This window comes from Lactuca serriola, chromosome 5, assembly GCF_051521515.1.
Source record: "Lactuca serriola cultivar US96UC23 chromosome 5, Lser_US96UC23_V15, whole genome shotgun sequence".
NCBI classification, from domain to species: domain Eukaryota; kingdom Viridiplantae; phylum Streptophyta; class Magnoliopsida; order Asterales; family Asteraceae; genus Lactuca; species Lactuca serriola.
The window spans coordinates 346,227,012-346,286,804 of NC_136412.1; the positions used below are offsets into that span (position 1 = coordinate 346,227,012).

Genomic DNA, 59,793 nt, shown 5'->3' on the forward strand with positions numbered 1-59,793 from the left:
TTCGAATCCATAAACTTCCTCACAACTTCTGTTATCTTATCTCTCTCAATACCCCTCATTTCCTTCCTAATATTCCATCCAATCTTCCAATTTTCAACAATGGCTTTACCATTAAGTGGTTGATCAAGCAATATAGGAAAAGTTAACATCGGCACACCTGAAAACATACTCTCTTTCACCGAGTTCCACCCACAATGGCTCCAAAACCCTCCAATCGAAGAATGTAACAAAACCCTTAATTGGTCACACCAATCCACCATCATCCCCTTTTCACCACACATTTCTTTCAAACGCGACGTTTCTCCTCTTGCAACCCACAAAAAATAAACACCGCTTTGTGCTAAACCGGCTGCGATTTCATCCATTTCAGCACTCGACACTGGTAAATAACTACCAAAAGAAACATACAAGACGGATCCTAGAGGCTTAGAGTCTAACCAGTTTATGAGGCCATAGCCATATGATTCAAGATTGGGTTCGATTTGGGAGTAAGGTATGTTTAATCCACATGTGTAGATGGCTATTTGTATTTTGGAACGCAGGGCATCGATGACTTTGGATTCTAACTCGTAAATGGTGGATAATAAGATGTAATTTGCTTTTTTTGTTACCTCGAGAGGATTCGGGATCAAACCCTTGAACATTTCGCCGTATTTGGCGTGAAATACCATCGGCATATCTGCTATCGTCAATGAAGGTATTCCGGGAATGTAGTCAATGTGTTCATGTCCTCTCTCTGTACATTCAGATTTGATTTCTCACATGAGTATCTCTGTTAATTTCCATGAAATTTAGCTAAAGCATCTAAACTTGAAAATGATTTGAGTTCAGACATAGAAACAACTAGCAATTCAGATGGAACTGGAAGTGAGAAATCGCACCTGAATCATCGACGTAAAGGTGATTGTGGGATTCAAGAAGATCGATATGGTGCATCAGGGAAAACATGGAGGCGGACATCGGCCAATATGCTGCTACCGGAATGTTCCTCCTGTTAGCGACTTCAAACGGCCAGAACATAGTCACATCCGCAATGATGAGTGTCACCGGAAGCTTCATCTGATCAAGCACCTCCTCAAAAGGAGGTTGCATTTTGGTTCTAACAGCAGTGAGGAAGGTGATCATGTTGGAGCCACGATTGAGCTCTGAAGGGAGGACGTTAGGGATAGTAGCGAATAGAATGTTATTGTTAGCTTGCTTCCGGTCTGGATGGATAATTCCCAGCCACTCCTCTGTGACGACGATGGTGAAGACGGTGGTGCGATTAGGTTGGTTCAATCGAGAAGATAGCAAGTGACAGAAGTTCAAGAGAGGGTTTATGTGGCCTCTTCCTGGATATGGCATCACCACCACCTGATTCATGATGATCGAAAATCAAGCTTGTAGATCTAAAGATTTCGGAGAGAAAGCAGGACAAGGCTACCGGCAATTTCACAGTCGACTGCTTTATGCAAGAACCCACTGCATCCATTGTCTATAAAGTGTTGAAATAATTTTGAATATTGTATTTATTTAATATTATATTGATATTTTTGTCTTTTGAATTTTTATTTAAAATTATCATTTAAGCTGCAAAAAATCTTTGTGGTATTCCCTTCTTTCTATCTAAAGATAATTTATTTTATTCTTAAAAAAATAATTTTTTGTAAGAGTTTCATTGACATTTTGGTTTCGTACTACATATAAAATGACTATTTAGCCGTTAAATAAAAATTTGACTATTTTTAATAAGGTTAATGCTATAAAATGAAAACAAATAACACAAGATTTGTTTTAAACCACTAAACTTTATTTTATGTATTTTTTTACCTCATTTATGTATTTTGTTACATCATTTAGAGGGTGTTTGGATAAGAAAAAAAAATAAAGTATCTTCACCGTTATAAGCTAAGTTTAAGTGTTTTAATATAAAACAATAAAAATCAGTTTATTACGGTGGGGATAAGTTAAATAAATTAATTTTAATAAGCATCACTCTGCTTATAGTTTGTTGTTTATTTCTAATCCAAACATTTTTACATAGGGATGTTATTCGGGTCGGAACCGAACTGAACCGAACCGACCCGAACCCGAATAAACCGAATAAGGGTAATTGTATGAACCGAAAACCGAACCAAATAAGCAATACGGGTTCGGTTCGGTTCGGGTATTATTCAGTTCGGTTCGGTTCGGTTCCGACCCGAATAACCCAAATAACATGTAGAAGATGATTAAGGAGCCAAATAACCCGAATAAACCGAATAACATCTACAAATAACATTTACAATGTGATTATAAATATTGTATTTTGTATGACTTGAATGGAGTTTGATCATAGTAGAAACTAGAAAACAACGATGATGAGACGATTTTTTTTTTCCAGACGCAAGGGCCGACTTTTTTTCTTATTGTGAATGGACTTTGAAGTTTGAACTTTGAACCGGTGATGATCGATCAATGAGTCCAGGTTATCGTAAGTCGCAAGGGCAGTAGCCGCAACTGTTGATCAAAGAGTAATGTCGCAAGGATGAGAAAACCTCAATCGATCAAAGAGTAATGTCGTCGACTCGTCGATTTGGTGTAATACGGATGATCGAATTCGATTGTGTTGATTTTTTTGGTGTATTACGTGGGTTTTGTTGGGTAACAATGGATAGAAAAGAAGATCGAATAGGCAGTCATGTTAGGAAAAAAATGTGACTTTTCATATTCGGTTCGGTCCTTTTGGACCGAATAAGCCCTTATTCGGGTAACCCGGACCGAATAACCCGAAAATCGAATAAGCCTTATATAGATACCCGAAAACCGAATCGAATTGCTTATTCGGGTCAAATTCGGTTCGGTCCGGTTCGGTTTTCGGTTCGGTTCGGGTTTTCGGGCCAAATTCTCATCCCTATTTTTACAAAAACTGTTTTCTCTCAGCGCTATAAGTTAATACACACAAAACTTCAAAAATGGTCCATGTGGTTTCCGAAAATATCAAGTTTAGTCCCTAAGTTCAAAAAACCTCACAGATGGTCCCTATGGTTTCAAAACTTTTAACAAATGGTCCTTCCGCCTAACTCCGTCAGTTTTCTACCGTTAAGTGATGGACATTTTCGTCATTTCAATACACAGGGACCATTTATGAGGTTTTCTCTATTTAAAAAAAAACAAGAAAAAAAATATAATTATTTAATTAAAAGGCCTCTCTCTCTCTCTCCTGTATAAAAAAACACACACATCACAATTCTTCAAGAACAGTGTCTTGATCGAGGCTATGGAGGGAATCAATCAGAGGCACTCTCAGTGACGCCGAACCTTTTGCCAATTCCATTCCGATGTCGCCGACCAAACCAAATACAGAAAACGCAGATGTCGTGCCTTCAAAAGCGTGTGTTGGGTCGATTGCAACAAAAGCAGCAATCTGAGCAGTGACTGAACATCCGCTCGCCGTTATCTTTTGCATCATCGGAACTCCGTTATGCGACCGAAAACTCTTTGACCATCTATAACAAAGTCAACCAATCCTAAAATTGTAACTATATTGTCGCTCGATTTCACGGATTCCACAGCATCACTGGATTCATGCAACATGTCCTCTTCGATTCAACCTATTAAACACGAACTAGAATTTCAGATAAAACACATTGTATCAAAGTATCATGTCGTCTCAGGCTAATTTGGTTTTCAATAAGGTCGCATACATTCATCAAAGAGTAATTCTGATTCTGTATCCTCTTTTAATTTTTCTTCTAGCATTATTATTTGATTTTTGGAAGCAATTGACGATTGATTTTGCTATAATCTCCATTCAATTCAACATAACTCATCATCGAATTTTCCCCAAAATTACTCAAAATATGTGTTTGCAGTTCGTAAATTAGTGTATTTCAGATCCAAGCTCAAATTCACACAAACCTGTATTGTTCCGATTTGCAGAAAAAAAAACACCATCAGCAAAAATGGCGTATGAAAGAGGCGACAGGGTAGAAATTACGAACAAATAAGAGGGTAGAATTTCAGAACCCTTCTAAACGACGACGGTTTTGCTCCTTTGAGAGAGATCGTCACCGCCGATCAAATTCGGCCGCTTCCGCCCGAGGTTATGGCGACTGAGTTTTCTTTGTTGGATATAGTTGATGCTTATGACAAGGATGAGAGAGATAGAGAGAGAACCCTTGGTTGGGTGGGGCCCCTTTATATTAAATAAGTATATATATATATATATATATATATATATATATATATATATATATTTCTTTTTTTTTTAAATGAGGCAAAACCTCATAAATGGTCCCTGTAGTAGTTGAATGACTGAAATGCCCTTCACTTAACGGCCAAAAGTTAACGGAGTTAACGAAAATGACCATTTGTTAAAAGTTTTGAAACCATAGGGACGATTCGTGAGGTTTTTTTGAACTTAGGGATTAAACTTGATATTTTCGAAAACCACAGGGACCATTTTTGAAGTTTTGTCATATATATATATATATATATATATATATATATATATATATATATATATATATATATATATATATATATATATATATAAAATTGGCCACTGAACTTTTTTATGTATTTCCATTACACCATGTTACACCTAAATGAAAAACTATGTTATATTGAATGTCACATTTGAAGACACGTAAAATTCAATAATAGTTACTCGATTGAAATCTATTTCAATGATTATAATCCAAAAGAACGGTTTAGTAACTTATCGAATTTAATTAAAAGACCTCACACCCTCTTTACTACTCACTTCCATCATCTTTATTTTTCGACGACTCCTTTAATCTCACCCGACTAGAAATTGGTTCCCACCAATCATCGTTGATACCACCACACCTCACCATTAGTGCCCTCACCCACTTTTCTTCTCACCTACACAACCTGAAAAAACATTTTACAAAACAACGAGTAAGCACAAAGGTTGATGAGTTTCCCAATACACCACATATTTCATCACATATCATTTGCATATAAATTGCATGCGTACAATCTCATCGTGACGCCCCCATCCTTTTGGATTTGTAGGCTCACAGTCCAATATTATTTCGTCATCACGACATCGAGTCCGTAGGTTATCATCGTCATCCCTTCGTACCTATAGCCTCACCACCCAATACCATTTCGACGTTTCACCATCATCCCATCAGAGTTGCAGGATCATGGTCCAATGTCGTTCCACTATCATCCTGTCACACCCCAAAACCAGAACGGTGGAAACGTTCGGGGGTGGATGACGTCATGTCAAGTATCACGAGATATGTATATGGTAAGCAAGTAATGAACAACCATTTCATTTAGAAAGAAAGTGTTTACAGTGTATGTGTTCACAAAACATAGAAGTCATAAACAAATAACAAAACAAGACTTGAAGCTATTATGCTCCATTTTCTGAAGTACCAGCACAAGCACCTGTCTAATAGTCTCCTGAGAATACAAGTTATTTGAAAGAGTTGATCAACAATTAAACTGGTGAGTTCATAAGATTTTAGTGATGTGAGTAAACTGTAAAGTGTTGTTGAAAATGTATATGCACATGTGATGTAAGTTGTAAGTTCTGTTTTGAAATGATCGCCTGTTCCTCTAGAAAATCCTATATTTCCTACTTTAATGGATGTTAAGTAAAATGACACTACAAGCCTTTCTATGCATACTAAGTGGGTACAAGTTATATATACTTGGAGTAAATAAACAATCGATTGTGTGCATCTGCCCTAAACTCACAACCCAACGGGGAACAGCAAGTAAGGCGGATAACACACATTCCATTGGCTGTTAGATCGTTGTCATATATAACCTTGGTGTATTCACTTGTTACTCATGGAGTTATCTGTAATGGTTCCTTTATATCTAATGGAGATTTCCTTTTAAGAAAACCTATATTTCTTATAATAAAATATTGACTATGGTGATTACTTTTATAATAGATTTGTTTATACTGCTATATATAATTTGATATCGGGTAGATAGTAGATTGGGTGACCTCGGTGTAAGCCCACATCCAACGGGAACATGACGTACAGCGAAGAGCACACATCCTATTAGCTGTCGGATATTAGTTTTATATATAACATGGTGTATAAACTAAGGTGTTGCAGAGTTAACTCACTTAATGTCATACCCCAAAACCGGAACGGCGGAAACGTTCTGGGGTGGATGACGTCATGTCAAGTATCACAACACATGCATATAGTAATCAAAGTACAACAAAACGTTGCATTAATAGTAATAATTTTACGTGGTTACGTTACATAGTATCAAAGTAATACAAGCAACATATATAAAGTGCAGCAAGGTACTCAAGCCATCTTCATCAGCAGCTCCGGGGATGTACCTGTCTAATTGCTGACCTGAGATTACAAGTTATTTGAAAAGCGAGTATCAGCATTTTTTTACAAATGCTGGTGAGTTCATAAGTATTTAGTGTCATTTAGTCAAATAACTTTAATAAGTAGTAGTTTAAGTGTTTTCAGTGCTTCAGTGTTCTTTCCAGAAAATCCTATATTTTCTTTAAATAAAGCAGCCTTCTACCAAGACTGTTTCAGTGCATTGTGGTAAGAGGTAGTTTTCCCTTAATTGCTATTGTTATCAAAATACTGAATTTGATTATTAAAGAAGGCAGGAGACATCAGGGAATAACATATGCCTCAGTAGTGAGGACTGCTGACTAAGGCAAAGAATCATAGACTCCAGGTGGGTATCGAACTGACGACACACCTGGTTCAGTCTAACAAAGGGGAGACATAGACCCCAGAAGGTACCAAATGAAAGGTACATCTGGTAAGGTCTAAAACAGTGAATATAGACCGAAGACGATACCAAATGAAAGGTATCTCTCACAAGGTCAAAACAAAGACTATAGACCCCAGACAGTATCAAATGAAAGATACAGCTAGCAAGGTCGAAACAGAGACTATAGACCCCAGACAGTATCAAATGAAAGATACGTCTAGCAGGGTCAAAACAGTGACTATAGACCCCAGACAATATCAAATGAAAGATACATCTAGCAGGGTCAAAACAGTGTGACTCTGAAAAGTGACATCAGCATACAATGTAAATTGCTGACGAAATACCGTTACCTTAAAGCCATGAATTATAAGGTAACCCAGGATACTCGTAACCATACTGACTAGAGTTCCATACGCCCTACAAGCATCTATATAATGTGACATTTGTCACCCCTTGGCTTGGTGAGCCGTGGACTGTAGCTAGCAGTCAGGGTGCGGGGGTGTCAATCCCGTATAGATCTATACACACAATGTCCGCTCTCCCTACAGGAGACTCTGGTTACCAACTAGACGACGGAGAAGGCCGTGTCCTGAAGATGCATCCCAAATAGTGGGTTTCTAATGAAAGTGATATACTAGAGGTAGAGACTTCCAAACAGTGGGTAGTGTGTTTCTAAGTAAGTGTAGAATAGAGGTAGAGACTCTTAACTGACTCGACTAGAGAATTTCCTGTATGTCCAAACTCATATACATAGTATATAACTAATGAACCAAACGACCTTCGGACGGCTACCCGATCCCACCAGACCACATCTCAACGAAGAAAAGGAAATAGGGCAGACGAGCCTTCCTAAGTCTTTCAATCATTACTTATATATACCCATATAAGTACAGACATACATCTAACTAAGACTGAGTGCGTTTCAAGTAGAAGTGATCCTTGTGAAGTATAAGTGTCTATTAAGTGAAGTAGAAGCGGTCGCAAGTGAAGTAGAAGTGTCGAACAAGTATAAGCGTATCATGAAGTAGAGGCGACAATAAGTGAAGCAAAAGCGTATCAAGTATAAGTGAAGTAGAGTCGTTATCAAGTATAAGTGAAGAAGAATCGCATCGCTAAGTAAGAGCGTGAATAAGTATAAGCGTCATCAGGTATAAGCGAAAGCATTACAGAGTAGGAGTATAAAATAAGTATAAGCGAAGCGGCAATAATTAACAATTAAAAGTATTCATGAAAACCTTTGAAAACTTTATTACTCAGGAAAATCGCATTTGTTTTCTTTGATAAAATAGGTGTGAAAACCTTTAGAAATCTTTGGGAATCTTTTATAAATCGGTTTGAAAATGAATCTTTGATAAGCCATAAAAGTAAGAACTTGAACAGTTTAAAAACCCTTTTTGAAAGCCATTTACAGTGTCCTACTCGGTAAAACAGTGTACAGAGGTAGAATCTTGTGCATGCGGGTTATCAATCACATGTAATTGATATGATAACTGGCATGTTTAACTTGTAATCCCCCCCCCCCTATTAAACATTTAAAAGCATTTAAAAGGTTCATTCAGGGGTATGAACTCACCTGGTGTAAGTAGGTCCGACGAAGGTGTCGTTTGGGCGTTCGGGATCACGCAAGGACTTGAACACACACAAGGACCTATTTTAACATATGATAACATATGTTCACATACAATTAGCATATAATATACTAATAAAACAATTATACACAGTCAAAGGAGCGGAAAACACTTTTGGTTGAGTGTTTGGGGTCCCGGGTAGCGTTTAAGGGTGCTAAGGGTCTCCTATCAGTTGTGGAACTTTGCTAAACTCAAATATCAAGTGTGTAAATGGGTTTAATGCATCAACATGGACCAAACAAGGAGTTTACGGCCCAACCTAAGGGAGTTTACGGTCGTAAACTCCCAAGGTCCTATTCTTGGGTGTTTGATGCTTCTAGCTTGTTCATTGAATTATTCTAAGCATTTTTCCTAAAGGGCATGAGTGGATTTGAGGCTTCTAAGGGCACTAACTTGGATTTTACGGCCTAGGAACTCTCCCAAGGGAGTTTACGGCCGTAAACTCTCACCCTTAGTGTTTTGTGGAGTTTAAAGTCCCTAATGCCTTTCTAGAATTTTCTTATGAAGTTTGATGCTATTTTGGGTGATTAAAACCAACATTTGAGGGGGTTTTGGGGAGTTTACGGCCTAGATAAATGCTTGGGCCGTAAACTCCAAGAAATCCCTCATTTTCTTGAGTTTAAGCCCTTAAATCCCCTCCTAGTATTTTATGGTAAGTGTATAAGGCCATTTGGGGGACAAAACAATTATTTTGGGCATGATTAAGGGTGTTTACGGACTTGACCCTTGTCTGGGCCGTAAACTCCTTTTAATAAATCATTTTGAAGTGTTTCAAGGGTCTAAACTCAAGAGGATAAGTCCCTAAATTATGCAATAAGCCCTAGGATGAGTTTGGGAGTGTTTTTGGGACATTTTGACATGATTTTGAGGAGTTTACGGCCTAAGCTTGTGCTTGGGCCGTAAAATCTTGTTTGAGTCCTAAAACCATGCATTTTAGTGTTTAAACACTCCTAGGCTAATACCTTAATTTATTTCCAAGCCTTTAAGGACATTTGGGGGTCGTTTTGGCCATCTTTTGGGGGTTTACGACCTAAGTAGGCACTTAGGCCGTAAACTCCTTTTTCATATCTCAATCTTGTGATTTTTAGGCTATAATGACAATAAGGTACACATAGAACAAGTTAGGGTTGATAGTCTTACGTTTAGGAGTCGGAAATCGCGATTTTTGAGTCGAAAACGAGCCTAGAGAGAGAGTATAAAGAGAGAGTGTAAAAAGTCTCCAATAGACTCCACTCACCTTATATAGGTTTCACAGTCGGGGCTCGGTGGAATTTTACCCGATCCTGCCGTTAAACGGGGCTTTTGGTCGCACCCGATTTAGTGGTCATAATAATAAAACTTGACATTTTCCAACTTAATGGAAATGTGTGTCATGTGTTTTTATTTCCTTTTATCACGACTTAACGGCATGTTAAAGGTAATCACATGGAAATGTTTATTAAACTAACTCCCTCTAATTAACAGAACTTTTATACAGTGGAATATTCCGTTAACGGTAATGGGGAAATGTAACGGGACAACTTGGGTTGTCACACTTAAAGTCCTTAAAATTGTACTGGCTTAATAAAATGGATTAAGCCCTTAAATGGGGAATCGCTAGTTTTGTATACCAAAAGTACTGACTTTGAAACGAAAGTTTTGTACTAGAAAAATTGTGCATTGGTCCCTGTGTCCTATGACCTTATCCATAAATGGTACCCTTATGATGACTTAATGTATACTAAGCATAAATATATATAGGTTCGGGTAGATAATAGATTGGGTGACCTCGGTGTAAACCCACATCCAACGGGAACAGGACGTACAGTGAAGAACACACATCCTATTAGCTGTCAGAATCTACTTAGCATATATGTATCCTATAGTGTATACATTAAGGAATCATAAAGTTAGCATCATGGTCCTAACTTTTAAAAGCAGCCTTCTACCAAGACTCGACTGTTTTGAAAGTAGTCTTCTACCAAGACTCTACTGTTTAAAAGTAGTCTTCTACCAAGACTCGATTGTTCCTTTGTCATATGTAAAGTATATTCTCCCTAGTTTATAACTATCTCGAATAGAAAATAGATTAACCTTCAAATGTTACCGACACTTTATGAAAGCAACATTCAGACAAAGCAAGCAACATTCAGACAAAAAGGGAACAATCTCACGCAAATCCATTCTTATAGAGAGAAACTAAACTAGCATACAGTGCTAAACTCATACTATCAGGCATAACCTAACAGGCTATCCTACTGTTGTCTACTCAATTATAGCATGCAATTTTCATACACTGAAGTACATAAGGCAGGCACATAAGGCATCACTCCTAGATCCTTAGTCATATTCTAGCATGATGTTCTACTAAAACTGATAAACATAACATAAGCTTGTATGGGTACTTTGGGGAATACTTACTTGAGCTCGGCTGGTCGCGCACATCACACACTTTGTTCTTTCTTACAACCCTTTACTTAGCCTTTTAGAAAACATTTTCTCTTTCTAAAATCTCTTAATCCCTCAATTTGAGTTCAAACACCCCAGAAGGTGTGTCCGAATCCCTCAAACCAGGGCTCTGATACCAATTTGTAACATCCCAAAATACGAGCCACAAATTTCATTTTTAAAACATGTATTTAGCAAAACATTAGGAATAAAATGTTCAACGATCATATCATTTCACAAAGATATTGCATGTCTGGAAAACATTTTTATAAAACATAAAGTGTCAGAGTACAAATCCCCAGGAAGATCTCATAATGCGGAATACAAAGCATGTGTGTGATGTACCGCTACCGCGCCGGCTCCTTCCCCTTCGAAGAAGAGGTACCTGAAACCAAAACTGAAAACTATAAGCACGAAACTTAGTGAGTTCCCCCACTGTACCACATACCATATAATCACATAACATACATATACTGTCAGGCATATCTGGGTGCCCGGCCTACCCCTTCGGTCCTTACGACCGGATACTGTCAGGCATATCTGGGTGCCCGGCCTACCCCTTCGGTCCTTACGACCGAATACTACCAGGCATATCTGGGTACCCGACCTACCCCTTCGGTCCTTACGACCGGATATTGGGGACTATTTCACCCCTACTGCTACCACATAACACATATCACATAGCATTATATCATACTAACACATAAACATAACACACGTAGTAGCAACCCTAGATGAATATCACAGAGACCATCATCTATCATACAACTCCTACTGGTGGGCCGGCATTGTGGCCGTAGACCCACCGCTACTGTAAGGTAACTCACCTCAAAGTAGCGGTTGATCTGCGTGGGAACTGACTGTCTACTGCTGCTGCCGCTCCGGAAATCCTCTGGCTAAAATTCCCACAAAACCCTAGGGTGCAGACCCTTGAAATTTAGAGTTCCATCAGACAGCGGGAACTCACCGAGTCGCCAACTTAAACGTGTTCCGGATCCCGTCTCTACTCGGCGAGTCGGACCTACAACTCGCCGAGTCCAAGGCTAAAAATGAAAAACACTAAGATAAATTTTACGTACCAGGAACCAGGTGCTACAAATCTCCCCCACTTATTTTAGACTTCGTCCTCGAATTCTGCCGCTCGATCCTGAAACAGCTCGGGGTAATGCTCCATCATTTCTTCCACCGACTCCCAAGTCCATTCCGAACCCTTGCGGTGCTGCCATTGCACATTCACTAATTCCACCCTCTTGTTCCTTAGATCCTTCGACTTTCGGTCGAGGATTGCGACGGGGCACTCAATGTAATTCAGGCTGTCATCAACCTGTATATCCTCTAACGGCATCACCGTTGAATCATCCACGAGGCACTTCTGCAGCTGGGAGACATGGAAGGTGCTGTGGATCTGACTGAGCTCGATTGGCAGATCCAACATATATGCCACCCTGACCACCCTGAACGGACCAATGTATCTCGGGCCCAACTTGCCCCTCTTCCTGAATCGAATGACGCCTTTCCAAGGCGACACTTTCAGGAGAACCATATCCCCGACCTGGAATTCCAGGTTTGATCGACGCTTGTCGGCGTAACTTTTCTGCCGACTCTGCGCTGTCTGAAGCCTGCTTCGAACTTGTTGGATCCTCTCGGTCGTCTTGAGCACCACCTCGGTGCTCCCCATGACCCTCTGGCCAACTTCACCCCAACATATCGGGGTCCTGCACCTCCGTCCATACAACATCTCGAATGGGGGACGGTCAATACTCGCGTGGTAGCTGTTGTTGTACGAGAACTCAGCCAAGGGAAGATAGGTATCCCAGCTACCACCGAAGTGTAGCACGCATGCCCGCAACATATCCTCCAAAGTCTGGATGGTCCGCTCACTCTGACCATCCGTCTGGGGGTGAAAGGTGGTGCTAAAATGCAGACGAGTGCCCAACTCATCATGAAACCTCTTCCAAAACCTGGAAGTGAACCACACATCTCGATCTGATATCACTGACACTGGCACCCCGTGCCGCGCCACTATCTCCCTGATATAGATATCGGGCAACTTTTCGGCTGAGATACTCTCCAGAATCGGAATAAAATGGGAGCTCTTGGTCAACCGATCCACGATGACCCAAATCGAATATACTCCTCGCGCCGTCCGTGGAAGCTTTGTGATAAAATCCATCATAATATCCTCCCATTTCCACAACGGGATATCCAACGGATGCACCTTGTCGTGCGGTCTCTGATGCTCGGCCTTGTCCTTCCTGCAGGTCAAACACCGCTCAACGTACCACGCCACATCCCGCTTCATGCAGGGCCACCAATAGTCTAGGCTAAGATCCCGATACATCTTCGTCGCCCCTGGATAAATAGAGAATCGAGATTTGTGCGCCTCCTCCATCAAGATCTGGCGCACACCTCTGTGATACGGCACCCACACCTTACGGTGTAGTGTCAATAACCCTCGGCTATCATAATCGAAAGAGGTGACTTGTCCCACTATACGCTCACTCTTCCGATGTTCCTCCTTCATAGCCTCCTGCTGAGCTTCCCGAATCTGATCTAACAGGGGAGTCACCACAGTCATCCTCATGCAAATATCCCTGATCGGTGCCGCCTTGTGGCTAAGCACATCGGCCATCACATTGGCCTTCCCCGGGTGATAAAGGATCTCGCAATCATAATCCTTCACCACGTCCAGCCACCGGCGCTGCCTCATGTTCAGATTCGGCTGATCCATGAGGTACCTCAAACTCTTGTGGTTCGTGAAAATGGTACATCGAACCCCGTAGAGGTAATGCCGCCATATCTTGAGGGCGAAGACCGCCGCCCCCAACTTTAAATTGTGCGTCGGGTAGTTCGCCTCGTGAGGCTTCAACTGCCTCGAGGCATAAGCAATGACATGTCCCCTCTGCATCAATACTGCGCCTAAGCCCGAGATAGACGCATCACAACACACCACAAAATCCTCTACGCCCTCGGGCAGGGCTAAGATTGGCGCCTCACACAATCTCTGCCTTAGAATCTCGAACGCTGCCTGCTGCTTAGGCCCCCATCGAAAGACCACGGCTTTCCTAGTCAATCGTGTCAGGGGTACGACTATCTTGGAGAAATCTTGAATGAATCTCCGATAATATCCTGCTAATCCTAGGAAACTCCGAATCTCGGATGGAGACTTCGGAACCTCCCATCTCATCACGGCCTCCACCTTGGTCAGGTCTACTGAAATTCCATTCTGGTTGACGAGGTGCCCAAGAAACTACACCTCGCGCAACCAAAACTCACATTTAGAGAACTTGGCGTACAAGCTCTCCCTCCTCAAGGTCTCTAAAACCTCTCTCAGATGCTCCTCGTGCTCCTCCCGCATCTTGGAATAAACCAAGATGTTATCAATGAAAACTATCACTGACCGATCCAGCATTGGTCTACACACACGGTTCATGAGGTCCATGAACGCGGCAGGAGCATTGGAGAGCCCAAACGGCATCACCACGAACTCATAATGGCCATAGCGCGTCCGAAACGCGGTCTTCTGTACATCCTCCTCTCTGACCCTCATCTGATGATAACCTGAACGCAAATCGATATTGGAGAACCAAGATGCTCCCTGTAACTGATCAAAGAGGACATCAATCCTCGGGAGTGGGTAACGGTTCTTCACCGTTACCTTATTCAGCTCCCGGTAATCTATGCACATCTGATGCGACCTGTCCTTCTTCTTCACAAACAGGATCGGGGATCCCCAGGGTGAACTGCTCGGTTAAATAAATCCCTTGTCTAGCAGCTCCTGCAGCTGCGTAGACAACTCCTGCATCTCGGGAGGAGCCAACCGATAGGGTGCCTTGGCTATCGGAGCCGCACCAGGAACTAGGTCGATCCTGAACTCTACCTGACGCTCCGAAGGTATTCCAGGAAGCTCCTCCGGGAAAACATCAGTGTAGTCTCGCACCACTGGAACCTCGCTCACCATCGCTTTACCCGTCTCCCGGGTATCCAGAACATACGCGACATATCCCGCGCAACCCTGCTGAAGGTAGCGCCTAGCTCTCGCTGCTGAACATACTGCAGGTCCACGCTGCAACCTCTCGCCGTGGATCACCAACTCTCCCCCACTCGGGGTCCTGATCCGCACTAGCTGTTGTGTGCAATCTATCACCGCCCCATTAGGGCTCAACCAATCCATGCCTATAATTACCTTGTTCCCCCGCAACGGGATGGGAACCAAATCCACCAAATAGCGCTCCTCAAATAACCTCATAACACAATCCCTGAACACTGCTGATGCTCGTACCGATCGATCGTCGACAATCTCTACCTCTAAAGGGCAATCCAACATGCCCGAAGACTCAGTAAATCTCTTGCTAAGCGCAAGGGAAACAAATGACCCGGTGGCACCTGAGTCAAACAACACCTGAACTGGGATATCGTTCACATGGAACGATCCTAACGCATGAACACAGTGCACATATCAATAACACAACATCAAAAAAAATAGAGGGAAAGAAACATACCCGTCACCACATCAGGTGCGGCGCGTGCCTCCTCTGTAGTCAGCTGAAACGCCCGACTCCTCACCACTGGAGCCTCTGCCTTTCCCTGCCGGCCATCTGTAATCCGCAGGGTAGCTGGAGCTGGTGCCTTAACCGACGATGATGCTGTCAACTGGGGGAAATTGGCCTTCTTGTGGCCCCACTAGTTGCAATGGAAACACAGAAACTCAGACGTCTGCATCACAGGTGCAGGGGCGGTACAATCCCGGCTGAAGTGCCCTGACTTGCCGCACTTGTAGCAGCCTGGCGATCCTATCTTGCACGCTCCCTCGTGCGCCCTGCCGCATTTCTTACAGCGGTCCGACCCCTGTTGGCCTTTCAGCCCCGCACCCAATCCCTTGGGCTTCTTTCCCGAAGCCCCCATAACATGCCCCTCTTCCGCCTTCCTCTTCCGGATGTGCTCCAGATCTATCTCCCTCTCCCTTGCCCTAGCAATCTTAGAGTCTAGGGTAGGGCAAGCTGAAAAACTAACGTGCTCTCGAATATCAGCTCATAACATGTCATGATAGCGGGTCCTCCTCATGTCCTCATCACCCGCGTACTGGGGCACCAGCAACGCCCTCTCCCGGAACTTGGCGGTGATCTTCGCCACAGTCTCTGTCGTCTGTCTCATATCCAAGAACTCCCTGGCCAGCTGCTGAAGCTCGACAGCCGGCGCGAACTCTGCCCTGAACCTGGTCGCGAAGTCCGACCAAGTCATAGCCTCAACAGCTGAGGCTCCTAACGAGTCACCCACGGACTCCCACCAATCCCTAGCTCGATCTCGTAAACACCCCGCTGCGAACCTCACTTTCGACCCCTCAGGGCAGAAGCTAATCATCTGTGCAGACTCAATGTCTGCAATCCATCGTCTGACAGCTATGGGGTCCTATGCCCCGTGAAAATCCGGCGCACCACTGCCCCGAAAGTCCTTGAAGGACAGTGTGCGGGATCCTGACTGGCCAGATGCCATGTCGCTCCTGAATGCCCAGAGGCGATCCTCCATCAACTCCAATATCCCTTCCTTGATCGACCCGAATATAATGGGGGTCGACTCAAGGATGCCTCTAGTGATCTCTGACGTGATGAACTCGCGTAGCCCCTCATCTACTGGCTCATAAACTGATCCCGAACTCGATCCCTCTCCTGTACTGCCAACTGCTGGCCTCGAGCGTAGTACCACGATTCTGAAATACACAAATAATAACCGTTAGTGATACTGATACCTCTGGAGGAATCACACCTACTGCAAGTTTCCTGGTCTTATCTTGGCCTTCCTCGGTCCGGGTACGGATCCTCTGCTTTCAATAGTACGGGCCCATACTACCTTCCACATCTATCCGTACCTTTTCCAAGGACTGCCTTGACTCCACCAGGTCCCTATCACTACCACTGATCACCGCTATACTCATCCTAGGCTTGCCCCAGGAAAATCTCTAACTCCACTCGACCCGGTCCTCAGCTGCTGAAGGCCTCCTTGTAATGCCAGTTAGCCATTACCTAAATACCATCACATGTGATGAGGCTCAGATAATCCTTCGAGCAACAGATTCGTCCCTATAATGGTTAGACTCAAACGAGAGCTGCGCAATAGGGCCAAATCCAATACTCTAAGATTATTCAACCCTGATCACATGTGACGTGACATATTCACCTAATGGCTAACTCCCATCACTCAGAGTCCCACAAAGCACAAAGCAAGCAACATTCAGACAAAAAGTGAACAATCTCATGCAAATACATTCTCATAGAGAGAAACTAAACTAGCATACAGTGCTAAACTCATACTATCAGGCATAACCTAACAGGCTATCCTATTGCTGTCTACTTAATTCTAGCATGCAGTTTTCATACACTGAAGCACATAAGGCAGGCACATAAAGCATCACTCCTAGATCCTTAGTCCTATTCTAGCATGCTGTTCTACTGAAACTGATAAACATAACATAAGCTTGTATGGGTACTTTGGGGAATACTTACTTGAGCTTGGCTGGTCGCGCACATCACACACTTTGTTCTTTCTTACAACCCTTTACTTAGCCTTTTAGAAAACATTTTCTCTTTCTAAAATCTCTTAATCCCTCGATTTGAGATCAAACACCCTAGAAGGTGTGTCCGAATCCCTCAAACCAGGGCTCTGATACCAATTTGTAACATCCCAAAATACGAGCCACAAATTTCATTTTTAAAACATGTATTTAGCAAAACATTAGGAATAAAACGTTCAACGATCATATCATTTCACAAAGATATTGCATGTCTGGAAAACATTTTTATAAAACATAAAGTGTCAGAGTACAAATCCCCAGGAAGATCTCATAATGCGGAATACAAAGCATGTGTGTGATGTACCGCTACCGCGCCGGCTCCTTCCCCTTCGAAGAAGAGGTACCTGAAACCAAAACTGAAAACTGTAAGCACGAAACTTAGTGAGTTCCCCCACTGTACCACATACCATATAATCACATAACATACATATACTGTCAAGCATATATGGGTGCCCGACCTACCCCTTCGGTCCTTACGACCGGATACTGCCAGGCATATCTGGGTGCCCGGCCTACCCCTTCGGTCCTTACGACCGAATACTGCCAGGCATATCTGGGTGCCCGACCTACCCCTTCGGTCCTTACGACCGGATATTGGGGACTATTTCACCCCTACTGCTACCACATAACACATATCACATAGCATTATATCATACTAACACATAAACATAACACACGTAGTAGCAACCCTAGATGAATATCACAGAGACCATCATCTATCATACAACTCCTACTGGTGGGCCGGCATTGTGGCCGTAGACCCACTGCTACTGTAAGGTAACTCACCTCAAAGTAGCGGTTGATCTGCGTGGGAACTGACTGTCTGCTGCTGCTGCCGCTCCGGAAATCCTCTGGCTAAAATTCCCACAAAACCCTTAGTCAAATACTGTTAACCGACCTAAGGGTAAAATGACCATTTACCCCTTACCAATAAAGAGTCAAGTCAAAGTCACCTGCCAGTTGGCCCAACTCGTCGAGTTGACTTGCCAACTCGCCGAGTCCCTATCCCTTTGTCCGACCATAAACCCGTCTCTACTCGTTGAGTTGAGCATTGACTCGACGAGTTCTCCTTCTAAACTAAAGGCCAATAGTCCTTCATCCTACTCGCCGAGTTGTATGAACAACTCGCCGAGTTCTTCTTCATCCGAAGAACACTCTATGCTGAGACTCGCCGAGTTGTATGAACAACTCGTCGAGTCTGTTCTTGAGGCAAGAAGATTGCCTTGAACTCGCCGATTCATGGCATTGACTCGTCGAGTTACTTTATGAGTGAGTCTGGCTTCCGACCCACTGAGTCACACCCCCATGACTCACTACTCCAACCCACAACACGAAAAAAGGGGAAAACTCAGGGACTCGCGACTCGACTCGCCGAGTCGGGTGAACAACTCGTCAAGTCTGCCACATGCAAATACTATACACGCGATTCTGCTTGAATCTAGCTCATGTCGTTCATAGATCTGGGTTTCTAGGGCCTGATTAACACGTAAAGTTTCCAACTTTACGTGTAAATAAACACCCATGAGGGTTTTAGGGCTCAAAATGCACCAAAAGAGTAGATCTAGGGCTTTCATGCAATATGGCTCCATAAAGCCAGTAGATCCAAGCTCCTGGTGCCCAATCATGCCTAGATCTAGAGGCTAAACAACTTATTACGAACCCTAAAACACAAACAAGCTTGGGAAAAGGCTCAAGAAGGACTTTCATGGAGCTACAAGGGACAATAAGCATGAAAACAGAGGGAAACTGAGTTATACCTCAAGGAAATCACTGAGATAACACAAATATGCCTGGCCTCCTTCTTCTCTTCTTGATCTACTCTCCTTCCCTCTCCAAATCTTCAAGAAAACACACAAAATGCTTCAAACTCACAAGGAACAATGCTTGAACGAAATATAAGGCTCTGAGGGTGAAGGGGGCGAGCTTAGGGACAGATAAGAGGGTTTAAATAGGGTGCAAACCCTTGAAATTTAGGGTTTCATCAGACAGCGGGGACTCGCCGAGTCGCCAACTTAAACGTGTTCCGGATCCCGTCTCTACTCGGCGAGTCGGACCTACAACTCGCCGAGTCCAAGGCTAAAAATGAAAAACACTAAGATAAATTTTACGTACCAGGAACCAGGTGCTACATTACGAAAGTAAACTCAAATGGTTTATGGTCAAATGAAGTTTTCAAGTCCTAAACACTTCTAGGTAAAGGTCTAGGCTAGTTTCTAAGCTTAAGGAATGAGTTTGGGGCATCAAAACATGTCTAAGAGTTGTTTACGGTTTTGGGAGATCCCCAAACCGTAAACACATATATATGGGACATTTTTGTGGTTTTCATGTGCTAAACACATCCAAGGAAGGTTCCATGTTTGCTTCTAGGGTTTGGCAAGAGTTTAAGGCACTTTGGCACACTTTTAGCAACCTTAATAGGCTTTACGGTCCAAGGAGATTCTTGGACCGTAAACACCTTATCCTTGTGGTATTTGGGTGTTTTCTTGAGGCTCTTATGGTTTAAACATGTTAAGGGTTGTTTCTATGCTTGTTTCAAAGGTCTAAAGGGACAAAGGGCACATTTTAGCCCCATTTTTAGTGTTCACGGTCCAAGAAGATTCTTGGGCCGTGAACTCCTTGTTCTTGAGGTATTTTGTGATGGGTTTTAGGCATAAGAACAATCCTATGTGCTCATACAAACCCTAATGCTTGGATCTAGGTTTCTCTATTGTACATGCTTTGAATCCAAGACTAATAAACATAGATCTAACATATTAGAAACTGAATTAGGGTTTATAGAATTACCTTTGATTGTTATATAGCAATAACAATCAATTCCTTGCTTGGATTGGCTTCAAAAGCTTAGTGCCTCAAGTGTTGCACCTCTAATGGAGTCACAAACACCTTATGCAACTTGGATGAAGAGGAGAAGAAGAGAGGCTGCCCAAAAAACGACTAGAAACCCTAGAGAATCAGTTGTCCACGTTTTTGGAGCCTAAGGGGTCCTTTATATACTTGTGTGGGCTGCTAGGGTTTCAGTCAAAACCCTAATGGACAGCTTAAACTCTAAGCAGCCCATGGAACCTTCTGGATAAGGCCATGGACGAAAATATGATGGGCTTCCATCATAATTTCGTTCACCCCTTATTCCTTTAGCATTCCTTAGCCCAATAACTCAATTATCCAATAATTGCAGTCCAGTCCCCTAAGTTTAATTAATCTCTTTTAGCCACAAAATTAATTAACAATTAATTCTTGACTAATATTAATTAAACAATATGATTTCTCCTTTAATATATTATTCTCATAATATATTAATAAATCATATTTAAACCTTTCTCTCCTTAAATCATCCTACATATTGCTATGGTGAAGGCAACCCAAAAGGACCATGCTCATAATCGGGTCAAGTACATACCAAAATAGTTATGGACTTAGACACTAATCCAACATTTTGATGATTTCATGGAGTTTAACACTTGATCACCCAAATTTGGTTACATAGTGTAACACCCGGATACCCATGTATCCTATTTTGTTCTTTTTATTTTTGGGAATTGTGAGGAGACTCAGCGAGTTGGCGTCTAAACTCGTCGAGTATGGTCGCGGATTCGTATACGAGTTCACAGCTGGACTCAGCAAGTTCATGAGTGGACTCGGCGAGTCCACGCTGTTTAATGAAACCCTAATTTCCAGGGTTTGAGACCTATTTAAAGGCCCTTAGGGCCGTCATTTGCGGCCACCAACCCCAGAAAGAAACCCTAAGAGATCTAGAGTGTTTGTGAGGAAGGATAAGCCATTCTTAATCCTTTTGTGGGTGTTTTTGCAAGAAGGAGGTGACCAAGGCAAGAGGAGGCTGAAGGAGGTGCGATTTTGGGTGACTTTTGAGTTCATAGAGATTGTATTGAGGTATTTTTCTCGGACCTTCTTCAGTTTTGGAGTTGATTGTTAGTGTTAGGGTTTTCTAACCCTTTTAGAGGTTGAATAAGTGGAGCATTTGGTCCCTTCTCGAGTTTATGTCTTGGATCTGGACCCAAAGAGGTCCAGAGACCTTAAACCTTGGAGCTTTATGAGTCATTTTGGGAGCCATGAGCTTGGGATGTCATTTTTGGGGCTAAATCACCAAGTTAGACCATTTTGATGTTGTATGAGTGTCAAGGTCTGAACTTTACGTGATTATCATGCTTAGGAAGGCCAGATCTATGAATGTATGGGGCAGATTTGACCTCAGGAGGCCTGTGGAGTTTGTGCATGGCATGAACTTGCCGATTCCGAAGAACAGACTCGGCGAGTAGGATGAGGGTTTCCCGTAAATCACTCAGTGAGTGGACTTGTCGAGTTGGAGAATAACTCGGTGAGTCAGGGGGACTGGAGTTCAAGGCGGAACTTGCCAAGTTGTTCTTGAGAGTCGACGAGTTGAGTCGGGGTGGCCCCGCGATTCATGCCAGGTGGAACTCGTCGAGTCAGGGGAAGTACTCGACGTGCCAAGAGAGGGACTAAGAGAGTCAGTGGACACGTGTAGACTCACCGAGTCGCCCTAGTGCACTCGACGAGTCGGGTCAAAGTTTGACCGTTGACTTTTAGGGTTGAGTGCAGTCGTATTTATGAGAGTATTACTTTATGTGATTAGGCGGAGGCTAGATCACATTTCTTCCGAGTCAGATATTTACCGAGACACCGAGGTGAGTCTTCTCACTATACGTTACCTAGAGTGGTATTATGTGTTGACCAGAGGGTCTTATGTGTTACGTATGAGTTTATGTGCTATGTGATATATGTATGTTGTATGATGTTATAGACCAGACCGGAGGGTCCAACGAGCGATGACCGGACCAGAGGGTCCAACGAGCTACGAGACTGGAGGGTTCCGCTGAGACACATCGACCGGAGGGTCGTATTATAGCCTCGAGTGGCGTATGTGTTGTATGCGGTATTTTGGGAAAATCACTAAGCATTTATGCTTACAGTTGGTGTGTTATGTGTTTCAGGTACCAGTGATGAGCGCGGGAAGGCGTCGACATGATTCGTACACACACATTGGAGTTTATATATATTCTGATCTTGGGGTTTTGTACTGATACAATGTTGATACAATGTTTTTAAAATGAATGTGAATGATATTTTATGGTTTTCAAAATAGAAAAATTGTTTCAAATTTTTATGGTGTTACAAGTTGGTATCAGAGCCTTGGTTTGAGGGATTCAGATGCATCTTCGGGCGTATCTGAACTCAAACTGAGGATTTGAGGAAAATTTTGATAATGAAGTAAAATTTTAGAAAAGAGTAAAAAGAGTTTTGAGGCAAACAGAGCAGAGTCGTGTGTACGATCAGCCAGCGCCCGAACGGTGAATCCCCAAAAGTACCCTTACATTATGTGTTATGAGATATGTTATGTTACATTATGCATGCTAGAGTAGGCTAGGTATACATATTAGGACTAGAGTGGCCTGATTTGTGATGCCTTAGCCTAGGGGATTTCTGCTGCTGAGATGCTTTGAGAGCAAGTAGATAGCAGTTAGGAGCTCATGAGAGTAGAGTACTCGTAATCCAGGATTCAAGGAGGAGGACTTGGAGTGAATGTTGATGCGGTGTGGTCAGTAGTATTGGGCCCGTACTACTGAAGACACCAGATCAATGGGCATTCCAAGTAAGAATCTTTTGGACAACGGAGGACGAGCAGGGTTGCATCATCGGGTATGAGTATGTTCGATCGGGTCTCTGATAATTATTGTTGTATTTCAGAGGCATCATGGTTGGGACTCGACACACACCTGAGAGCAGTGGTGTCAGCGACGACGAGATCCGTCGATTGATTCACGAGGAGGTGGCTGCTGCCATCCGGACTGAGATTCCTGAGATGTTTGGTGACATCAAGACCACATTGATTGAGACTTTTGATGAGTGGTATGAAGCGCTGACTGAGGCTGTTGCAGCTGCAGCTACTGCTGCTGTTGCTGCTGCCAGACCTCAGGGAGGTGACTCGTTGTTGTTTCGAGAGTTCAGCAACACGAAGCCACCAGAGTTCGATGGGACGCAGGACCCGATTGCCGCTATGAGATGGATATCTGAAATCGAGGGATGTTTCTATACGTGTTCTTGTCCAGAGCACTTGAGGGTTCGGTTCGCCCTGAACCAGCTCCGCTTGGGAGCGAAGGATTGGTGGAAGTTCGTGACGGCGAACTTCACTTTGGCTGAGATTTCTGAGGTAACCTGGGAGAGGTTCACCGTTATGTTCAGAGAGGAGTATGTTCCTCCGGTGGAGAGGGAACGATTGATTCAGGATTTCTTGACCCTTAAACAGGGTACTGATTCTGTGGCAGTGATCACCAGGAAGTTTCATGATAGGGCGATGTTTTGCCCTGAGCAGGTGTCATCTGAGCAGGCTCGTATGAGCCGTTATCTAAGTGTGTCGAGGAGAGACATTTGGGAGTTTGTGGCGAACTCGACTTACCAGACATTTGCTGAGCTTCGGGAAAATGCTCGGAAGAGGGAGATTGAGTTGGAGACTCAGGCCAGGGAGGAGGCCGAGTCACAGAGGGCGGATCGGCGACCGACTCAGTCTCAGTCGGCAGCCAAGCGGGCTAGACCCGCTGATTCGAGTTCTGGGGGCGCGAAGGGCCGCACTTGTGGGAAGTGCGGTAAGAGTCATGAGGGGTCGTGCAGGGCTGGAGTATGCTACAAGTGTGGGAAGGAGGGGCATATCGCGAGGGATTGCCCCAAGGGATTTTCGGTTTGCTTTCATTGCAACCAGACCGACCATCGGAAGGCTGAGTGCCCTCAGCTTCTTCAGGGGTTAGCGCAGGGATCTGCGCCTGCTGCTAGGGCTACCGAGGTTCGGCTAGTGAAGGCCGAGGCCCCGAAGGCTTGTGGGAGAGCATTTCAGTTGACTGCGGAGGAGGTCCACGCGGCGGCCGGTGTTGTGACTGGTATGTATTCTCTTTTCATCTTTTTTTTAGTTGAGTTTTTATGCTTATATGATGATGTGCGTAGGTACTTTTCTTGTGACCTTTCAGGGTTGGATTTGGGTGCCGTATGCAGGCGGGGCGTGCACCACTTTGATGGAGGAGGCGCACCGATCGAGATTCTCGATCCATCCCGGGGCCACTAAGATGTATCGATCTGAAGAAAGATTATTGGTGGCCCTGTATGAAGAGGGATGTTACATGGTTTGTTGAGAGGTGCTTGGCCTATCGCAGGGTTAAGGATGAGCACCAGCGTCCGCACGACAAGTTGCACCCACTTGAGGTTCCCCAATGGAAATGGGAACATATTTCCATGTACTTTATCACCAAATTGCCAAGGACCACGAGAGGGTGTCGATGCGATTTGGGTGATTGTCGACCGACTGACGAAGAGCGCTCACTTCCTTGCTATCAGTGAGAGCTCTTCTGCAGAGAGATTGGCAGAGTTGTATGTAAGGGAGGTGGTATCGCGACATGGAGTACCGATCTCGATTGTGTCGGATCGAGATGTACGTTTCACTTCCAGGTTCTGGAAGAAGTTCCATGAGGAGTTGGGTACGAGACTGCATTTCAGTACCGCTTAACACCCGTAAACGGACGGACAGAGTGAGCGGACGATTCAAACGCTCGAGGACATGCTTAGGGCATGTGTGTTGGAATTTGGAGGAAGTTGGGACACGTATCTGCCATTGGCTGAGTTTTCTTATAACAACAGCCACCATTCAAGTATTGGTATGCCTCCCTTCGAGTTGTTGTATGGGAGGAGATGTCGGACTCCCATTTGCTGGGGAGAGGTAGGGCAGCGCGTGATGGGCAGCACTGAGATAGTGCTTCAGACGACCGAGCAGATACAGCAGGTTAGACAGAGGTTGTTGACGGCTCAAAGTCGCCAGAAGAGTTATGCGGATAGGTGACGATCCGAGCTTGAGTTCCAGGTGGGAGACTACGTACTCTTGAAAGTGTCTCCTTGGAAAGGAGTGATTCGATTCAGGAAGAGGGGCAAGCTGGGGCCCCGATATATTGGGCCATTTAGGGTGACTGCGAGGGTGGGCATGGTAGCATATCGGTTGGAGCTACCTGTGAAGTTAAGCCAGATTCATGATACCTTCCTCGTGTCTCGGTTGACGAAGTGTATAGCCGACGAGTCGACGGTGGTGCCGCTGGAGGATATTCAGGTGGATGCGATCTTGATTTATGCTGAGAGACCAATCACGATCCGGGATTGGAAGATCAAGGTTCTGAGAAACAAGGAGGGGTCCCTGGTTCAGGTCCAGTGGCAACATCGGAGAGGGTCCGAGCTGACTTGGGAGCTGGAGTTGGAGATGCGGGAGCAGCATCCAGAGTTGTTTGTGGAGCAAGACTTCGAGGGCGAAGTCTGATTCTAGTGGAGGAGAATTGTAACATCCGGATTTCCAGGTATTATGTTTGGTCATTTATTATTTTGAGTAAAAGAGAGGGACTCGATGAGTTGAGGCGTAGACTCGTCGAGTAGGATAACGTGTACTGACTGGATTAATGAACGGACTCGATGAGTCGGAAAAAGGTGGACTCGACGAGTCCGCGCTGTGGATTGAAACCCTAATTCTCGGGGTCTGTGCCCTATTTAGAGGCCTTTATGGCCTCCATTTGCGGCCACTTCACCCCTGAGAAACCCTAGAGAGTAGAGAGATCGTTTGTGGTTCAAGAGGAAGGCTAATTCACCATTTCTTGTGTGTTTTAGCAAGAAGGAAGGAGGTAGAACAAGCTAAGCGGGTTGAGGAGCTTGGATCCACTTCTATTTGATCAAAGGAAGCTGTTGGAGGTAACAATCTATGCCATTCTCGTGTTTATAATGATTCTAGTGAAATCTAGGGTTTTCTTTATGCCTCTTTTAGTTGAATCTGGAGTATGTGAGGTCCCAAGGCGAGTTGGTTCATAGATATGGACCTTAAGAGGTCCAGAGAGTCCTTACCACTCTGCTTTATGCCATACCTTTTGAGTTATGAGCCTAGGAGGCCATTTTAGAGTTTATTTCACCAAAAGAAGCTTTAGGTGTGTTGCATGTGTACCAAGATTCGACCTTTATGTGATTATCGTGCTTGGGAAGGTCAAATCTATAGATTAAAGAAGCAGATCTAACCTTAGAAGGTCATTTGAGTATGAACATGGAAGCAACTCGCCGAGTTCATAAGTGGACTCGACGAGTCGAGTCGGGGTTGCCCCGCGATTCGTGACAGGAGGAACCCGTCGAGTGGAAGGATGAGTCGACGAGCCAAGAGAGGCTAGAAGGATTCAGAGGACCCGCATGGACTCGCCGAGTCGCCTATGTGCACTCGACGAGTCGGGTCAAAGTTTGACCGTTGACTTTCATTGACCTTAGGGTTCTGGTCAAGACTGATTCAAGAGAGTTCAGAGAGGGGTAGAATAGCCTTATACCAAATCTTTAGAGATGAGACTATGAGAGAGTATTGATCGGGGATGTTATTTGAATGATAGGAGGAGGCTAGGTCGGGACGTTGAGCACGAGAGTTTATCCGACTTCGTTGAGGTGAGTCTTCTCACTATACTGTATATGGAAGGGTACCTATGTGTGACCGGAAGGTCTTGTATGCTATGAGATGTATGTGCTATATGTTGCTATGTGATGTGTATGTGTTATGTATGTTATGTATGATAAGGACTGGAAGGTCAAGATGTTATGGACCGGAAGGTCAAGATGACATGGACCAGAAGGTCAGGAGGTTACGGACCCGTGGATTAGTCGACTCGCAAAGTGTGTCTGAACCTTGACTCTATAGGAGGGAAAAAAACAGTGCCAAATCATCACTGATGTGGACTTACTTAGCAAAAAGAACGTCGTTTTATGTAGGAGGCAAGATTGTGACGGTCCAATATCGCTCCCTTATAAAAACCAAGCTCCAGTGTCCTAAAATGACAAAAACCAAAAGATTGTTACCCTAATTCTACAAAAATCCTCATATGCCTTATACCCTAATGGTCAACAATGCAGTCATCTACAAAGTATAAACTATAGTATTTTTTAATATTTATTTTTTCGAAGTGGTCGCCTCTATATAAGTTGTGTCTTTTTTTTTTTTTTGTTTTTTACGAGTTTCACATGATAGATGGTTATAATGTGAGCTATAATCATTATTATTATTTTTTCGACATAAATCTTTTGAGATTTTTAGATGCTTTTAGCTATTAGTTTTTACGGGAAAAACTAAAAAAAAAATCGTTCGACATTATGATGTTATAACTTTTAGACTATGTTTGACGTACTGACTGAAAAGCTAGCTAATAGTTGAAAAACTAACTATTAGCTGAAGAGCTAGCTACTAACTGATTAAAAATGACGTTTGGTAAAAACTACCTGATAAACTAGCTGAAAGATATAAAATGACATAAAATGTCATTTAGAAGAATATGATGTTTATAATTAATTAAGGGCGTATTTGAATTTTTTTAGAAAAGCTCATGAAAAGTTAGTCAAAGTAGTTTTTTAAAAAATTAGCTTTTAAGTTACTTTTTGGTTTGCCAAATATGACAAAATAAAAAAAAATAAAAATATAAACTAGCTGTGGTGAACCAAACATAACATTATTCTAAACAAAAAAAACTCATAATTTAAAAATTACTTTAAATAGCTATTAAACCTTTTTAATTTTAAATATGATTAATTACTTTTACAAACACTCATCTACGATTAATTAAATACTATGAGCTTATAGTATTTAGTTTCTAAAACTCACCGAAAAAAGTGATATATGAATTTGGAAGATTAGGAAAAGGAGATTGAGTAACCATCTTGAAAAGCAATTCCGCAAAAGTCAAAGAATCACGAACCGAATCAATCAACATTGAAAGATGAAAAACAATGAAAATAACCCGGCCCAAATCGTTTGCATTTGCAGAGGTCCAGCCCACTATTCACAGAGAGGACGAAGTAGTTTTTACAAATCTTAGAGAGAGAAAGCTTAAGAGAGAGAAGATCGAGCTCGAAGAAGAACCAGAGCAAACATTTTAAACATTTGTATACACAAATCTACATACCGAAGAAACGCATGTATATTAGGCATGTATTATCTTGTGAGTGATTAGGGTTTCCAATTTCAAAAAAGGGTGAGTTCAATCATATGATATCGTGTCCTGTATTTCTAGGGCAAAAAATTCCTTTGATTTTTAAAAATTGGTGCAACTTATATCGAAGGAAAAGCGTAATAGGAGGGATAAAAGTTTTGTAAGCTTGAAATTGTTGCAGAGCTCCTGGGAATTCAGGTATTTCTCGCAGAAACCCTAGAATTGGACGTAATGTTATGTGCTGTGTAAACCCTAGACACGGGACTATATGGGATTTTCTTTTAGGGTTTATTGTAGGGCAGTGAGTTTGAGATTATGCAATTGCAGTGCCATATTGGTGCAATTTGATTGAATGCATGCCTTAAACTTGATCAAATGCCAAGTGACTGAACTAGGGTTGTTCTGTTTTATCATTTTTATTTCGAGCATGGTGTGTTTTATAATGCTATTTGTCATTAAAGCCTCTCAAATGAGATTATGAATGTTTATAATAGATAGCTATTGCACATGGTCATGGAGTGTAGTGAACAATGGGGTTGCATTGGTTGGGGTTTGCAGATCACTCATATAAGTTGTGTTCATTTGAGTTTATTTAGGTCGTGGTTCACTATGACTAGTTAAGTGGACTTGAACTCCTTGATTGGATGTGGCTAATCAATAAATATTCTTTTTTGGGTTAGCAAAACGATTTATGTTATGTTTATACCAATAATGACACAATATTTTAGAAAATTTCCTAGTTTGTTTGCTTTGTTCATCAACATCATTCAATGCTAGAAATGTTGGGCCCATAGATACTACATGTGAGGTCATTTATCTTTCTTTCCTCATGTGAAATCAATCACCAGATGAGATATAACTTCCTATTTTGGCTCCTTTACCTCCCACTTTCGCTAGGAACACATGATTTGTTAATACAAACATATTCCACAATACATTAGTGATTAGCCTTCATCTGCTTAGGTCTTCCAAGACTCGAGTAATATATCATTAGCATTTTTTTTTGTGTGGGAACATGTAATATCTGTATGGTCATTCTCTTCTCTCTTTCTCTCCCTGTATTTCTATTTAGTTCTTGAAATCAATGGGAGAGAAACGCTTCTAGGTTATTATAGTGGGAATGCATGGATGTGCTTCAGGATCTCTGCTTTTAGTCAATGCTGGGGTTGATTCCATGGGAGGAGTTATTGATGGTGGAGTTGAAATCTCTTCTGCACCATCTCCTCACCAGTCATCAGATCTTGAGAAAACACAAGCAGAGCTTAGGTGGAACCACTGTTCTTTGTGTTTTCTTTGATTTCCTTTTTCTTTCTTTTAATTAAGCTCACAGTTTATAAATATATTGCAGGGAGACATTCAGTGCTGCTGAAAAATATAGAAGAGAATTAGAGTTTTTACAGAAGGTATGGCAACTTTTTCGTACATTGGTAGATTCTATTGTATGTTTGAAGCATTTTATCTTTAAGAATATGATAATTTGTTTTCTATTTACAGGGTGGTGATCCATTAGACTTGAAAGTTGGAACTGCAGCATCAATTAGCCTGCAGTCCACCTCGCTGACAGATCAACATCCTGAGCAGTTTGTAACAAGGTTTATTTATGTCTATCATTTAATGAGGCAATGGTTATATTACTCATTTTCTGTAATATCATCATCATGATTAATAAACTTACTCTTTTCTTTCATGGTATCATAGTGAAGTGAAAGGCAGTTTTGCAATAACCGCTTCACCTCATGGAGATTCTGTTGAAAGCAGTGGCAGATTAGGGGCTCTTTCAGTTGGTGAACCAAATAGTGCTGATAATCTTATGTTATTTGATGGAAACAATAAGTTTCGTGAAGTTGAAAGAATACTCACCAAAGAATCTGGAGAATCTGTTGCACTTGAACTTCCTAAAAAATCATATGAGCGTAGGATTAGGTCTAGACCAAATCGACATGCTTCCAGGGATACCAAGGGATTGGTGCATAATGTAGAAAATCAAGAGCACAAGCATTTGTCAAATTCCAATTCTTCCAATCCTAAAAGTCCTAATGTTGGCTTAACCCTCAAGAATTTAGGTTCCAACAGTTGTTTAGACATAAAATCAAATGGTACACAGACCCAAATATCTGATACTCAAGAAATCCCACTTTCCATGTCCCCTGTAGAGCCTGGATCTGTGGGGAACATAGAGCAGGAGAAATTGTCAGGCTCTGAGCACCCTCCAGATGTGGATGCAAACACAGTTGATGACCTGTCTTTATTGGGTCAAACAAAGGGTTTTGACTCCAAATCATCATGCTGCCAAACCGATCAAAGTTTAGATGGTAATAGTAAGAATGAAGTGCCAAGTAGTATACAAAATGTTACTTCTAATGGGACTATTGAACTTAATATAGCATCAAAGGAGGCACCATGTATGGAGGGTAGTGGTGTAAATACAGTGAAGGATGATAAGATATTGAGCATCAACAATGATAACAATGAGATTGATCCTAAAGTTAAGGAAGAGGAAGAAGGTTTGAAGGAATCTGAATCTGAATCTGCCTTGCAACATGAGTTGAAGAAGTCTGTTTGCTCTACAGGTATTGATTTAGATGGCTGCACTACTTCAGAAATAGAAAGAAATCCTCTAGGTACAGATTGCACCTTGCTTCAAGAGTCTACATTGTCCCTTCGGTGTTCAATTGATGATGCAGAGCAAAACGTGTGTTCTCAAAACAATCTGAAATTGGCAACAAAGGAACATGAAGACTCGATTTTAGAAGAGGCACGGATTATAGAGGTCTGATCTTCTTGTTCTCCTTGTTTTATAAAGTTATGACCTTTGATCTGTATCATGTACGAGTCTCCTTATTTGAGATTATTTGTAAACAGGAAAAACGTAAGAGGATAGCTGGATTAACAGTTGGAATCTTTAAATCAGAGAGTAATCATACGTCACATTGGCATTTTGTCCTTGAAGAAATGTCATGGCTGGCTAATGATTTTGCACAGGTATAATTTTGTTATTGATCTCTAATGTTGACCTTATGATGTATCTTCCCCCTTTGCACTTTGAAGTGGATTATATTATTTAACTAACATGCATTTTCATTTTCTAACCCTTCATTTTTACAACATATAGTTTCTGGTTTGTTGTTTATGCAGGAACGCCTTTGGAAGGTAACTGCAGCTGCTCAAATTTCTCAGAGAGCTGCTTATACTTCAAGGGTCAGATTCCAACAGCAAAATTCTTTACGGATGCAAAAAAAAGTTGCTCATACTTTGGCAGAAGCTGTCATGGAGTTTTGGCACACACTGCAGGTGAATTAATAAGCTCTCAGATGATACTTTATTTAGAAAAATCAACTACTCATACTTTAGCAACCATTACAAACTGTCTGTATGATTGATGGTAGTCCCAAAGTTTCTCAAATTTGTCTTATTAATGTTACATTTTGACAGGTGAAATGCCATGGATTGGAGTTAGAGGGTACTAAAAAAGACTCTATGGTTGGACTTGATCAGTATGGGATGAGATTCTTGGAGTATAATAACTCCAATGCTCAGTACAACTCAGCTCAAGCGCCTGTTACTCCTGATAGGATATCTGATCTTGGCATCACAGATGTTTCATGGGAAGATAATTTGACAGAAGTATGCTACCTACCTTCACAGTTAACATATATTACACCACGCTTATGCAAGAAATAACAACATACTTTCATATAATAGTAATAGGAAAAAAATGAAAAGTAAGATGCTATAATAAACAAATCAATGAAAGAACGTTGCTATTTTTTGCATTTAACCTTTTTAGCTAATTGCCATTGCTACACAACTACATTGGTAGAAATAAAGTTGAATGATCTCTACTTCCATATTTTAGACAAGATAAGCATGTGAATTGTGAAGGATTCTATTTCCTAGGGAAACAATGTTTGTCTATTTTGCCTGTTTTTCCTTTTTTATTCTATTAACATAATTAAGTGTTTTTGTACACAGGAGAACCTATTTTATATAGTCCCACCTGGTGCAGTTGAGGCCTATAGAAAAACTATCGAATCTCATTTGCTACAATCTGAGGTAAAAACATATTTAGATGTCCTTATATTATTTACAATCTTCCATTTTTTGGTAAATTGTCGCCTTAATGTATAGTCATGTGCCCGTTGTTTTTTGTATTGGTTTTGGTCAAATGAAATCCGCTTTTTGAATATTGGAAGGGCATTTTAGGTATTTGAATAATATTAAGTGTCTAATGATGTATGTTGCTCTTTTGTAGAGAACTGGCAGTAGCATGCAAGAGGAAGTGGATGTCAATGGGTATGATGATGTTGCAGGTATTATAAAATTTCCATGCAAGTTACATACATACCTCTTTATTTAGCAAATCAATTGAGTAAAATTCTAACCATGTTGCCTTTAAATCTCAAGATAATACACTTGAAGAGGATGAAGGAGAAACAAGTACATATTATCTGCCAGGGGCATTTGAAGGTAGCAGGATGTCAAAACCCACTCAGAAGAAAAGGAAACAGAACCAGCCCTTCAAGTCATATGTTGGAAGACCATATGAGACAGGGGCAGATTTGTCATTTCCACAACCCCTTGAAAGAAATATTGGGACCCAACCTTCTGTGATAAGTGGGAAACGACCTGCCACCAGTATTAATGTTTCAATTCCCACAAAACGTGTACGCACTGCTTCCAGGCCGAGGTTTACTGGAGCTTCGGGTTATAATAATAATAATAATAATCAGGCACCAAATAGAACAGATGCTTCAAGTGGTGATACCAATTCCTTTCAGGATGAACAAAGTTCTTTACATGGTGGGTATCAAATACCAAATAATATGGAAGCAGAATCAGTTGGAGACTATGAAAAGCAGCTGCACTTTGACATGACTGAAGTATCAAACAGACCCAAAAAGAAAAAGAAGGCAAAAAACCTAAAACCTCAAAATATTTCATTGAGATGACACTATTCACTCTGACTTTTAATTTTATATATCATGGCAATTGCAGGGTTCCACATTTGACCACCGATGGCAGCTTGATTCTAATTTTCAGAATAATGAACAGGTAATTTCTATTGTTTTCTTTTTGGTTAGGGATCCTCTCTTATTATTCTTTAGGATTTGACATCCATAATAACATTCTTGAATGTCCACTGAATTGCAGAAGGAGCACTCAAAGAGGAGGTTGGATACACGCCAATTTGATTCGAATGGAAACAGTGGTATACCTCTTTCTCTCTGAATTTTTTGGTTCATTTTGAATAATGATTTGGTGTCTTTTTTCATCTTAATCAACATCATATTGATTTGATTATTTTTTTGTTTATTCTTCAGTGGGTTCTCAGATGAGTAATATGTCCAATCCCAATAAGTTCATGAAATTACTTGTGCGTGATCGTGGTAGGAAAGCTAAATTGCTTAAGGTATTATCAGGTCATAAATCTTGAAAAAGTTATTATGATGCTTTTTCTTGTGCTCTAATCTTTTTCTCTTTGCAGACCCCTGTAGGGCAGCAGCAAGGTTCAGGAAGTCCATGGTCATTATTCGAAGATCAGGTTACATTACTCTCTCTATATATATTTTTTTTCTTTTTTACACAAAAAAAAAAATCTGTTTGCAACTATATATATCTGAACCATATAAACAACTCTTTGACACCTCAGGCCCTTGTTGTGCTGGTTCATGATATGGGTGCCAACTGGGAACTTATAAGTGATGCCATCAATAGCACTTTGCAATTTAAGGTAACTACTTTCTGGATGTAGTTTTGGTATCTTTTTTTTTAGATATAGTTAAAATATTTATTAAAACTGTTTTTTTATGTTGAAGTGCATTTCTCGTAACTCAAAAGAATGCAAAGAGCGTCATAGAATATTAATGGATAGGAACTCCGGCGATGGTGCTGATAGTGCTGAGGATTCAGGCTCATCTCAACCTTATCCTTCCACTTTGCCAGGCATCCCAGAGGCAATATTTTTATTTTTATTTTTATTTTTATATTTTCTTTTTATGATTGTCATTGAGGTTGATGGTTGGTTTTGTATCTGACACAGGGAAGTGCAAGACAATTGTTTCAACGGTTGCAGGGACCCATGGAAGAAGACACACTCAAATCACACTTTGAAAAGATTATTGTGATTTCAAGAAAACTACATTATAAAAAGTCACAGGTGACTTTTTATTTATTTATTTATTTAGTACTTGAGAGTTTTGAAAATCATCTACTTTTTTCTGATTCTTGTTTTCTGCCAAAGAAGGATAATCATGATCCAAAACAACTCCAGCAACCTCATGGCTCACATGCACTTGCTCTTTCTCAAGTCATCCCAAATAACCTCAATGGTGGACCTGTCCTCACGTAAGTTTAATGTTTGTTTGTTTGGATCACTATTATTTTTGTAAATGATCATAATCTGTTTGAATTATATCTCATGAACATGAAGGCCACTTGATCTGTGTGAACCGATTTCATCCACCCCGGATTTTCTTCCTGTTAATTATCAAGCTCCGCATACGGGTGCACCAATGGTTCCTGGGTCAACCCCAGCTCCCTCACTACCCTCTTCTAATTTGGTGTTCAGCAGTCATTTATCCTCCACTCCATCTGGTCCAATTAGTCCCTCTGTTAGTGTTAGGGAAGGAAGATATGGGATCCCTAGACCAGGAATGGATGACCAGCATCGAATGCAACAATACAATCAAATGTTGTCTGCAAGGAACATGCAGCCTTCAACTTTACCTTTACCTCATTCCGATCGAGGTGTTCGTGGTATGCTGCCAGGTGTCATGAATGGTATGAACAGAGGGATGATGATGACAAGACCACCCCCACTTCAAGGAGTTAATAACTCCAACCCCCAATCTATGATGAGTACCAGTCAAGTAAGATCTCGTGAGGCTGTGCATATGATACGGGTGAGAGTGGATTCTAGCATTTTGATTTGTTAAATTACGTGTTACTATATATGACTTTGTGATGTTTTATTAAACAGAATCCTGATCATCAGAGGCAAATCATGGTACCAGATGCTCAGATGCAAGTATCACAAGGTGGGACCACTCAAGGAATTCCCGCGTATCCATCTGGAATTGCTTCTTTCCCTCAACCACCTGTCCAGCCATACCCCCACATGCCAACTACCAATTCTCATCCACATCCACATCATCTTCAAGGACCATCACAAAATCCAGCTTTTGGAATGCGGTTGATGAAAGAGAGACAACTCCAGCAACAACGCTTGCGACAACAGCATTTTGCTGCGTCCAATCCCGTGACGCCACATGGACAACCACAGCTTCCAGTTTCCTCCCCTCAAAGTCAAAGCAGCAGCGCGCAATCCTCACCGGTGACTCAACAACTGCAAAAACCAGCATCCGCTGGGCTTGTGCGTAACCCTCAGACCGGCGCTGGCGGCAATACAGTGAAGCCGCAGCGGCGTCCGCCACAGCAGTTCCAACCACCTGGCGGCAGGCCACAGCTGGCGGCTAAAGTTGTGAAAGGAGTAGGAGGTGGAAGCGGAAGAGGAACGGCTGGGGATAATGGGTTTGTTGCAGAGAAAGGTGAGATGCATCATCATATGGTGCAAAGTGGACCATCTGTGAAGAGATTACCTGGTCAACCTCAGCCACAGCAAAAGGTGAAGCTGGGGATGGGGAGTCAAAGTCAACTGACAGCTGCTCAAAAGATTGTACTGCAGAATAGAAAAGTAAATCCTTCTGATTCACCTGCAAGCAAGCTGCAAGCTAGAGGAGCAACTCTGCCTCTGCCTTTAACCAAACCCAACTCTCAGACATCTTGTGATGATTCTGGGGATCCAAATAGGAAGGTTGAATTTGAAACACCTGAAACTCAAACTGAAACAACAACCAGTGCAAGTGCAGAACATGCGGTTAACCTTAAACAACAATCTTCATCAGACAGCAGCCGTCTACATAGCTAATGCTAATCACCTGCCCTGGCCCACTAATTTTAGATCAGGCCATTCAGATTGAGCCGGCTGCTGTTCACATGTAATACCAATGTACAGGTTTGTTTCACCTCACCTTTTTTTTCTCCAACTACATTGCAATATTCCATAGACACAGGTTGGACTAATGAGACAGAAATTGCAATTTTATAGCTTTACCAGATTAAGGGGTTGTTTCTATTTCTTTTTGACTCACCGAGCTTAATCTAGACACATGGCTGTTCCTTATTTGACTTAATCTATACAGCATGACATAACAGATTAAACCAAAAAACCTGGTTTAATCTATTCTGATACACACTCTTTACCTATTTGTTTTTCTACTTTTTCCTCTTATGTTAAAATTGATGAATATTATTTGTTAGATTGCAAGGGTAAAATGGTGATTGAAATGTTGTGTAAGATATCTCATTATATGAGTGGGTGATTCTTAATCTTTGTTGCAGATGACGTTCATAGTTGCATTCCATCAGGCGGTTAGTAGGAAGATGAAAACAGGCTGCACTGCAATATTGTTTTCGATTGAAATATCAAAGTAGAGGGGGTTAACCAGAGTAATGTTGGCAGGCAGGGGTAATTGTGGAATTTTGTATATAGGATCTCTCAGTCTCAGTGTTTGATGAGAGAGCCACGCCATGGAGAGGGATGGAGAAAGATATAGAGGTATGTGTGTACATAGTTTCTTCCCATCCCTCCTTTCCTTTGTTAAAAGATTTTGTTTATTTCTCTCATATTTTTGGAACCCATTGTATTAACTAATGCCCCTTTAGTAGTAGCACTAGTAACAGTAGTAGGGGTATAGTTGTCATTGTTGTTGGCCAAACCAAAGCCTAAGCCTGAGGTGGGGTGGGGTGGGGTGGGGGAATTTTGTAAATACTGCTAGTCGTTTTAGTGTGTAAATGCATGCAGATCAATGTTGTGTTACATTACATGATATCTTTGTTGCTGTAACTTCTTGTTTACAATCGACTTTTTTCCACATGATGAAATAGTAACAGTTAGGGCGTGTTTTATTTTATTTTATTTTTTTTTCTGAGAACGTGAGAACCATTTGAGTGTATTGGATCAAAAAAAAAAACGGTTGTGATTGAGACTTTTTTGCTATATTTTATAAATTTAAAGCTTATTAATTTAATTAGTGGTTTGACACGAGGGTAAAGCTGTCAAAATGTATGAGTTTATTTTAAGAAACATGGCTGTCACGTATTATGTACTAGGAGTTCCATTCCACGTAGTATTAATAAGTTTAATTACATAAAAGGGTGTACCTGTGGTTTGTTAACAGAAATGTAAAAGCGTTTTTTAAAATTTGTTACGTGTAAAGGAGTATGTCAAAAGAACGAATTATATAAAAACATTAATAAACAAAGCTACAAAAAATTCGTAAAAAGTTTTGGCAACATCATAAATTTCTTTTGGGAAAAGTGTTTTCATTATAGAATAAAAGTAAATATATTAAAGCAACTATGTTTATTAGAAAAACATCTAAAACAAAGTTATAAAAAAAATTTGGATCTAACTTTGTAAACTATTTGCAATTTACAATAATCGTAGGGATCAGATTTTTAATTTACTCTTATAACTACAAACAATTAGCAAGACACCATTTTGCAAATTTTTAGCAAGAATTAAGGCTCAGTTATTACTTACTAAGAATTAAGGCAACATTTGAATTTGAATAAATAATATATATTCCAATTACGTCTGTAGGTTCTTGAAAACGGACATAATCATTACTCTTACTCGGAATCGTTGTTCCATATGGTTAGGAAACTACAAGGTTTTTGCGTCTTTGTCTAGGTATGATCATGGCCAGAAACTTTAATCACGGCATGTTAATGGTGCCAAGTTTGAAGATAGAAAAGATAATTATGTTGGATACCAAGATAACAATTGTATCTAAAAAAACTTACGCCAAAGTAGATTCATGAAAGTGTGATGAGGCAATGTATACTAATTCCAAGGTGCATGGGAATGATATATGGTTGAAGTGTAATGATTGTGTGTGTGTTTTTTTTGAACGGCAAAAGCTTCGATAAAACTAGCAAAAAGCTAGAAAAAGAGAACAATAATAAAATAGCGACCATAGGGTTTTGCAACCATCTGACCCAATTAATCAAGGTCCTATGTCTATTACTACACCAAAAAAACGACTCAAAAACAATGAAATCAAACAAAGTAGATTTCTTTTGACTATGTTTGCCAAACAACAAATCATTCCAAAAACGCCAAATATACCACCAAGTCACCAAAAAAACACCTTTTAGGATCTCCTTAGCCTCCTTCCATATCTGTAAAGCATCAAACCAGGACAACCATTCTGCATAGGACATAAGAATCGGGATCGGGATATCCCACCACCTGAACACCCGAGAGATCAGATTTAAGGCTATGTGACAAGAGAAAAAATAATATGTGAAGCCAATTCCATACCATTGTCGCAAAGGGAATGCATAATATTAGGAGCATCAATACCCTTCATAGATAAATTAGATCGAATCGGAAGACAATCAAGGGCTAATCTCCAACCAAAGATGTTAATCTTTATTGGCACCAATCTCACCTATCTAGTAATCTATTTAGTCGAAACCAACATCTCTTCTTTAATAAAAAGACGAGCCAAAGCAACAGAGAAACCACCTGAGTCTAGCGTCCAAATCCAACGATCAAGAATTGGAAAAAGAGAAATCGAAGCCATCAATTGTCTATACCTATCCCACTGCTCCTCCTCTATACCCCGTCTTGGCCTTCTACGAAATGAGTGAAAAAAATGACCATGATTGCTACTTCGAATTAATAGACACACTAGGCTCATTTTCTAAGGCGTACAACCTAGGGAAAATAAACTTTAAAGGCCTATCTCCAATCCACAAGTCTTTCCAAAAAAGTGTATGAGCTCCATCCCCCACTTTTCTAAGAAAACAATTAAGCAAACCCACCCCTTTGCTTTGAAGATAAGTGATACTTTTGATAATATCAATCCAAGTCGACCTCCTACTAGGAAGTTTTCTATTCAGAAACCCATGATCTCCGTAGATAGCTCTAAGAACCCGAGACCATAAATCATAATGCATCTGAAGAAATCTCCAAATCCACTTAAACAATAGAGCCATATTAAGCTAAAAGAAACTACTTACCCCCAAACCACCATGCTTCTTCTGAGAACACACCTTATTCCAACTCACCCACGACATCTTTTTCTCATCCATATTGGCCCTTAGGAAGAAGTTACTTCTCAATGACTCCAAGTGTTTAAGAACACCTACCAACACTTTATAAATCAACATAAAAAAGGTTGGAATAGAACCCAAAACTGATTTTAAAAGAGTCAAATGCCCACCAACTGAGAGAGTCTTAACTTTTCAACGAGACAATCTATCTACTATCTTCTGAGTAATGTCTCTCCAAGAATTAATTTTTGCCATATTAGCACCAACCATAACTCCCAAATACAAAGGAAGCTTTCAAAGAAGCACACCCAATAGACGAAGCAATCTCCTCCACCTCTGACTGTTGCACACCAGTACCCAACAATTTGCTCTTCTGAATGTTGATTTTAAGACCAGAAGCCAAATGAAAACATTTAAGAACATGAACATTGTTCTTAAAATTCAAAAGCTTCCAATATCCAATAAAGACCGCATCATCTACATAGAACATGTGTGACAGATAAACTGGCTGGGTATCGCCAAGAATAATGTCGTAAAAAAACCCTGCCCTAACTGCTCTCTTAAAAGAAACATTAAAAGCCTCCATAACCAGGATGAAAAGAAAAGGACATAAGGGATCACCTTGGCAAGGACCTCTAAAGAAACGAAATTCATCAGTGGGATTGCCATTCACCAACACAGAACCCGTAGAAGAAGACAAACAACCTTGAATCCACCTACACCATCGCACCTCGAAACAATTTGCTCTTCTGAAGACAAACAACCCACAGAACTAGTACCCAACAATTTGCTCTTTTGAATGTTGATTTTAAGACCAGAAGTCAAATGAAAACATTTAAGAACATGAACATTGTTCTTAAAATTCAAAAGCTTCCAATATCCAATAAAGACCGCATCATCTACATAGAAGAGGTGTGACAGATAAACTGGCTGAGTATCGCCAATAATAATGTCGTCAAAAAAACCTGCCCCCACTGCTCTCTTAAAAGAAACATTAAAAGCCTCCATAACCAGGATGAAAAGAAAAGGACATAAGGGATCACCTTGGCAAATACCTCTAAAGAAATGAAATTCATCAGTGGGATTGCCATTCACCAACACAGAACCCGTAGAAGAAGACAAACAACCTTGAATCCACCAACACCATCACACCTCGAAACCAAATCGATCCAAAATGTCATCCAAAAAATCCCAACGCACTGATTTATACGCTTTTTAAAAATCAAATTTAAAGATCATCACTTTCTTCTTATTGGCCTTACACCACAAAAAAAGCTCACTAAGAATAAACGGACCATCCAAAAATTGTCTTTAACAAAAGCAGGCTGTTCGACAAAGACAAGATCACCAACCACTAATCTCAATCTATTTGCAAGAATATGCCCAACTATCTTATACCGACAACCAATAAGACTAATGGGACAAAAATCTTTAACAAATTTGGCATATCTACCTTGGGAATAAGGGCTATAAAAGACGAGTTACATCCTTTAGGAAAAATGACCGGAAAAAAGAATTCCAACACGTGCTCTACAAAATCATTCCCGATTAAATACCAGAACTTGCGAATAAAATCAAAAGTAAAGCCATCAGGGCCCAGAGATTTATCTGTACCACACTCCCACAATACCCTTTTAATTTCATCAGGGGTAACCTCCTATTCCAAGATGGAGACATGGTCTCCATTCAACCGAGAAGGAAACTCCACCTCAAATAGAATCCGAGAAGCTCCAAGTGGAGAAAACTGAGAAGCGACTTGATTTAGAAAATGATGAGCAAAAGAATCAATCCATACCCCATTAAAAAGAACCTCCCGAATAGCTAATTGATGACTTTTAATTTAAAATGCCATGAAAATATTTAAACTTTTCGTACGTTGGGCGTACGAGGGTTACGCTTAGCGTACTCGATGTTTATGAAACCCTAATTTTAGGGTGCTGTACCCTATTTAAGGACCTTAAGTCCCCAGGACTGGCCTCTTTACCAGCCCCCAAACCTCCTAAAACCCTAAATCGACCCTTAAGCCTTCATTGTATTGTTCTTGAGCTTTTGAGAAGAATTTGGTGGTTATTTTGCTCTTTATGAAGGAAGTAAAGAATATTGAGGGTGCTTTGCTTGGTGAGGAGTTCATAGATCCAGAATCATCACCCTTTTTGCAAGACTTTGGAGGTATCCAGTTCATACCTTGTGTAATGTCCCAAAAATATGATCAAAAATTTCATTTTTATTTTAAATAAAACAGTATTCCAAAAACATTATCCATACAACCCAAATGAAAATAAGTATCTCAATATCATAACAATCAGAGTGATATCTCAAAAGCGGAATTCATGTGGTGTGAGCGATGCAGTCAACCCGAGCTCTTCCCCTTAGAATCGGAAGTATCTGAAACATAAACCGAAATCCGTAAGTACAAAGCTTAGTGAGTTTCCCAAAATACCACATACCATATGATGCAACCTTGCCTCCGACCGCCTGGATGGTGAAGGTTGGGTTCCTCGGAGAGGAACCTGAAAGGTCACATAGAGAGAAAGCCGTCAGCCGTTCTCCAGGAGGAGGTCTCGGAAAAACGCTCTGACGGTCAAGTTAGTAGTGTATTGGAGAGTGAGGGCTGAGAATCGGGAGATATAGCTTACCCTTCAAGGCAGAGTGGTGATCCTTTTATACTAAGGATCGTCCTCGGTCCGTACAGGGAACAAGGACTGTAGTTCCGACATGATCCGCCGTCCTTATTAGTGAGTCGTGTTCCTCGTTGAGTCAGGTTCAACGATTGGTACAGGTGATAATGCTTTGGATGTGCTCCTTTTCGCCTGGAGCCGTTATCCTTGTCCTATAGTGGAAGGTACCCTTTGGCGACGCCGAGCCTTCTATGCGGTCGCCCCGCTGGGGGGGGGGGGAGGCGCCCGGTAGATGAGGATCTACTGGGGCAGTTGTGTTGGGCCTGGACGGGCCTTTGCTGGAGATCCCTGAATGGAGAGTACCTTTATCCTTAGCCCGCACTGAGGGGCATGTCAACCCGAGCTCTTCCCATTGGAATTGGAAGTACCTGAAACAAAAACTGAAAACCGTAAGTACAAAGTTTAGCGAGTTCCCCAAAATACCACATACCATACAGAATAACACATAATGGGCCCCACCCGACATCGGATCCCATACGACATCTGTCCCCACCCGACATCGAGCCTCGCTCGGCAACAAATCAAGCTCTACCCAAGATACATATAACACATATCAAGTAAACACATATCCATGCAATAATCACAAAGATACATAGCATACAAAAATGGTCATGGGGCCCCGCCCGGTAGGCATATAAGCACATAACACATGCAAGAGTCACGTAGACAGCTAGTATACTAATATAGTATAACCATGGGCCGACATTAGTGCCTTCGACCCGCTAAACCCAGTGAGGAAACTCACCTCAAAATGCTAAATCAAACGGATAATCCCTGGCTACTGATCCGACAAGTCCTCGAGCTATCAATATCAAATAAAATCCAATTAACATTTGGGGCTTTAATCCATAATCGATAAATCCATACTTGGGGTAAAAGACTATTTTAACCATAACCTAAATTGGTCCAAGACTAAGGCCCAATCTCACAATCTAAAAAGCCCAAAAGTCAAATAATCCACCAAGGCCCAATCATGACCCAATTTCCAATTGGTCCCAATCCCTTTTCATGGGCCTTAACCCAAGGCCCAATAATGATCCTAGCTCAGAACTCCCGAATTCAGATGGCCCAACTAAACCTCAATCTTCTAAGCCCAAAACATGGCCCACACTCAAAGCCCAAACTAGAAAACCACCTGACTGAGTAGACGAGGCGTACTCAGCTTGTATGCTAAGCATACTGGCTCAAGGGCTTGTACGTTGCGCGTATGGGCTTGTACGAACAACGTACTCCTCTAGCCTAGCCACCATCTCATTTAAGCTCTTAACCCACTAAGAATTCACTCTAGAATGTAGATCTGACATCCTTGAGCTTGATTACCACGTAAAGTTGCTAACTTTACGTCTAAACATGGCTATATGAAGCTCTTAAGCTCAACAAGGTCTTAATGAGTGACTTCATGCATGCATGAGGCCCTTTACTCCATAAAGTTGGCACCTTTATGATAAAGGAGCCCAAGATAGACCTAGATCTAAAAGGATAAGTCCTTAGGACGTCTTAACTCAACAATCCACCCAAGAATGGCCAAAAACATAACAAATCATCCCCACAAGGGATCTAAACAACTAGAAGTCAAGATGACAACTTGATACCTTAAACGCTTTGCAAAAAGGGTGGTGATTCTAGATCCAAGGCCTTCTCTCCAAGCTAAGCAATTTCAAGTTTCTCCAACTCCTTCAAAATGCACAAAATGAACACCAAAATATCTCCAAGGGCTCAAATACTCAACAATGGAGGCTAAGACTCATTTATAGGGTTTTAGGGATTTAGAGGCTAGTAAAGAGGCCAACTCTAATGAATAAGGTTGTTTATATAGGGTGCAAAACCCCCCAACTAGGGTTTCATTAAAGTCCACGTACGCCCAACATACTAATACGTACGCGCAGCGTACGTGACCTGGGTCCCGGCTCATCATCAACTCAATATGTTAAGCGTACCAAGTGGTACACCACGCATACTGGCTTTACAACTAGTACGCTAAGTGTACCAAGTGGTACACCCCGCGTACTACTTCAGGGACTAAGAATGCACAACTCCAAAAATACAAGGGCCTTAAGGTACATACCAAGGTACAAGCGCTACACCTTGGCTTTTAAATGTATAGATCTATTTATGGAGTTATTTGTTATGCTTTTGGTCCTTTTTTGGGTTGATTTATGTTTAAGACGTTTAAAGGGATTATTCTTCTAAATATGAGCTTATTAGGAGTTACTTAAGCATAAAGGTGCCAACTTTATGAAGTATTGAGTCTCATGCATGCATTAAGTCACATATTAAGTCCTTTTTAAGATTAAGAGCTTCATTTAGCCATGTATGAACGTAAAGTTAGCAATTTTACGTTATAACCCAGCTCATGGAAGCCAGATCGACGTTTTGGAGCAATGTCTTAATGGATTAGAGTTAAAATCGAGTTTTGGCTGAATGGATGAGTACGTTGGGTGTACAAGCAGGTACACTTAGCATACAAGCCCTCAAGCGAGTACGCTGCACATACGTGTTGAGTACGCCATGCGTAGTTAGTCTGATGGGCTTCACATTTTGGGCTTTGAGTTTGGGACATTCTTTTGGGCTTGGATGCTTAGGGCCTTGCTGGGCCATCTGAGTGCAAGTGTTTTGGAATAGGATTATTGATGGGCCTTGGGGTAAGGCCCATGTAAGGGTTTGGGCCTAATTTGGAAAATTAGGCCAAGTATGGGCTTTGAATGATTACTTGGTTTTTGGGCCTTTTGTATTATAGGTTTGGGCCTAAGTCTTGGTCAAAACTAGGTACGGGGTAAAATGGTCTTTTTACCCTAAATATGGACTGATGTTCATGGATTGGAATCTAATTATTAATTGGATGTTATTTGGTATTGATAGCTCGGGGATTCGTCGGATATCAGCCAGAGACTTAGTCGTGTGATTCAACAGTTGAGGTGAGTTTCCTCACCGGGTTTAGCAGGTCTAAGGCACCAATGCCGACCCTTATTATTTATGTTAGGATTCTAGGAGGTTGCGTGATCCTTGCATGTGATATGCGTTGCTATATATAGCGGGCGAGGCTCGATGTCGGGCGAGGCCCGATGACTGTATCGTATGCTATTGTTTTATGATCATTGTATGTGGTAGTATGATTATTTGATATATGTCTATGTGTATAGTGGGCGGGGACTGAGAATAACAGATATGTATACCGAGCGGGGCTCGATGCCGGGCCGGGCCCGAAGTCGAGTGGGACTCGATACCGGGCGGGACCCGATTGAGGGCGGGGAATATGTGATTTATTATGGATGGTATGAGGTAGTTTGTGGAAATCACCAAGCTTTGTGCGTATCATTTTCAATTTATGTTTCAAGTACTTCGGTACCAAAGAAAAGTGCTCGGGATGATTGCAGGGCACACACCATCTCATTCCGTGTTTTGTGATTTAGTCTGATTTCATATGATGATTGATACACTTGTTTTATTTGGATTATATGGTTGTTGTTTTTGAAATACTGGTTTTATCAAATTAAAAATGAAATTTTTGGATCTTACTTTTGGTACATTTCAAAGATGGTAGCAAAAATAATAATGATAGAATTAGAAATGACTTATTGGATGTCGTTCCAGATACGTTTGTTAAGTAATTAAAATGGATATTTAGAAAACAAAACGAAGTTGTAGAATAGGAGGTTGAAGTGCAATCAAAACAAGTGTGATAGGCTCATGGGAGGAAGAAGGTAGAAGTAGGGTTCATTGGGAAGTCTATGACGATGCAACCTCATATAGACTATGTGAATTAATCCTTCAAAATTTAAATTACAAAATATTTTTATAAGAAAAGCATTAATTAAGAAATCTTTTACGGATAAAGACTTGAGCGGTAAAATATAAAAAATATGTAAATGTCAAACAAATTCATTGTAATGCCCGATTTTCTGGTACAAATTTAACTTAATTATTTATGCATCTTAGGAGGGCTACTCGACGAGTTGATGATCCTAACTCGTCGAGTAGAAGGCAGTATATGCGCATGTTTTAAGTGAGCTACTCGATGAGTCGGGGTCTTGACTCGGCGAGTAGGAAAGGATGGATGAAACCCTAATATTTAGGGCTTGTAGCCTATTTAAGCATCATACCTGGCCTCCACCCCAGCCTCTATCACCTCCAAACCCTAATCTCAAAACCCTAATCCACCTTGAGTGATCTTGAGCTATTTCTTGCCATTTTGAGTGTTATTTGTGCCTTTTGAAGCTTGTGGAAGAAGAAGAAGATAGAAGGCTCAAGAGGGAAGAAATAGATCCAAGAACTACACTCCATTTGCTTCGAGACAGCTGAAGCCTCACGAGGCTAACTATCTGACACACGATTTCGAGCTGGGGGCTGTGGTTTTGCCCTCAAGATTTGGCGACATTACCTCTATGGGGTCCGTTGTACCATTTACACGGACCACAAGAGTTTGAGGTACCTCATGGATCAGCCGAATCTGAACATGAGGCGGCGTTAATGGTTAGATGTGGTAAAGGATTATGATTGTGAGATCCTTTACCACCCAGAAAAGGCCAATGTGGTGGTCAATGCCCTGATCCGTAAGGCGGTAGCAACCCCGATTCGAGATATTTGTCTGAGGATGACTGTGATTACTCTGTTATTGGTGCAGATTAGAGAGCCGCATGTAGAGGGCCTGAAGGAAGAGCACCAGAAGTGCGAGAGGATTGTGGGCCGAGTGTCCTTGTTTGATTATGATAGCCACGGGTTGTTGACCCTATATGGGAGAGTCTGGGTTCCATACTGGGGCGGAGTACGGTAGGTTCTGATGGGTGAGGCCCATAAGTCGAGGTTCTCCATCCATCCCGTGGCGACGAAGATGTACAGAGATCTTCGACCCGACTATTGGTGACCATGTATAAAGTGGGATGTAGCTTGGTACGTAGAGAGATGCCTGAACTGCAGGAAGGTCAAGGCAGAGCACCAAAGGCCTCACGACAAGATGCAGCTGTTAGACATCCCTGTGTGGAAGTGGGAGGACATTACTATGGATTTCATCACTAAGCTTCCCAAGACTGGACATGGGTTTGATTCGATATGGGTCAGTCATCGTGGATCGGTTGACCAAGAGCGCTCAGTTTATCCCGATTCAGTAGAGCATGTCGACCGAGAAGCTGGCCGAGATTTATGTGCGAGAGGTGGTAGCACGTCATGGAGTGCCTGTCTCGGTGGTGTCAGACCGAGATTTTTCGTTTTACTTCTAGATTTTGGAAGCGGTTTCACGATGGGTACTCGTCTCCATTTTAGCACCGCTTTCCACCCCCAGACGTACAGACAGAGCGAGAGGACGATTCAGACTCTCGAGGACATGCTTCGTGCATGTGTTTTGGATTTCGGTGGCAGTTGGGATACATATCTTCCGTTAGCGGAATTTTTGTATAACAACAGCTACCATGCCAGTGTAGACCGGTCTCCCTTAGAGATGCTCTACGGGAGGAAGTGTAGGACCCCAATCTATTGGGTTGAGGTCTGTCAGAGGGTCATGGGGAGTACGGAAGTAGTACTCAAGACCATAGAGTGGATCCAGCAGCTCCGGAGCAGGCTTCGAACTGCTTAGAGTTGGCAGAAGAGTTATGCCGACAAGCGGCGTTCAAACTTAGAATTTCAGGTGGGCGATATGGTTCTCCTGAAGGTGCCACCCTGGAAGGGTGTTATCAGGTTCCGAAAGCGGGGCAAGTTGGGCCCCAGGTTTATTGGTCCTTTCAGATTCATTACCCGGGTAGGCAAGGTAGCGTATCGATTGGATCTTCTCGCTGAGCTCAGCCAGATTCACAACACTTTCCATGTTTCTTAATTGCGGAAGTGCTTAGTGGATGATTTAGCAGTGGTACTCCTTGAGGATATTCAGGTTGATGACAACCTGCACTACATTGAGAGACCAGTGGCAATTCTAGATCGCAAGACGAAGGAATTGAGGAACAAGAGTGTTGAGTTAGTGAAGGTGCAGTGGCAGCACCGTAATGGTTCAGAGTGGACATGGGAGCCCGAGGAGGAGATGAGTGAGCACTACCCACATTTGTTTCCAGACACAACAGACTTCGAGGACGAAGTCTCAGACAAGTGGGGGAGAATTGTAACGCCCGATTTCCTGGTAGGTGTTTAATTTAATTATTTATGCATCTTAGAAGGGCTACTCGACGAGTTGGTGGCCCTAACTTATCGAGTAGAAGGCAGTATATGCGCGAGTTTTAAGTGAGCTACTCGATGAGTTGGGGTCTTGACTCGGCGAGTAGTACAGGATGGATGAAATCCTAATCTTTAGGGCTTACACCCTATTTAAGCATCACATCTGGCCTCCACCCCATCCTCTATCACCTCCAAACCCTAATCTCGAAACCCTAATCCACCTTGAGTGATCTTGAGCTATTTCTTGCCATTTTGAGTGTTTTTTTGCCTTTTGAAGCTTGTGGAAGAAGAAGAAGAAGATGGAAGGCTCAAGAGGGAAGAAGTAGATCCAGGAACTACACTCCATTTGCTACATTTTTTGGTAATCAAGTCTCTAACTTGATCATTCTTCTCTTAGATCTATTTTCTTCCATTTTATGAAGGTTTTGGTTCAAGAACCTTAGTCCTTGGGATTGGGACGTCCCAAGTGACTTATATCTCAGATATGGGGTCTAGGAAGGGTTCCATGGCATAAAGGTGCAAACTTTATGACCATGGAAGCCCCATGCAAGCTTGTAAGCAAGTATATGGCCTTTTTAGCCCTAAAAGACCATGCATGGAAGGAAAGCTTGGGACTTTATGTGTCCAACAAGTGTTAAAAGCCTAGATATAGTATATTGTGCCTTGGTTTAGTTCGTTATGGCTTGTGGACCAAGATTTATGTCTTAGAGATGTTAGGGTTTGGGTTAAACCCATTAAGAAGGACTATGGACGGGTAAAGTTGGAAACTTTACCCTTAAGAGTGTATTCCCAGTATGTAGATGAGGTTTGGAGCATAGATCTGAAAGGTTGGAGCTTAATCAATTGGGATAACTCAACCGGACAGGGGAACTCGATGAGTCCAGGGAAGGACTCGACGAGTTGAAGCAGGCTGTCCCGATTATTATGACAGGAAGAAGTTGACGAATTGACTCAGTTGACTACAAGTTTGAGCATTACAGGGACTCGCCGAGTTGGGAGATAAATCGACGATTTAGGTTGATTTGGAGTTGGCCTTGACTTTGACTTTGACCTTGACGTTGACTTTGACCAGGGGTAAAATGGTCATTTTATCGTAAGAAGGATTATCATATTTTGATTAAGTATTATTATGGAATTGATAGCCGGAGAGTCGCCGGAGCAGCAGACAGGGATTCCTCGCTCGAGTTATCAGCAGTCAGTCTTGCGAGGTGAGTTTCCTTCAGTAGGAACGGGTCCAAGGCACCAAGGCCGCCCTCAGCATGATATGTTAGTAGCTGAGTGTGGGCGAGGCCCGTATCTCGTAGTAGCCGAGTGTAGGCAAGGCCCATATCTCATAACTTAGTTTGATTATGGGTATATTTCTGATTGATAGATTTAGTTATACTTGTTGTCTGTATAATACTTGTATGCTTGTTTAGAAGCTGAGTATGGGCGGGGCCCGTACCTCATAACAGTTGAGTGTGGGCGGGGCCTGTATCTCATAGTAGTCAAGTGTGGGTGGGGCCTATAACTCGAAGTAGCTGAGTGTGGGCGGGGCCCGTATCTTAGAGTCAGAGGAGTGTGGACAGGGCCCGTATCTCCCAGTTAGCGGAATATGGGCGGGGCCCGTCTCTTAGTTGCATGTTATATGTGTATGGTATGAGGTATTTCGGGGAGACTCATTAAGCTTTGTGTTTACAGTTTTCAGTTTTGGTTTTAGGTACTTTCACTAGCAAAGGGAAGGGCTCAGGATGATCGCATGACACACACCACAATTTCAGCCTAGGATTGTTTTAGACTCTGATATTACCACATATGATTTCGATACAGTATTTGACATGATGTTTTGAGATACATGGCTTTGATTTTCTTTATGATGATGGATGATTTATGGTTTTACTATAAGTTTTAAAATGAAATTTTTGGGCTTTTAGTTGGGATTTTACATTCATCATAGAAAAAGGTAAAATAAACAAACTACATAAATTTAAGAAATCTTTTGTGGATAAAAGGGCATCACTTAATAAATATTTTTATAAAAATAACATTAGTTAAGAAATCTTTTGCGAATAATTATATGAAAATATTTGAATGGCAAGTCATATTTAAGTGTAACATATTAATCATAGAAAAAAAAATAAAGTAACAACTTACATAAATTTAATTCTAAAAAACAATATGTTCTAACTATCCAAAAGCTAAATATTTGTTGTCTTTATTAAGTCTCCCAATCTGAATACATGTTAAAATGCATAGGTTAGACTTCGAAAGCTTAATGAGTATCACCAAGGTTCAATATTGGTTAAGTCCAAGAAATTTTCACATTCGTTGAACAATTTAAATCCCCAAAAAATTTTAAATCATCATAAAACAATAGATAAACATCATACGTGAAAAAGAAACATTTAAAGGTAGCGTTGCAAAATATCACTAAAATATCAACCATATATATCATTATATATAATATGATGTTTTATATATATGGACACTAACTAACTAGGATAGTATGAATATCACATCTGATCAGTCCAAGAGGTGAGAAAACACAAAAGTGAATTGCATAAACTTGCAAACTTTATTATTGAGGAAATTATCTCAAAACTCCAATTCCTGATAATATGTTTACAGGATCCTATCTATATTTATACTAAACATGTGACATTAGTATAAGACTAGGATTTTAATAGAAAAACACAAAAACTTTCCTAATCACTGTCTCCTCATAACACAAGGAAACATAGGAAGTCTTGGACACCACTCCAAGTTACTTGGACACCATTCCAAGGTATGGAACCTAGTACACGCCTAAAGCCATAACCGGTTCTCAGAAGTTCCCAACAATCACCCCTTGAATTTCTGAGTCGAGGGTAAATCTTGCACGCCAAGCAACACTCTCATCTCTGCGAACCTTATTCGAGCTAAGGCCTTCTTAAGTAGATCTGCCCGTTGCTTATCTCCCGAAACATGTTCAACAATCACTTGCTCGTTTTACACACACGCTCGAATGAAATGGAATTGATTGTGAATGTGTTTGCTTCTTCCATGAAAGACAAGATTCTTTGATAGTGTAATTGTTGATTTTTTGTCTATGCGAATCAACAACTTCTTTTTCTTCATTCCTGTCAGCTCAACCAACAACTCCCTTAACCAAACTGCCTGACACGCAGCTGCAGTAGCTACCATGAACTCAACTTCATACGAGGACAACAATATTGTATCTTGCTTCTGAGAGCACCAAGTGATAGGAGAGTCACCAAGGTAGAAAACATGCCCTGTTGTACTTATACCATCATCAACATCAACATTATGATTGTTATCACTTTAACCTATCAAGCTCATATTTTTACTTCGTTTATATACTATCCCAAGAGATGGAGTACCGTGCAAGTAACGAAGAATTTGCTTAATAGTGCGTGCGTGAGATTCTCTTGGACTTTGCATACAACGACTAACTACTCCAACCGAATATGCTAAATCTGGACGAGTGTGTAAGAGATATCGTAAACAACCCACTAATTTTCAATAATGGGTAGCTTCAACTTCTGGTTCATCTTCAGCTTTTGACAACTTTAGTCCTGGCTCCATCGGACATTGAGTTGCATTACACTCTTACATGCCTGCCTCTTTTAGAATCTTCATAGCATAACTCTCCTGCATCACCTTTACACAACCATTTTCTTGCAATACTTCAATACCCAAGTAGCAAGTTAGTTCACAAAGGTCCTACATTTCAAACTGTAATGCCATTAGTTTCTTGAATTGGTTTATGAACTCTAAACTTGTTCCAGTCATGAAAAAATCATCTACATAGACCGCAACGATGATGAATTCTCCATTTGCAACCTTTCTATAAACCACATTTTCTTGCATGTATCTTTGAAAACCCATATTTTCAACGTGTTATTAAGCTTCAAATTCCATGCTCTCGGAGATTGTTGAAGACCGTATAAAGCTTTTGCTAATTTGTAGATTTTTGTTTCTTCACCTTGCTTCACGAAACCTTCCGGTTGGCACACATAAACTTCTTCATTTAAATCTCCATATAAAAATGTCGTTTTTACATCTAAGTGATGAATCTTCCATCCATTCTCGGCCGCGAGAGCAATCAATAATCTTATTGTCTCGAGTCGAGCTACTGGCGCAAATACTTCATCAAAATCAATGCCTTGCTCTTGTACATAGCCTTTAGCTACTAGACGTGCTTTATACTTTGTAATTGATCCATTTGTATTTCTTTTAATTTTATACAACCATCTTAACCCAATAGGTTTAGCATTTTTAGGTGGAGGAACTAATTTCTAAGTATTATTCTTCTCGATGGAGTCAATTTCGGCCTTCATTGCATCAAGCCAATTTTTGTTCACTTTGGCTTCCTTGAAATTCTTTGGTTCTTCATCAAATGACAACATTAAATGATCCAGATCTAACTCGTAGTCATTTAATCTTCTTGGCAACACTGAAGTTCGAGTGGACCGCCGAAGTGGGACAAAACTTGCATCGTTATTTTGATCATCAACAAGATGCGATGGGCGGCCATCATCGTTATAAGTGTCATTGGTTTAGTCGGTTTGGGCCAGATCAGTGAATTGTTCAGTTTCTGTTGCAGTTGTGATCGAATCACCATTATCTTGGGTTTCTTGACCATTACTCCACAAGACCGTAAATGTACCCAGTCCATTTCCATCTTGATTTTTGGGTTCATTATTCCATTGCCATGTATTATTTTCATCACAAACTACATGGTCACTAATAATAATTTTATTTTCCTGCGGATTATATAACTGCAACCCTCCCGAATTGGGTTCCTTTCCAAAATATACCAACGGTCGTGACCTATCATCAAACTTCTTCAAATGTTTTGAGACTACTCTTTCATATGCAATACAACCAAATACTTTCAAGTCTCTAAGGTTTGTTTTTTCACATAAAACTTCTCGAATGGTGTAGCACCTATCATTGCTCGAGTAGGTGTACGATTTATAATAAACGTTGCATGTCGTACCGCTTCGCCCCAAAAGTGGTTTGGAATAGTTTTTTCTTTCATTAGGCACCGTGTCATCTCAAGTAGAGTCTGATTTCTCCGTTCGACTATACCGTTTTGTTAAGGTGCAGAAGGGGTCGTCAACATACGTGAAATCCCTTCTTTGTCACAAAAACGGTTCAACTCTGTCGATGTGAATTCTCCACCTCTATCCGTATGGAAAGTCTTGATCTCTTTACTGGTTCATTTTTCAATTAATATCTTGAATCTTTTAATAATTCCGGATGCATCACTTTTGTGCTTCAAAAGAAAAGACCACATATATCTAGAATAATCATCAATAAGAACTAAACTATAAATATTACCCACTTGGGTGGGGGGATCAACCCGTCCACAAATATCTCCATGCACCATCTCGAGAATATTTCTAGCTCTATAATTAGCTTTCTTTGCAAACGAATGCTTTGTTTGTTTTCCAACCATGCAAGATTCACACAGTTGGTCTTGATGTTGGATTGTCGGTACCCCTTTAGCTAGCTTGTGCATCAAGTTTATCGTGCCAAAATTAATGCGGCCAAGTCGCGTGTGCCATAACCAAGCTTCCTCATTAAACTTGGCTTGTAAGTAGTGTGGTTTTTCCAACTTTTAACTTTATTTTGTAGAGACGATTTTCACTTCTCGGGACTATCATAAGTAATCTTCCATCTCCATCACGCATGGTTAGAAAATCACTTCGCATTTGAATATCACAACCTGCTATAGTAGATTGTCCGAGGCTAATAACATTGCTACGAAGTGATGGGATATAATAAATATCCTTCATTAATTTTTGCTCACCGCTTTTCCCTTCGAACAAATTTGACCCTTTTCCTTTAATGCTAACATATGATCAATCTCCAAATCCCACTCTACATGTTATGTTTTTATTTAATTCAGAAAAATAAGAGTAGTTGTCGGTCATGTGGTTGCTCGCACCATTATCTAAGTATCAAATTCCGTCTTCTTTATCATTTGCTTCAACTTTTGGAGGAATATATTTGTCTTCATTCAAGAACACCGTTTCTTGAATTGTGTTCATCATAAAGAACGTCCCTTCTTCATGATTTGTATCTCCTTCGTGTGTCTGATTAAGGTTAGCCTCATGATTTTTTATTCGGTCTGGACATCTTGAAGCAAAGTGGCCATACTTGTTACAACAGTAACATTGAATATTTGAGAGATCTCTTTGTTCGCATTGTTTTCCTTTTTGATTTTGATCTTCACGGTTTTAGAGGATTTTGAGTGACTGTGATTTTGGGTGTTACCCCGACCACGTCCTCCGACACATCCACCACCACGTCCTCTTCCTCGGTTATTTGAACCTCAACCTCTACCTCTTTATGAATCGGTGTTTCTGTTGGGCGATTTAGTTTTGGAATAAAGTAATTTATTTTGAGTCTCGATTACTTTGTCTTCACCCTTGATTATTTCTTCATAAGCTTTTAAGTGACCAACCACGTGTTCAAAGCCTATCGTTTTAAAGTCCAAAACTTGTTCAAGGGTTGCAACTATGTGGACAAATCGCCTAGGGAGGCTCATAAGAAACTTCTTGCAAGCTTCTGTTCGGTCATGACCGCTCCTAGTGAAGCGGATTTTGACGCAATTATGGATAATTTTGCAGCGAACTCATCTATTGTACTAGTATTACTCATCTTTAGATTTTCAAATTCCGTGATTAGAGTTTGGAGTCGGGCTTCCTTTACACGATCAACTCCTAGGTTACGAGTTTTAACCGCTTCCTATATCTCTCTTCCGATTTCAAATTACCGATTTGAAGGATTAAATCCTCTAGAATCGATTGAAACAATAATCCTTTCACGATGTTGTTTTTCTTCACGTCATCTAGTCCGGGATCAATCACATCCCAAACGCCATGAATGCCGAGTAGCACCTCCATTCACATCCTCCAAATTGTGTAGTTCGTCGATGTCAAAGTCGGACATTGGAACATAAACGACGTGTGTTCCTTAGCTGGTGGTTGGGACGATTCTCCTCCCGACATCGCGGTTCGATTTCTGATTCCTCCTTAGGTGTTGATTTATAAAAAAATATCGTAACTCTCCACACAAATCAAAAAACTGATTTAATAATTTTTTTTTCAAACAATTGATAAATCAAGAAAACACGTTTTTTTTTTCTGCACACAAATAGAAAACTGATTTAATAATATTTTGGCCAATTAGTAAATAAAAGGGATTCTGATTTGAGCAAGCGCCCAAAAAGAAGAAAAACACGTTTTTTTTTCTGTATGGCAAAACACGATCTCACAATTGGTCACGGCTACACAATTCAAAGCTTTTCTTCTTAGCTTTGAAAAACGATTTTTAATCCTTTGCTTTGCTGATTGTAGGTTGTCGATTGATCCAAGTCTGAAACCCTTTTCTGAATTGGAAATGTGTTCGAGGACTGCTATTTCAATGCAATCTATCACAATCTAAAAAACAGAAAAAACTCTGCACAATTTCTTCACTTATTGTCGTGATTTAGCTTGATGTACAAGTTCTCCACACGAGAATTCGAATAGGTAGCAAGATTGATTCTTAGATTGCATAGGAGCAATTACTTGCAGTCGTTGGGTCGTCTTCCTGCACATGTTCTCCTCACGAGAACACTGAGTAGTTTTTCTGGTTGATCTTCTCCACACGAGATGTCTAAGAAAGGTATGATCGCTCTGATACCAATTAAAGAGAAAACACAAAAGTGAATTGCATAAACTTCGTAAACTTTATTATTGAAGAAAATATCTCAAAACTCCAATTTCTGATAATGTGTTTACATGATCCTATCTATATTTATACTAAACATGTCACATTAGTATAAGACTAGGATTTTAATAGATAAACACAAAAACTTTCCTAATCACTGTATCCTCATAACACAAGGAAACATAGGAAGTCTTGGACACCACTCCAAGGTATGAAACCTAGTACACGCCTAAAACCACAACCGGTTCTCAGAAGTTCCCAACACAAGTGAGACATATTTACAATACTATCACTGCACCATAACACCTTAACACCTTAGTTAGGTACCCCGTACCCTTAACAAAAATGTTCACATAATTCGTCATCCCATCCTAAGTGAATGCACAAGTTCATGAAGAAAATATAGTGCAAAACATAGTTGTCCATATTTTTAAGAAATTCATTTCAAAATCAGTTTCATGAAAGCCCGCACACAATCTTACTTATAATATTCACATAACACAGATAAGTAGGGGTGAGCATTTGGACCGAACTGGACCGGACCGGACCGGACCGGCTCTTGGACCGGACCGGTTATGGATAATATTGTGGACCGTGGACCGGACCGGATGAGTCGTGTCCGTGTCCGTGTCCGGGTCCGGGTCCAGGTCCGGGTTTTCCGGTTCTTGGACCCGTTTGGACCGGTACAACTTTAATTGCATAGAGTACAAGTCGTTAAAATATGTTTTTGGGTTTGATAGAACTCATAAAACGAATATGTTATTGGGTTTGATACGATATAACTTATAAAAATGATTACGTTTCTGTTTCATGCATAGAGTACAACTCGTTAGAATATGTTTTTGGGTTTAATAGAACTCGTTAAAACGAATATGTTATTGGGTTTGATACGATATAACTTGTAAAAATGATTACGTTTCCGTTTCATGCATAACTAATCTACCTTAATGTTAGAATATTATAACTTGCAAAATTAATTTTCCAAATAAAAACAACTAACATATAAATCAAGTTCACCATGATCCATTTCATATGATTTATCTTTCAAAGATACATAAAATTCATAATTATAATCTAAAATAATAGTTAAAAAGTTGAAATATTTCAATCTTGATAACTTAACTTTGAAGGATTGTAACTCGCTGAATATAATACCAAAATCAACAAAATTATAGTCTAAATTTATCTACAAATTCTAAACTAAATGTTGGAAAAAAGCGCAGGTCAATCCGACTTAAAACGAATGAGTTATGATTGTTTAAAAAGTTTCACAGATTACAATATTTTAAAAATCTTGCTGAAAAACTAAAATTTTTTAGTTTTGATAGCTCAACTTTGAAAGACAGCAACTCATTGAATATAATACCAAAATCAACAAAATTATAGTTTAAATTCATCTACAAACTGTAAATTAAACTTTGAAAAAAACCACGTGTCAATCCGACTTAAAATGAATGAGTTATGGTTGTTTAAAAATTTTCATAGATTACAAAGTTTTAAAAATGTTGCTGAAAAGCAGAAATTTTTCAGCTTTGATAGCTCAACTTTGAAAGACTGTAACTCATTGAATATAATACCAAAATCAACAAAATTATAGTCTAAATTCATCTACAAATTGTAAATTAAACATTGAAAAAAACCGCGTGTCAATCCGACTTAAAACGAATGTGTTATGGTTGTTTAAAAAAATTCACAAATTACAAATTTTTTAAACCGGGTCCAACCGGTTCTAAACCCAGTAAAAACCGGACCGGACCGGGAAAAAAACCGGACCGGACCAGGATGGATTCCTAGAACCGAGAACCGGCCCGGGGGTCCAAAAAAACGGTCCGGTCCGGTCCGGTTCACCGGTCCGGTCCGGTCCACCGGTCCAAATGCTCACCCCTACAGATAAGAAATATCTTCATCAAATCATCAAAATAAGATAAAGACATGTATTCTTGGTAATAACTCACCTTGGAAAGAGTAAGCACACCATTTCACTGATAATGACATGTATTCTTGGTAATATCTCACCTTGGAAAGAGTAAGCACTCCATTTCTCTTTTAGTGTTTTTGGACACTTAGTGTTCGCCTAAGATTACCAATAATTCAAGTAATCAATAATTAATCACATTCATTTCATCCTAATCCAATTTAATAACTTTAAATATCTTGTCTTATAAATTGTCTAACATTATTTAAGTATTAGAAGGATAATAAAGATAAGTGGGTTTGAGTTGGACCAAAGCCAACTGGCCTCTAAAATAGTTGAATGACGACAACTTTAGTTTCAATCATCTGTTAAATTGGCCACTATTATTGTGGAGAAAAAATTGACCGCCAAATGGCGGCACTTCTCATCCAAAACCAAATTACTTTGATAAATCTCCAGAAAAGTACTAAAATTATACTTTAATTTATGAAAAAGTCTCAAAATAAAATCTGTTTACGAAAAAGCATGCATTACCGGTAAAAATGACGATTTGACCCTATTTTCTCGGTTTACCGGTTTCTTTACTTAAACGTTTCATTAAAGTCTCATTATTTTACGCTAATTTATGAATAATTTCCAAACTAAAATTTAGTGACGATTTGACCATTTTCTCCACAATGAAACTGATAAAATGTATGTTTGATGGAGAAAAGGGTTAAATCATCACTAAATTTTAGTTTGAGACTTATTTGTAAATTAGGGTAAAATAATGAGACTTTAATGAAGCATATAAGTAATGACACCGGTAAACCGGGAAAAATGGGTCAAATCATAATTTTTACCGGTCATTCATGTAGTTTGGAACTTTTTCGTAAATTAGGGTAAAATTTTAGAACTTTTCTGGAAATGTCCCAATTACTTTTCCACTGTATGTTAGTATTATATACAATAGAATTGCTTTAAACTATCTTGTACAACATCGAATTACTTTTTCAAAATTGTTTTTCAATATAATATTATTAAAGTAAGTTTTAGTGTAGAATTTTAGTATACAGTTGGAGTGTAAACTATATTTTTTTTGTTAAAAAGTCACAATTTTTGTGCTTTTAATGTTTTGTGGTTGAAGTTGACCTTAGAGCAACTCCAACCACCCTCCATTTATCATTATTTCGTGTTTTGGAGGTCAAGAATCCTCCAACCAACCTTCAAATTTAACATCATTTTTGTGTTAGCTCCCTTTTAACATCAAATATGAAAGTTAAATATAGAGGTCTCTAAAAAACACTATTGAAAAGATTGGTTGGAGTTGAATCACCATTTGGTGTTAAATAGTCATTATTTTTGTGTTATATGGTTAGAGAAGCTCTTATGCATAAATATACTTGACCGAGTAAATATTTCCTTTCAATCCCGCTCAATCAAGTGGAGCTCAAACTTGCACATTTCAAGCTAATTTTACTTTGAATCTCTCGATCAGTTCCAAACTCTTCCATTTCATATCTAATTTTTTAGATGGTTACAAATTTATATGCATGTTTTAAACCTTAATTAACGTTCTAATCAAGGATTTATACTAAAATGAAGATCTAATGGATTCATGTTGCAAAACTATACGATTACATCTACTAGAAATCACATAAGTTTCATTCATGATATAATACTTCAATGATTCCTTAATTACATCAAACATGACCTTATTTAATGATTTAAACTATATTTAAGATGTGAATTGATGTTCTAACGGATTCAATTTAGAAATGATATGATTTTTGATAAGATTGCATATCAATTGTTTACTTGGTTGATGAGTAGGAAAGCTAAATTGAAAGTAAGTTGAGTTTGTTAGTTACAAAATCCAAAATTGGCTATTACCTTTTTGTAATTTTCTCTCTAGCTATTTGCTAATTTA

The 59,793-nt window shown here is 40.6% G+C and overlaps 2 protein-coding genes across 4 annotated transcripts in view; one reads left to right on the forward strand and one right to left on the reverse strand.

Annotated features, from left to right (window-relative positions):
- Positions 1-1,469, reverse strand: part of LOC145055475 (UDP-glycosyltransferase 87A1-like) — a 1,707-nt gene extending 238 nt beyond the window's left edge. Inside the window, exons 1-2 of the mRNA XM_079003814.1 lie at positions 882-1,469; positions 1-736 (exon numbers count right to left, since the gene is read on the reverse strand). The exon at positions 1-736 is cut by the window's left edge and continues 238 nt beyond it. Coding sequence (XP_078859940.1) covers positions 1-736; positions 882-1,362 — 1,217 coding nt within the window. The 5' untranslated portion in view covers positions 1,363-1,469. The remainder of the gene's footprint in view (positions 737-881) is intronic.
- A 26,685-nt stretch (positions 1,470-28,154) lies between these two features.
- Positions 28,155-37,300, forward strand: LOC145055476 (chromatin modification-related protein EAF1 B-like). 3 transcript variants are annotated; one of them, XM_079003816.1, is made up of 22 exons: positions 28,156-28,526; positions 29,401-29,594; positions 29,677-29,731; positions 29,823-29,920; positions 30,027-31,098; positions 31,191-31,310; positions 31,464-31,619; positions 31,761-31,952; positions 32,301-32,381; positions 32,581-32,638; positions 32,733-33,238; positions 33,324-33,380; positions 33,480-33,537; positions 33,650-33,738; positions 33,814-33,870; positions 33,979-34,059; positions 34,145-34,282; positions 34,369-34,485; positions 34,570-34,673; positions 34,759-35,230; positions 35,308-36,342; positions 36,729-37,300. In XM_079003816.1, the coding sequence occupies exons 2-21, from the start codon at positions 29,449-29,451 to the stop codon at positions 36,253-36,255; spliced, it is 4,605 nt and encodes a 1,534-aa protein (XP_078859942.1). In that variant the 5' UTR covers positions 28,156-28,526; positions 29,401-29,448; the 3' UTR covers positions 36,256-36,342; positions 36,729-37,300. The 3 variants fall into 3 exon arrangements, with proteins under 3 accessions (XP_078859941.1, XP_078859942.1, XP_078859943.1); XM_079003817.1 differs by having other exon boundaries at positions 34,573-34,673; XM_079003815.1 differs by having other exon boundaries at positions 28,155-28,526; positions 34,369-34,673.
- Positions 37,301-59,793: the final 22,493 nt, after the last annotated feature.

Bases quoted from the DNA above. Each gene is read 5' to 3' on its own strand.
- LOC145055476 (XM_079003815.1), top strand. From the start codon at position 29,449: ATGCATGGATGTGCTTCAGGATCTCTGCTTTTAGTCAATGCTGGGGTT. The intron at 33,381-33,479 runs GTAATTTCTATT...ACTGAATTGCAG, and splicing joins ATTTTCAGAATAATGAACAG to AAGGAGCACTCAAAGAGGAG. The intron at 34,060-34,144 runs GTAACTACTTTC...TTTATGTTGAAG, and splicing joins ATAGCACTTTGCAATTTAAG to TGCATTTCTCGTAACTCAAA.